Genomic DNA, 72,089 nt, shown 5'->3' with positions numbered 1-72,089 from the left:
AGTACTACCCTCGTCCCGAGGCCTCTAGCCCTCTCTGATTAACAAACCTCCTCCATTGGCCAACACAGACTATACCTCCTCCCCTACTTCTGCCCCAACCACATCCCACCTCACTCTCTTAACCCAGACACTTCGTAACACTGACTGCAATATATCTACCTTGGTTACAGAACTTGCCCGACTCAGAGAGGATTTCAATTATTTCAAATCCCTCAACCCTAGAAACTGCCCCTCTTGGTCCTCCTCCTGCTCTGGTCCCCTAAAACGCCCATATCCCAAACATTGGTTAACCACGCCCCTACACAACCATACATAAAAACCTCTTCGCACCTTGAGTGACTATTCTGCTGCTGACCTCTGCAACTCCTACCTAAAAAAGTCCCCACTGAAGGATCCTTCCTTCCCTCACACCTACATCCCTGTTATCATGGCAACTAGCAGAATCCACTCTTCTCCCGGCTCCCCCAGACCCCTTCCCCAACTTACAGTCATCCACTTATGCCCTCCCCCCAATACCAACCCTAAACCCCTGACCTGAATGCTTGTGAACTGCCGCTCGGCTGTTCGACATGCGACTGAAATATCAGAAACCATCCTTAGCGAAGATCACTCACCACCCATCCTCGAACCTACCTCCCCCCCCCGGGTTACTCCATTATCAGAAAAGACATATCGGAAAGAATAGGGAGTGGCCTAGCAAGTATGCTAAAAAAAAGCTCCAACTTTCCCAAGTCTAGAACACAGACTACACAACCTTCGAATACCTTGGAACCGAACTTAAGCTGGAAGGCTCTCCCCCAATACGACTACACAATATCTACCACCAACCTGGTGAGCCTTTTCCCTTTGCCGAGGAACTATATGACCTTCTTACGCAATCGTTACTTTCTAACTCTAAAAATCTCTTCCTAAGTGATTTTTACTTTTACTGGAACGAACCTGATGACCCCACAATCAGCCTTCTCACTAATCCTCTAGAGATTAGCGACCTCAAACAACTGTGCCACTCCCCTACCCACTCAAAATGAGCTATTCTTGACGCCATCATCTCTATCGACTGGTCTGACCACCACCTCATATTGTTCACGATTCCCCCCCAACCCCGCTCCATCTAGCTAAAAACAGTAAAGCCACGATTGTGACCAGAAATCTGAAGCAAATCCCTCCTGGCACACTGGAGTCCAAACTCCAAACCCAACTTCGTCTCACCCCACCCTCTCTCAATGCAAATGAACTCACTGAGCACTTTAACAAAACTGTCTCTGAGGTCTTAGATCAACTTTCACCACCCAAATTTAAAAAATATCCCCTTCAAATCATGGTTACCACAGACCTCAACAAGGAAAGACGTTCACTTAGACTTGCTGAAAGAACATGGAGACAACACCCTTCCCCCTCCCATCTCGCCCTCCTTAGAACCGCTAGATCTACCTACCAAAACCAAATTTTCTCTGAAAAGGCATATTTCTTTCATTTGCAACTCTCCCGTGCCAAGAACAGACCCAGGGAACTGTTCAACATTGTTAGAAACCAAACCTCCCCATCTCCCCTCAACTTGATGGCCTCCTCAAACAAAGGTGAAGAAATTGCAAACTTTTTCTCTGAAAAAATTGCCAAAATTGATCAATCCTTCCTCATAACTCAGCTCCCTCCTACCCCCAATGCCTTCTTGATGCTACCCCAATATCACCCTCCCCCTGAATCTACCCCTACCCCTTCTCTACACCTTCCTTCATCTACCCCTGCTGAACCCCACCTCGCTAACCCACTGCTTAAAAATAATGCCTCCTGGCAGAATTTCCACTCCGTTTCTGAACTGGAAGTCTTTAACATTTTATCCAACCTAAAACCCTCCTCTAACACAAAAGACCCGCTCCCATCTACCCTCGTCCAAGATCTAAAGCATGTCCCTTATTGGACTAATATCTTCAACTCCTCCCTTTCTACGGGGTACGTCCCTGTCTCCCTCCAACTCGGACAAATCCCACCCATCCCTAAAAATTCCAAGGCTGACCCCAATGACCATATTAACCTCCGCCCTATCTCCATTCTCCTCCTCCTCTCCAAAGCCCTTGAAAAATGCACCCTATTTTAACTAGATAAACACATTGACACTTGCAACCTGTTTGACTCCCTACAATCCAGCTTCCGCAAAGGCTGCAGCACTGAAACTGCATTGCTTAGCATAATCGACGACATCCACCTTGCCCTGGACAAGGGCGAGACCTGCCTACTCAATCTTCTCGACCTCACTGCTGCATTTGATACAGTTAACCATTCAACCTTACTTAATGCACTCAAAGATCGTTTCAGCCGTAATGGCGCTGCCCTAAACTGGCTCGCCTCCTACTTCAAACACCGAACCCAACAAATTAAAATTCTAAATTGCCTCTCTTGCCCCACACCTGTCTCCCTCGGTGTCCCCTAAGGATCTATCCTCTCTCCCGCTCTCTTCAACCTCTTTATGGAACCCCTTACCCTTAATTTTAAACAAGCCGCAGTTAACTATCACCTGTATGCTGATGACACCCAACTGTACTATAAAATTAAATCCCACTCCAATATCTTACACCTCAACACTGCCCTAATCAAGATACAAACCTGGTTCTACACCAACCATCTCAAACACAATCCAAAAAAAACTGAAATCATTCTCTTCTCTCCTAAAAACAACCCTCTCCCCCTTCAAACATGAATCGCTGACCGTAATGCCCTAAACTGCTCTCTCTCCCTCGCCGAATCAGTTAAATCTCTTGGCATCACCATCAACAGTAAGCTAACACTCAATTCCCATATAAAAAATTCAGCAAAGGTAGCACTTGTCACACTCCTGCATCTAAAAATAATCAAACCTTTCATTCTAGTGGAAGATTTCAAATCGGTTATCCAATCTCTAGTCTTCTCGAAAATTGACTTTACTCTCCGGAACTCCCAAAGTTTACCTTGCCCCCCTCAAATTTGTCCTCAACTGACTGTAAGCGTTTCAACCACATCTCGCCTAACCCTCAAAGACCTCAAATAGCTCCCATCGAAGGCAGATCCTCCTATAAAATTGTCTGCATTACTCACAAAGCCCTTTATCAAAAGACACCACTCTACCTCTCAAACAAACTCAATAAAGCAGGTTGCACCCGGCCGCTGAGAAGCACCAATTCTCTACTCCTCGTCCCCCCTCTGTTAAAAAAAAGCCTCTCAATCCCACTCCTTTTGTAATGCCCTCCCTAAAGATCTATGATGTAACCCTTCCTATGTCAGTTTAAAAAAAGACCTTAAAACACACCTGCTCAACAAATATTGGAGTACTTAATCTCTCTCTTACCGTACTTGCTATACTCTCCCTCTTCCTTGAAGCACTGCCGTCTCACCCTCTCACCTACACATCCTCTTCCTGACTCCTCTCCACCATGCTTCCCTCCTTCCCCCATCCTAACTTTTCCCCTCCTAACCTTCTCACACACTCAACCCCTACCACGATATTCTGACTACTGAGCCTATCCCTTGTGTACTGTAGTATTTTTTGTAAATACATATCTATTTTGCTGTTTTTTAACTATCCTATCTTTCCTTTTCTTACCTACTTACTCTATATTACTCACTATACTCTTTTAGTCCACCATGTATAAATGCTGCATTTGTAACAACTGTTCTGTACGCCCTGAAAATCATTATTCAAATGTAAAGCGCTCTGATACCCCTGGGTGGAGCCAGCGCTATATAAAATGTCTTAAATAAATAAATAAATGGTTGGGAAAATCTCAGAGGAATGAAAAAAAAGATGAAAAAGAGTGAGCCTACTCTAGGAATACACGCTGATATAACATTTCGAAATCTACCACTAAAACAAATGTTGTGGTAGTCCATCTTCTCCAAAAATCAGCACACAATGTCTTCATGTAATCGGAAAGCTTCAGTCATCTGAGCAGTTTCAAGAGAAAATACTTACAGATATTAAGTGTTAAACAAAACATTTTCATTGACATTCTACAAATTGAGGTTTAGTTCCTACTTCATTTTTTTCTACCAAAATAACAGTTCATTGTCAGGTTTGTCCTTGCACAAATGAAATCATGCCCTTCTCACACATTCTAACTTTCAAATTTATTAATGAAGAAACATTTATATTATAATAACAAAAAGTGTCTAAGGGTCAAAAAGAACTCAACTATGTAAACCGTCCGAGACACAACTAATAGAAAGACCAGGGAGTGATAGGGGAAAATAGTGCACCAATGTATCCTAAAGGCGCAGCATGGTAACTCTAGGGTGCAAAAAAGTACCCATCAGTTCCCGCTCGGTACCGCACTTGTCATCATTTGGGTTCTCCTTATACCCAGGAGAGTATGCTGCCAGCCACTAGATGTTGCTGTGACTGGCGCTCAACCAATGATAGCTATATGTGTAGGTGGGAAGTACCAAAATGAATATATGTAGGGGTAACTGATTTGCAGTGCATAAGTGAAAAAGTGAGAAGGTGAGGTATATAAAATTGGAGAGAAATGAGTAGAAAGGAGATTTTAATGGTATCTCTCACATCTTCCAAGATTTAAAAACAGTATGAATTGTAAACAGATTTAACAAAATATCTGTTTATGAAAAAGGTCGACATGTTTCAGCATGTGTGGCGACTATTTAGCCACTGCTTTCTTCAGGACCAATGTATTCGCTACGGCAAGATTAATAAAAATATAAACCATATCACCTGTTGGTTCCAGGTCATGATAAATATCCTTCAGAGGACTGAAGAATCATAGTGTCATGGACAGGATACAAGGAGAGAAAAAGAAACAATTGTAGACAAACATAACAAAATTGTCAATAGCACATCGTACATTTTGTTCAGATTATCATTCGAAGGTATGGATAATGACCCATTACTCAAAGAAAAAATCCTCTTACCTATTTGGTAGGAGGACAATGCATCACCCCACCTGGCTGCAGCTCAGGTAAGTGGAGCACCGCTCTAGTAAAAACAATGAGGATGACCAGTCAGGATAATTACATATAGTATTTGTTCAGAGATGTTGATGTTGATGTTGATATCTTTGATATACCAAGTTCATAGTCAGTCTTGTGGCGCTCTTTTATCGTGTCATTATTATATTAGAAGATGTTACCTTCTTTGAGATGGTGTAGTGCAGCTAAATATCGACTCTTAATGATTAGAGTCAAACACGCGACGTGCTGGTTCTGCATCGTGAGTTTAAGCCGAATTTCAATCACGCTCTCATTATGTCAGTGAAAACGAGCGTTACCTTATATAACAGCACACATAATCGTGGTTAGCCAAATAATGTGCCCAAACTTCTATGTGCACATTTCACACTCAGTCAGCTTCCTTATGCTTCACCAAGCGACGCGATAATACTGTGTTTTTAACACACCATAATTCTGTGTCGCGATAATACAGAGTTTTTACCAAGTAGAGTGAGAAATTATGCCCAGAGTTTGAACGAGCAAGGCACCCTCTTGTTTAGCAGCAGCCCGCCTTAAGCTTACTCCTCGCTTATCATGCAGCGTTATCTGAGCGATCTTGTCCGCCCAAGAATAAATAACAATCTCAAGCGAGCATGGACCGCTGCCTAGCAGTCTGCGCGTGCTTGTAGGCACTGACCTGTCCATCGGTTCTCCCGGGCGTCCCTCCGCGCTGTCTGAGGAGGCAAAGGACTGCGCCTGGATGCCATATTTGTGGCAAGCATTTGTGGACATGTGATTCTCACGTCACGTGTCCAATCTACACTTCACAAAGGATTATGGAAAATGTAGTTGATCATTCAGGATTACCGTTTCTTTAGAATAAAGTTTGCTGCTACAAAGTGAGATGTTGATTCTAACTTACTCTTAGATGGCATACAGCGACGTAAGGCTTCAATCTCAATATTGCTAAGTTCTGCATAACCATAGAGCAGAGAGCGAACTGGGTTGATTTAATAATGCGCTCATTCTCATTGCTTTTTGCTATTATATATCACGTCATATAGTCATGAAATTAATTCAAGTTCCAAAAGTAAGCCCTACGAGCCTGTAAGCCCCAATTTAAACAGTTCATTAAAAGACGCGAGTCAGTCTGATGAAATAAAGCGCTTGTTCTGATTGCTTTTTGCTATTATATATCACGCGATATAGTCATATTATTCATTCAAGTTCCAAAATCAAGCCCTGCGACCCCCATACATCCAAAGATTCGGTTGCCACCATTGTGGGTACTGATGCTGATTGTGGTAAATATTCCTCCAGCTTCTTCTGTTGCCTCTTCCTCGATTCTTGTTGGCTGAATTGCCATTTAACAAAGGTAGCATAAGTGGAACCCCCTTGCGTCCATGGTGATTAAATGCTGTTGGGGCATATGTATCGCTGGTGTAGGGGTAGATCTTTTCAGCTGAGAACCTTGCTATGTCTTTCTTGAATTTCTCAAGCTTAGTAAAGAGGATGGAATCTTCAAATTCTTTATTATTTTCATGACTTTCTTCCTGGCTGTTTTTAAACAAAGTGCCCTTGATGGTAGCTTTTATTTGGCCTTCTAGTACCTGAATCTCAATCAAGATTTTGTCAGCCACCTTTTTAGCAGTTTTAATAATTAGGACTAACCAGTCTCTATAACACCTCCGTGCTATCATGGAACAATCTTTAAGAAAGTCCTTGTCGTCCAAGAATAGCCTGGGGGCGTTTGTTACAATTAGACCTGTAGGGGCGCAATTACCACACAGGTATTCAGCCATGGTGATACCATGCACTAGGGTTCTTGAGTGTGTTTTCTTAAGGACCAGGATTTTAGCCCACCCATCTTCATTGTTACTGACAGCTACTGGAATGCTGTCCAGCAAACTAGGATTCTCAGATAGAATTGATTGTATCTCCGTTTCATCAAATGCTAAGCCCCAATTAGTGGCCATCTCAGAGCCCTGCCGATGTGAATCAGTGCTAACAATTAGTGAAAAAATAGAGTGAAAACGCCTATTTATTCTGAGAAGAAGAAAGTTTAGAAAGCACTGACTGGAAAATATCCTTTGCTATAAACGAGCGATTAGACAAGTGTAGCGTACAAATGTCTTGCGCTTATAAAACAAACCAGCAGCCTCAGCTGCACATGAACTACGAAAACAACAGTTTTTGGAGATCATAAGTTCTTCAAATCACTCCTATAACATTGAGAGATAATAGTATTACAGCTTAATAAAATGAGCAATCAACTCAGTTCGCTCTCTGTGCAGAATGTAGTAACATCGTGAGTTGAGCGGTGTAGGTGCATCAAGATTTCGTAATGTTAGCCAGAAACCGGTCCCCGGAAGCTTGTTTCCTTCCCAGTATAAGAATTGGCTTGGTAGTTTGGTTTGCCCTGTTCCCATCATGCACTGGGACAGGAACAGACTAATTTGCATGTAGCCAGAATCTGAGCTGGGATGGTGCAGTGAGCTAAAAAACGGTGATGGATCAAGCCCTGATCTTTGGACTGGGTAAGAGTGGTCTGCTTAATTCAGACACTCTGTTCATCACCACCCCCTTTTTCTGAGCCATCGTACGTGACATCATAATACTTTATTTTCACTAAACAGCAATCGCGAATAAAAAAACGACATTTCCCTGCATAGTGAAATTGAGATCGCACTGACTCGCGTTTCATAACGAATGTTTTTAAGTACTGCTTACAGGCTCGCAGGGCTTGCTTTTGGAACTTGAATGAATAATATGACTATATCGCGTGATATATAATAGCAAAAACAATCAGAATGAGCGCTTTATTTTGTCAGACTGACTCGCGTCTTTTAATGAACTGTTTAAATTGGGGCTTACAGGCTCATAGGGCTTACTATTGGAACTTGAATTAATAACATAACTATATGGCTAACCACGATTGTGTGTGCTGTTATATAAGGTAATGCTCGTTTTCACTGACGTAATGAGAGCATGATTGAAATTCGGCTTAAACTCACGATGCAGAACCAGTGCGTCGTGTGTTTGACTCTAATCATTAAGAGTCTATATTTAGCTGCACTACACCATCTCAAAGAAGGTAACATCTTCTAATATAATAATGACACGATAAAAGAGCGCCACAAGGCTGACTATGAACTTGTTAAATCAGAGATATCAACATCAACATCTCTAAACAAATACTATATGTAAATATCCTGACTGGTCATCCTCATTGTTTTTACTAGAGCGGTGCTCCACTTACCTGAGCTGCAGCCAGGTAGGGTGATGCATTGTCCTCCTACCAAATAGGTAAGCAGATTTTTTCTTTGAGTAATGGGCCATTTTTATGACTCGCCTGCAAACAGAGCTGACACCAGAAGATTACCGGTTGTGGAGAGACGAGGTCCCAAGAACTAAACGGTCCAGAATAAAAGATCCACAGACAAGGACTAGGACCACCATCTATTATCCACATCTGAGACTCCTCAGTTAATCCATATTGAGAGGAGAACCTGTAATGTGACAGGCAGTGACCAATCTAGGTGAACAAAGTGACCCAGGGAGGGACACAGTAGTGTTAAAAGAAAAACTGTTTCCAGCACTGTGTGGATTTTAACCAAGAGTAAGATACATATGAATAATATGAATAATAAATTTGCGGATGTACCGGCCGTCAACAAGTAAGAACATGCTTTCAAGTCCTAATAAACAATAGATGTCGAAACTCACAAAAAGAGGAGGGACAAAAGTGAATTATTAGTATAATATGAAATAAGGACATTATCTAAATGGTAACCAACCAGTGCCGTTATATATGAGAGACACATCGAATAGTCTTGAAAAAGATGGTATATATCTACTGAACCATCGAAACGCGTCGACGCCTTTACCAGCACAATCACGAGACTAAACTAACTCATTTAGACAGGACGCCTCAAGCAAGTCGAGGTTTTAGTCAAATATTGGTAGATGTTGGATGTGCAATCATGATGACAACAGTGTCTATGCTTGTCTCTCTCATTATGTTCTTTTGTTGTATTTAGCTGACAAGCACGACAATTAGTCTGTGTTTTGAAATTCAATGTACTGTTTCTCTTAAATCCAATGTGGTGTATAGTTGATTTATGAAAAACTGTTTCACTGTGATATACATTGCTGATGTTTTTAATGAAATTACAAATTGTTCTGCGGCGTTTTTTAACAAATGTATTGTATTGTCAATGTAATCTTAATAAACTGTGAAAACCCCTTTTTTTTCAAGGGATATCTTGTTACTTCACTGTAATGGGTCATTATCCATACCTTCGAATGATAATCTGAACAAAATGTACGATATGCTATTGACAATTTTGTTATGTTTGTCTACAATTGTTTCTTTTTATCTCCTTGTATCCTGTCCTTGACACTACGATTCTTCAGTCCTCTGGAGGATATTTATCATGACCTGGAACCAACAGGTGATATGGTTTATATTTTTATTAATCTTGCAGTAGCGAATACATTGGTCCTGAAGAAAGCAGTGGCTAAATAGTCGCCACACATGCTGAAACAGGCAGATCTTTTTCATAAACAGATATTTTGTTAAATCTGTTTACAATTCATACTGTTTTTAAATCTTGGAAGATTTGAGAGATACCATTAAAATCTCCTTTCTACTCATTTCTCTCCAATTTTATATACCTCACCTTCTCACTTTTTCACTTATGCACTGCAAATAAGGTACCCCAACATATATTCATTTTGGTACTTCTCACCTACACATATAGCTATCATTGGTTGAGCGCCAGTCACAGCAACATCTAGTGGCTGGCAGCGTACTCTCCTGGGTATAAGGAGAACCCAAATGATGACAAGGGCGGTAATGAGCGGAAACTGATGGGTACTTTTTTACACCCTAGAGTTACCATGCTGCTCCTTTAGGATACACTGGTGCACTATTTACCCCTATCACTCCCTGGTCTTCCTATTAGTTGTGTCTCGGACGGTTTACATAGTTGAGTTCTTTTTGACCCTTAGACACTTTTTGTTATTATAGTGTATCCCTTGGGGCCTGTGTCTATTTGATGGTCATTAAACATGCCCTTAGACCCTAATTCAAACTGTTTTTTTTTTGTAGAAACATTTATATGACATTTCAAACAACATAATGTTATACATTATTGTATTCTATGACTATATCTCTATGGAAAGGTCGAGAGCTATCTTTTTCTCCATTAAGTCATGTTGGCTCAGCACGTTTGCATCATTGAACTCGTCACATTACTAAGAATATTGACCTACCGTCAGTGGACAGTAAAAGAAAATTGCATTCAGAAGCATTTCCAACTTGAGAAGTGCAGCTTTGAAAGCCTAGTGCTCCATTTGCCTTTTAAAATGTGGCTTTTCGTTTTAGGCCTACATGTTATTTCTAGGCGTCATTTCCCTAAATTTGTATTCATTTAAAACCCTCTCTATCAACACTGAGAGTGCCATAATGGGTATGCAATCTGACTGGGATGGATCCCTGGGGAGATAAAATGCTATTGACAACAGGCTTATTGATGGCCAAAGGAGATATTGCCAGGTATTGGCCGATGCAACTGGCCCATCAATTGATGAATGGCTTCAAGGGATCGGCCGGTGCGCCTTAGCAGAGGAGTCAATTAATAGAAACCATGGATCTCGGGGGAAACATGTTAAGATATGGGGAAACTGGTCAGAGCACTTTAAGAACGTGTCTCCTCTCATACACCCCACTTACTTACATTGAATGTATTTTATATAAGGTAGGAGTGTTGGGCAATCCTGTTGTTTGATATACAAATAATCATATTTGTGACTCTATCTGCTCTATGGTCCCTCTTTGCTGTAATTGGTATTTCGTGTTATGTGTCTTCTATAAACCAAATAAAAATAAGTTTTATAAAATGAGCAATAGAGGTTCCATCTGAATGACAAATAGAATGCTGGTGACTAGAGGGTTGGCTGTAAGACCAAAATTGAGAATGGAGGGGACTGAATTAGAATCTGTCACTGAATATAGATATCTGGGTGTTATAATAGATGCTAGGGGCATGGGTAAAAACCAGTGTGCTGCACTACAGAGAAGAAACAACTCATTAATTGCTGCATTTTCCAAACTTCAGAATAACTTAAAAGGGCTTTCCCATAACCAACTATTAAAAATTATGTCAGTAAAACATTTGCCAACTCTTGCATATGGAGTAAGAGGATTAAGAGGTTGTGCTGACTAAACCATAGATAAGCTAGTGACAGGACCTACCGACGCCTGTTTAATCTTCCGCGACATTCTTCACCGGCACAAATCCGACTTGAGTTCGGACTCAAATGACAGAACCTAAATAGCTTAGGAGCTTATTCAAAATTCTGCCACAAAATTAGAAGGGATAATAATTCCTCGCTTATGACAGTGGTTTGGGAGGCAATATGCGATAAAAAACATAAGCAGGCCCATGAATATTTAAAACTGGCGATAGATACGTTCAATGCGGAACAACTATGGTTCTTACCTCTTTCACAGGTGGCTTTTAATAAAGTTATAAATGGGTGCAGCAAAAAATTGGCGTCTTTATGGGATAATGCAGTACTGGCAAAGAGATCCAATGCATGGGCAGTTATTGCTTCGTACGGTATGCTAAAACCCCAAAGATATTTAGGAGACTCAAATAGCCAAAGGGCAAAGCTGAAGCTGATGAATCTCCGATTTGGAAATAGCCAATCTCTTGGAGACGCCCCTACATGGAGAAGTGTGGCTCACTGGTTATAGCAGGCAGACCCTGAAAAAGAGGTCAGACCCGGGACCAGGGTTCAATTCCTGACGCAGCAGGGTCTTGAGCTCAAATGTCCACGGACTCGATAATTCTCGCTTCGGTGCCTGACCTAATCATGGGTTCACACTCTGCAACTCTGGGCATTAAGCTTGCTTAATCTCCACAACGGCCCCCGCGGCGGGATGCCTGGCTTTCACCTTGGGGATGCCCTGTAGGGGCTATCTCACAGGGAAAAGCCAGGATGGGTTCCCAAGGCAAGCGCTTAGAGACCCCTGGGTGATAAGCGCTATATAAATCCAATATACAATACAATACAATACAATACAAATTGATGAGTAGTGAGAGGGTGTGTCGCCTCTGTTATTACAAGAGGGAAGACCTTTGTCATATCATCTGTAGCTGCCCTGCACTAATAGAGGAACATAGGAGGCTGTTAAGGTCGTACTTTAATAGTCAAATTATACGAACATGCCGACAAGCAGTCATAGCCCGTTTACAAGGAGAAAGCTTGCAATTTACGGGTAGACTTTTGAAGTTTAAAGAAATATTGGAGAAGAAATTACTTAACTGTGGACAATGAGGATGGTTTTATTTATATTTGGTTTTATACATTGATGAAAAGTTTCTTTTAATTATGTGGTCTTAATAATGTATGAAATGTAAGAAGAATTGTATAATGTTGTTTTAATTGTAAGTTTTTAGTAACTGAACAATACATTTTTTCATACCTTTTTTTTCATACAAATAGAATGTATGCCCCACCTAGATATTGCAAGGAAACTGCACCAAGTGCAAGGTAAATCTGATTAACACCATGGACATAGCTCATAATTGCAGTATAAACTCTGTTTGCATGCTAAAGTATTATCTCTGCTTGAATGCCATTCAGGATCAAGTCCTGCATAAGCTTCAACTGGCTGAGTCTGCATCTTTCCTGATGGACTCTACTGAGAGTCTCCTTCATACAAGATGCTGCGTATTGGGTCTGTGATTTCTTTCTGCTGAACCTCTGTGGTCTTTGTACTTCTTGCCTGCACACTGCACACAGTAAGCTGCAGGAGTGAGGTACTGCTTACCCATGGTCACATACACTTGGCATGCAGGTTCATGGATGGGCTAGGAAAGCAAGGTGGCACCAGTCCTTTTCCGCGCAGTTCATACAGGCAGAAGGGAAGAGCTTCCAGGCAATACTGGATAAAGTAGATTAAAAACATCTTGTAGGCACGTGATGTCCCTGCTGCTTAGAATGTGTTAACAGTACCACTGACCATCATCTACTGGATCAGTGAGGGCAGTGCAGATTGTGAAGAGGAATATATATTGGGTGGAAGTCAGAATATATCAGCTACATGGTCCGAACTGCCCTCTTCTCTTCTCACTAGCCCCTCACGTGTCTCCTTTTCAAATCTTTCCACTGGGCCGACCAATTGCTCAAATGGATCTAACGTCGCTATTCCTAGAGTACCCTCAAGCAGGGCCAGCTTTAGGGCAGTGCGACTGGTGCGGCCACACTGGTCGCTGACCTATGGAGGGGGCGCCAACCTCAGGGTTGTGCGCAGTGTTTAGCAAAAATGTATGATTGGAGAGATGAGGGGCACTTATACCCGGTCATAGTGAGAGAATCAGAGGAGGTGTTCATGTGGGGTGGGGGTGCCAAAAATTATTCTCGCACCGGGTGCCAACAGTGCTAAAGCCGGCCCTGCCCTCAAAGATGGTGCCCTGTCTAGAGCCTGTGGCGTGAATCTCAGTTACAATGGATCTTGTTGTAGGATTTTGCCTATGTCTTGCATGCTTCATCGTTGACTAGATATCCTTCATAGGTTGTGAAATGTCACGGGTGAGTACTCTAATTTGAGCCACAGATGGGTAAAATCTATGGGCCATATGTATCAAGCCTTTTTTGATTCGCAAAGGCCGGAATTCGCCGAATTTCGGCCTTTGCGATCGCAAAAGGCTGTTTTGCATTTTTTGATATGTATTAAAAAATCGCATCTTAAGGAATCGCAAAAATTTGCGATTCCTTATTTTGCTATAGCATTTAAGGAATCGCAATTTTGTGATTCCTTAAATGCTATGTATGGAGCATTTTACTATAGCGAATTTAGCTTAAGAAATCGCAATTTACCACCAACTTTCAATTGGTGGTAAATTGCGATTTCTTTTAAAAATGCACTAATTGGCATTTTTGAATGTGGAATGTGACGTACATACATGCCCATATGCACACACATGCTGATTTCAAGGGTGCAGCAGGTTGTCCTTGAGATACCCCTGCACCCGTGAAATCAATCTCATTTTGCGATTAGCAAATTGCGAATCGCAAAATGAAATGCATTTCACAATCATTCCTATGGGCCTCCTGGCTTATAGGAATGAATGGGAAAATATTCTTTATTTGCGAATTCGCAGTTTGCGAATTCGCAAATAAAGAAGATTAAGAAATCACAAAAAAAATGCGATTTTTTACATACATCCCGATTTGCGGATTCTAAATAGTGATTCCTTAAAAATCGCTATTTAGAATTTGCAAAACGGAACTTTGATACATTTGGCCCTATGTCTCTTAACTGCCATATGGTCCCTTTCAATAAGTCACCTAACCTACGTGTTTCTGAAGTTAAGGTTGAGGATCTTTATTTACACTGTCATGAACATCACCTACTTATCATACCTTAAAGCCGTTTGGTGTTAGGAAGACAACATTAGTATGGCTTCCCCTCCCAGTGATGAAAATGTTTATGGGGCACAGCACAGCTTGTACACCCAGCTTTCCAATAATTTAATTCTGCAAGTAAATTGTGTTCATGGCACTAAGCAAATTTAGCTTATTTATTGCTTTAAGATAAACTAACCGATGTATTGTAACTTTTGATTTATTAGTTTCCCTGTTTCTATAGGAACCTAGCATCCAGTTGGTGACTATTTTTTTAGGGTTTTGAGTTTATAGTCAACCTCTCAAACCTTTGAAGGCAACCTGGATATTTCCCCTTCAGGTAATATCTAGCTATGAGAATGTTCATCTTTACTCTCATGATTTAGTTATCCTGGATCTTACACCTGTAAGTTAGTTATTTACTATACAGCTAATGCTTTAACAAGAAGTGCACCCAGTACCAAGCTTTGGTGTTCAGAAGGCAGAATGTCTGCTGCTAGGTCACTTTGGAAGGGGCCTTTGATAATTGTATCCTACTATTGTTACTTGAACCTGCTATTTACTCGAAAACTATTCAGGCGAGTGACTTGGGAAATTGCTGAAATTGAGACTAGGTTTCCCTCTAAAGAGGGACAAGTGGGAATGGGGACTCCCTCTTACCTTAGTGGGATGTGTGGCTGCAACCTTTATAGTTCTCTGACAGACTACATCCTACTCTGTCATAGCCATACTTTTTAATCCTGACCGCTGGATGCCCTATTAAAATTGTCTGGCATACCAAAGAGTTAGTTTTAGATCACTTACACTCTCTTTAGCTTACCTCTTACCACACCCTGCTCATCAAGAGGTTTAGGATACCTCTTTTTCACAAATTAAACATCCCTGAACTCCTCCCTCTCACTGAGGGGGTTGTAGCCCACACTACGACTAGGTTGGTAGTGCGAGGAGCTTGCCCGACCTCCCACCTACAGGTGGGTGATAGAAACCGTCCTAAGAAAGGGACATCTCAGAACTCCTTCAGTTATTTAGTCCTAGAGCCATCTATTGTGCTTTGTAGTTGTGATAATGGGGAGTCGGCCTCTGCTGGTCTTTAAATCTTCTCCGGTCCTCCTTTTGTGTAGCTGCAACACAGGACAAAGAGGCCTGATGCTACAGATTCTGTTAATTTTCCTCTTATCTTGAAGCTGAGGCGAAGTGTGACGAAGATCTACAGCCGGAGCATGGCATAAGATGATATATAGTATGGTGGCCCAAAGGCATGAAAAATAGAAGAACTCAGGGGGCTTCACGGTTGGTTCTGGCCCCAAATCCTGTTCCACCTATACTAATTATGTTCAGATTTGGGCTGTTTTAAATGACTTGTCCAACTCACTATTTCACTGCGTAGATGTCTGAAATTCGACGCTGCTGCATTTCGCCCACCTTGTACTCAGAGGAGGTTTAGATGACACTCCTGAGAACACAGGGGGAAAGGGGTATTAGGAAAAATACCTCACTGCATAACACCCACTCTTGGACCTAGTATGAATTTGTCTTATGCCGTAAAGTCCTAAAGAGAGCAAACAAACGTTATTATATAGGGGCATATTATCAACGCTGTGCAAAAAATATCGCACAGCGTTGTTAACGTGGAAAAATCTATCGCCGATTTCATATCGCCTGTTAGCAGCGTATTCTCAACGCTAAAGCCAACAGGCGATGTGAAATCGTCAATAGGTCGCATTAGCAAGTGAACACAAACACTGTTTTCACGCGCTAATTTGTGCCTTGATAATATGGGGTGTGGGGGTGGATTCAGCTTTATGATCCACCTCCTCATGTTAGCAATGCCTAACACGTACTAAAAGCAGGCGTTGGGAGACCTGCGATAGACGCGTTTATCGCAGGTCTCCTTCTCCCAAGGCCTGCCTTGTGAATAAGGCAATCCCACTTCCAACCCCATTTTACATGTGGTTGGACGTGGGAACGCCCACCTTGTATCTCATTAGCGTTACGCATTAAATGCGTCGCTAACTAGAGTTAGCGACGCTTTGATAATAGGGCGATAATTAATTCATGCGTTAGCAACCGGAAAAGGTCGCTAACACATGAATTAAGGCCCTTGATAATATGCCCCATAGTCTTCTGAAAAGAACTGTCTAAAGTACTGTATATGATATCGATTTTAGAGTTGTATAACACTCTGCAACTACATGTGCTTGTAAATACAGATGGTTTCCCTGCAACATGCAATATGAAATATCACACTAAAATGTAATTCTTCTGTGGTGTGACGGTACATGCATGTAGAAACTACATTGAATAATACTGAATACAGTTCACAATACATTTAAAAAACAAATCAAATACATGGTTCAGGGTCTTGAGAAGGGATGAGTGACCGTCACTCCTCAAATGAAAACATAGCTTTATTTTACTAGAATCAGCCATGAAACAATAACGCCTTTGAAGAATGTCCTTACACACACACTTATGGCCACTCTCCAACACTAATCTGTTCCTCTGAAGAATTGCAGCTGATACAATGAAGAGGACTTCCAGAGATCGTGGTAGGACAATTAAATCATCAAACTGAGCAAAATGCCAGGAGTCGCCAAAACGACTATTGGGAAGCAAGGATCTTCAGGATAAACGCCTTGATATTCTATATTTGAAAGATGGCAACCACATTCTAGTTCACGTTTGTTCTTGATTTTCACGGTGAACTCCATCTTGGTTTGGCAAGAACCACCAGACACTCACCATTTCGGCTTCCATCTTAGAAATACAGAATGGTATTTAGATGTATACTCTATATCAAATTTGTGAAATCAATGTTCAAGATATGTTATGAATGAGTACAGAAAGGCAGCCATAAGCAAACCTAATGCCTATGTCCATCTACTTTGTTTGACCCCTGTGACTTATTCTCTCCTACTCTGACCACAAGTAATGCATAGCATGTTGATGTTCCTGACACTTCTGGGGCATAGATTCTGGGTTATGTCCAGGCTCTGCTCATTGTTTCTGCCCCAGATCCAGCTGACCATTGCCTTTGGCCATGCAAGTCGGACTCCGCCATCCCACCCAAATTCACTGCACACAGTGGCGGCTGGTGATCATTGAAAATGGTGAGGCATAAAGATTGTTGAGGAGTGTTTATTTCAAGAATGAGAACTGTAGAAAATATATTGACATTAAGGAGCAAGGGGTTTGCAACCTGTCCCACTTGAGCTCAAAGGCTCAATAATGTGAAAATATTCAGTTTTACAGATCAAAGATAATATAAGTCTGTATACGTTAGAGAGCAGGGGTATGTCAATGAGTGTCATATTAATGTATGTATATGTCCTATGTGGTAAATATATCTGTATTTCTGTGTTGTTCAAAATGAATATTCATAATTGAAGGATTTTGGGCCAGATGTAGGTAAAAAACATTTACCGATTTTAAAATACCGAATTGTACCGATTCAATATTTCAAAATCGGTAAATGGTATGTAGGTCCCAACATCTGGATTCGTTACCGAATCCTTAACACTTCTTTAATTACCGATTCGGTAAATACCGAATCGGTAATGCCCATTCATTCCTATGGGCTTTGAAGCCCATAGGAATGATTAGGCATTACCGATTCGGTATTTACCGAATCGGTAATTAAAGAATTCACAAGGGTGCAGGGGGTGTCACTTTGACACCCTCTGGCACCCCCAAAACAGGTACAGGTGCCATGTGGCAGGTATACCTGCCCTAAGGGCAGGTCTGCCTGTCACATGACATAGGTGTGCATGCACACATGTGCATGCACACCGGAATCGGTATTTTACCATCAAATTGGTTTTGATGGTAAAATACCGATTCGTAAAGGCTCCTGGGACTCTGAAGAGTCCCACCTACATATGGGTGGCTTCAAATCAGTAAATTTACCGATTTTTTATTTTACCGAATCGGTAAAATTACCGAATCGGTAATTTTACCGATTCGGTAAAATATTGCCCCCTACATGCCAAATATTGTAAACCGGTCGATAACGGCCGAAAATACCGATTTTCGGCCGTTACCGACCGACCTACATCTGGCCCTAAGAGTTTTAAGTAGCAAGAATGCTCTGTCTAAATTAACCTGTTCAGTATAACAATTTTAAGAGAAAAAATATTAAAAGTAGGACTTTGACTTAGAGTAACTAAGTTGATTATGTATGTGGGTATATAATAAACAGGGTTTCTATATGCCCTCGTCTGTACTTAATGTGTAGGTACCCTACAAACAACCTAGATTTTTCGAGCAGACGTTCCTACAACATTTCATCCCATTGATGTCCTATTGGAATTTTTCTGAACTCTCTTTTCTATTTCCTTTGTATTGTATGGCGTTTCTACCTTAGATAAATGCACAATCACCGTTTGGCTTATGAAGAGCAGGGGAGACGCTCGGGATTTCCAATTTTTGGCTATGGCAATTCTAGCACACAATAATGAGAAGTCTAAGAACTGGATGCCAAACGTTACTTCCTTTAGGACAGTAAAAGAGCCCCCTGTTCATTCCCTGTGTCACAGAAATTTGACACTTCCTCCTTGTTCCTTTAATTACTGTCTTTTATCGCTCTACTCTCAGGAACAGTGTGATGATAAAAAATAATCCCCTGCACAAATTGCGCACAGACAATATTAACTTGTTTCTAATTTTTGTTTGTTGTTGTTGCAATTTTATAGCGTTAACTTGTCCCAAAAGTATTGGGGCACTTTACATGAGCACCAGTTACATAACACAATGTCACATTCACCTTTGTAGGCACAGAGAGATTAAATGGTTTGCCCAGAATCCCAGGATGTTGCTCTGACACTGAGACTTAAACCAGGTTCCCTAGCTCCAAAGGCGGAAACTCTGGCTGTTACGGCTCGCCACATCCTCTCCTCCAGCATCAGGCAGCAGTCTCTTTGTGATCTCATACTCCTGCAGTTTCCTACCTGTACCAGTGGTAGAAGTGGGCGGGATCGGAAGGGCACGGCGTGCCCCTACTTTTTAAATTTAACAGAGTCCGTTCCCCTACTTCTGTATTTTAAAAATGCATCCCAGGACGGCAGGAATGGTCTGAATTAAAAAAAATATTGCAATATCGTCCAGCCCTGTGTGTTGCCCATTAAGGAAGGCATCTGCAGCTGCCACAAACTCCTCCCCCTTTCCCTCAGTGTCTTGGGGCATGGTCCTGAAAAGCAAAACTATGGGAGCAATCAATCATCATGTGAAAATGGCAACCTTTGATGACCCTGCTGCTATAGTGTGATTTACACCTCATTTAGTGACAGCTTCGGATTGGGAAGGCGGGCAGTCGGGCATGGGGCGATGGGCCGGTGTTTCAGGGGCATCTATGGGCTGTTTTTTTTGCCTCTGTAAACTGGTACAATATACCAACTGTCTTCGCCAGGCCACTGTAATGAGGCCCCAGCATCCCAGGCTCTCTCCTGACCCTCTGTAATTTGAGGCTAGGAACTCAGTGTTGCTCTGGCCTTTGGGGCATTCTGGTCTTGGCCCCCTGCTTCGTGGGGCCTGCTTGGCCAGAAACAGTGTCATCCCCTGCCGGGCCATCACCTGAAGGTTATGGGGGGTATGGGGAGCGTGTGAATAGGCAGAGGCCTACATGGGGGAGGCTGAAAGAAGAGGTGATTTTATGGCCATTGTGCATTCTCACTTCAGTCTCTGGTGGGCTGGTAGGGGGTAAGAAAAGCGGCCTGCCAAGAGGCCAGATGTTGTCACCCCAGCCCCAATGTCTTTTAGGCCTTGTTTCTGGGTGCAGGGCTTGAATGACTGATACGACATTAAGATTAATCCTGAATCACAGCACAAAACGTGTGCCTAGAAAAGTACACAAAGCACTGAGTGGAACTATGTCAGTGCTGTAAACTAGCATTTACAACAATAGTTAAGTGAATAATGCAGTACAAGCAGATGTCAGCGAGACGTAAAGCATGTGCACAAGTGGTAAAACCAGATGGGCCCCTGATTATAGGAGTAACTGACTAAAGCAGAATTAAACTAGTATATCATTAACTGACCTTCACCTGCAAATCGTGAGCTCCTGGCAAACTAGCTTCGTAGATCTAATTATCAGAGGCTCCCATTCTGTCAGACAGAAAAGATGTTATGCAGCTACAGAAAGGGGTTCCTGACCCAGTGTGTTTTAAAAGATATTTGATGCACACAAAAGAGGGGCGTTCCTTACTTTGTGGGAGTTGCCTGTGAAAGGTCTGTGCAATTTGTACTTCGTGAAAAGTGGGCTACAGTTTTTTTTCGTTTATTTTTATTTTTCTAGGATTGTGGGTCTCAGGAACGTGTAGGCATAGATAACTATAACTTTAGAGAATGGTAACTGGAGCATTTATTGTGTATCCAGATTTCTCATTTTGTTTTGTCACAATGCACATTAATGAATTTTCGTACATTTTGAAGCCCAGAGCTGCACCTGAAAAACCTCTCTATTAACTAGAAACAACCAGACAGATTCTTCAAAGGATGGACAATAATAATTAAAGAGAACTCTTTATATTAAAAAAGAGTCCCTAATCCATTTTAAGATATTTTTTCAGCTTTTATTTTTTAGTTTTACTATCAGTCACAGAGAATTAAGGCAGCTTTAGAGCAAATTTTTAAGTGCTTTCTCCCTACATTGACTGCTTAAAGTACATACCTGTCACATGACAAAATACCGGCTTTGGGTGATTTTCTTCCATTTGATACCGTGCAGGTGGCAACCCTAGCCAGATCAAGTGTTGTGGTAGTAGGCTATTTTATTTCTCCTCGCCTGCATGCCGTGCTTCTATTTATGGCAATATCACTGGCTGTAGAAGCTTTAAAATATTTATTTTACCAAATATTTCTAAAACAATTAGTCTAATGAGACTAATGTGAAGGTGATCCATGAAAGGGATGATCCGGGAAAGTGGGCCACTTTTTTTGGGAGTGCCTGGGCCAAATTGTGATCCCAATCCGGCCCTGTTTAGTGAGGAGGCCCCCTGCCTGCCCCCACAGTGACCAATACAATGGTCACACCAGGATGCATTTTAGGCACCACCCTTGACCTCATCAGCCTTTTATTTTCGGGCTCACACAGAATAACGACGCCACAAAGAAAGGAAAAGCAATCGAGTGTAGAATTCCTGGCAGACTATGCCCAAACCTTGGCGCTTTAAAAAACAAGCATTTACAATGCAATAGGTCTCACATTTTCAAAACTTTGACCTATTGGTATTGTTAATGACAATACCTTTTATTATTGCAGGTTTTTAAAAAATAAATAAAAGGCATTGTCATTTACAATGCCGTTAGCTCAAAGTCTCGCAAATGCGAGACATATTGCATTACAATGCTTGTAGTAGTTGGTCTTGGTGCAGAATAGAAATGAAGTGCCAGTGATATTGCGGACATTTCTACTAGCCAAAACTGATGCGCTCTGGGATGGAAACCTCAGACCATTTGGTAAGTCGTCTGTGGGCCACCAAAGCTCTACAATGCCATATCAGTGACAGATAGCATAAGCAGCCACAGTGTTACTGGTTACATCTATATTTGCTCTGTGCCCCCACATGCCACACTTGGACTATATGAACATGTTACTGCCCTCGTTGGAAGGTATGTTCAGTTCTCTCTTATAAGGTGTGTTTCCAGGTATTTCCTGTAGCATGTAGAGGCTTGTTATATTGCCCAAATAAGGTGTGCCAGTGTGTGTCTCTCCCATCGTATATTATGCTATGTCTTTTGTTTCCCCCAAACCACTTATTTTGGTCTTCCAGCCTGCTTGAGCCCCTTTTGTGGGGCTCTCACCTTGCCAACCTGTGGGTAGTTTGCCCCAGCGAACCAACAAATGTGAATCAAAATACAGAGCAAAGTTATAGAAGCTGGAATTATATGGACAAGTATATCGATGAAGATAATCATGTATAACCTTTGAGGTGTGTTTAACAATTCAAAAACAATAGCTTTGTCAGTTTAAAATCACATGAACAAACTGCAGGTCAACTCGAGAGGCCCATCGGAATAGTCATAGTCATGAAAGGTTTAAGGAGGTGTGGGGAGACTGATATTGAGTGAAGGCGTGCAAATGGGTCACACACTGAAATTCTTTGAGGACATTTTGGGTCGATTGCTCTTTATTTAAGGGATCATATGCATAATATTCCACGGATCCCATTACGGTTGTAGTCCATGATTTTCCTGCTTGACCCACATCTATCATGTGTTGGCGGCTAGACCTTTGCATTGAAGAAGTGTTGTGAAATAAAAAGAAGATTGAGAAGATCATCTTGTGTCTGAGGACTTTGGTTTTGGAAAATTAGCTCAGGATATACTATCTGTTGTGTTTAAATGGTATGGTTTTCTATACCATCTGGTGAGCGGTGGATGGGCGTCACCTTATCCTTTGAGCTATAGTTATTTGGATTGATTTCACTGTTTCACAACTGTGCGCAATTGTCACCCAGCCATCCTCTTTTGTATAACATTGCACAAAAACAATCCTGCATGTAACAGGGTGCCTGCATTGACACTAGGCTGATGAAATGGCGCCACCACAGGGGGAAAAGACAGAAATGGACCGTATTGGATACATATGGTGCATTCCTGCCCTTTCCCTGTGACACAGGGCAGCATAGCAAAACAACCTGCTGCGCTGCTGTGTGCCACCATTTCCGTATATATACATCTAAACTAGCAAACTTCATGGTCTCTCTGCTTCATGCACAAGCACAAGCACATTTAACATGTGCTGCCTGCTTTGGGGCCACTGCAATTATGCAGCAATGGAGGACAACATAATGTTGCAGTGTTGGCTAAATTATGCAGCAAAGAAAGGCTGCAGCGTAATGTGAGGTACATTTTCAGATACTTTATTCTTTTCACTTTTGTACACATCCTACAGTCTCTGCAAAGCTTTTGCCTCAATAATACCAGTTGAACATGCAAGTGCAGCAGTGAGAACGGTGACCATTCAACCTTTGTAAAGGGCTTTCTACTTCACAGCAACAAAAGTCATGTGTTTTGATCCATTTGAGCTACATACAATTGTTTAGTTAAAACCATCAGATGATGCAGCCGATGATGTATTATGTGGAAAGTATGGCAGAGCTATAATTATGAGGAAAAAATTTGCAAACTAGGATATTTTTCCATTCATGTTTGACCTTCCTCATGCAGTCTCTGTTGGGTTGTATTTCTAGACACCTACAGTGCTTTTGGATAGACAAAGGATTAAGGCGTCTAATAGTGATTGCAGAGGATAGTAGTCTCAAGGGGAGCAAATAACTGATTGAGATAATCCGAGGACCACTACCTATTTTGCCTTTTTTTTAAAACAAACTTTATTACCTTTTATTTTGCATACAGCATGCATCTGTGAAATAGCAGTGCACATTGGTCCTGGTACCTATTTCTGCCTCTTACACTGTTTGAATCTAATAATTTCAGAATGGATGCATTTGCAATTCTCATTGATAACTAACTTGAGTAGTAATTACACAAACTACTAATATAGTAATTGTATCTCATTCATATGATAATGCTAAAAGCATCTGCAAAACCAACAGGTCTGGGATGTTTTAGGCGTATATATTCATTTTTGAGTGCTATTTCTAATTACAATGACAGGAAACCAGAAGGCATCTAATGCTGGCTTCGTTACATGTTTCGTGAAGCACGTAAAAAACGTAGGATTACAATTTTGCATTGACCGAGGGGCACAGAATGATGTACTCAACAGTGCTCCCTGTAAGAGAGCCAGCAGTCTAGTAGTTGGGTGGGTGGAGCTAGCTGGGGCCAAGGTAAGAGGAGGAGTGTAGGCAGGAAAGGGGCAGATAGAGTAGGGACAGGGATTGGAACGGACGTGCAAATAAAGCTCAGTGAATATAAAGCATATACCATGAGTCTGTCGTTATTTATGTCAAGACATGACAACTGGCGACGAGGGTGGGATGAGGTGACCTGCCATCCCTGCTGATTCAAGACTACCCTGTCACGGGCACCAGCAAAGACGTGGTCGCCGTCGCGCCGTCTGTGCCCCACGAAGTCGCCGCCTACAGCCCTAGGCCAGCGGTAGATGAGCCGCTCCATGATCAGGCGATCGTGTAGAGCCCCTCCTGAACAGCGTGACTGAAGCGCTGCCTCTCCGGTACCAGACGCGCTCCTTCGCGCCAAAAGAAAAAAAGTTGTGAGTGTGCCCCGAAGGCTTTGCTAATAAAGAAGGAACTGAAGTGCCCTGAAAGAGTGGGGAGTGTCCGGAGAAGCAAGTGACCTCTGCGGAGGCGCCAGAAGAAAAGCGCCGATTTTGCCGCTATCGGGTCTCACTCTCGATGCGTGAGAGACGGCACGCAGCAGACGGAAGAAATCGGAGCTTGCCCCTGGCCTACCTTGATGGTGAAAGTGGCCTGGAAGTGGGAGCTGTGCTGCATAATTCCTGTTGTCTGGAGAAGAGATCCTCAGTGAGTATCCAGTGAGACCGAGTGAGCTGAGGAGTGAATGAAACCCAGACCTCTTGGAGAATGAGAGTTCCAGGTGGGCGAACATCTTGAAGTCAGGCAATCCAAAGGGACATTCATGTGTAATTTGTGAGCGGCCATTTTGAAGTCAGGCACTCCAGTAATAAACAAGCATTGGTCCTCAAGACAGTTGGAAATAAACAAGCACAAGCCAAAGCAAGTAAGAAATAACGAACAAGCACAAGTCAATGCAAATAAGAAACAGTAAACAAGCACAAGCCAACGTACAGGTGAAATCGTAAGCAAGCACGTGCCAAGCTAAAGAAGGAAAAGAAGTGTGCTGTTACAATGGTAACTCTGTCCATCTCCCCACAACGAAATGAGGTCAAACCAACCATAACGGGGGTGTCACATCTGCGGCCCCCAGAACCCTTAACCCTGACCACTGGAGGGAGCATGGGCCCCAGATGGCAGGAGTGAATTGAGGACTTTGAGGATTACATCAAAGGATCAAAGGTGACAGAAGATGAGGATAAACTGAATGCTCTCCGCAATCTTGCTGGAAGAGAAATTAGCAAAAGAATCAAAGACCTTCCTCCGACGGATGCTGGAGACTATGACAAGGTGCGAGAAGCTCTAAACAAGAAATTCCTACACAAGAGGAATGTAGATTATGAACGACATGCATTTCATCAAGCACGCCAAGGAAAAGAGGAAGCCATGAGCACGTTTATTACGAGACTGCGTCGATTATCTAGACACTGTGAGTTTGACACCTTTTCAATGGATGACGCTATTAGATCGCAAATCATTGATGGCTGCCACTCTGAGACACTCCGGAGGCGACTGCTGAGGAAACGTCATGAGCTAGATGACATTGAGGAAATGACTTGTGTGTATGACCAGGCGGAAGAACACGCCAAGAGCATAGAGACTGGTCGAAATGAAAGCCGAGAGCAGGTGTGTCGAGTACAGGCTAGCAGCGGTTGCAGAAACTCAAGGGAGAAACAGTGGAGACCCCGACCGTCGTCCCGTCACCGACACACCGAGTATGGGAGGCGTGACCCAAGTAGGAGAGAAAGGAAACCAGAGATATCAAAAAGGTGCTATAGATGCGGATATGACTATCCACACGCCGATGCATGCCCTGCCATGGGTCAACGATGCCGAAGATGTGGACGGACGAATCACTTCGAGGCAATGTGTGGAGACTATCAAAAGGAGAGACGGAGTGAAACAATGAGGCCATCTCTCTCTGATACCAGAAGACATCACGCAAAAGCAGTCCAGGACAGACCGAAGTCATCCTCGGGCTCTTCACATTCCAGCCGGGAATCACAAATATCTCAGTGGCTAAGGAGATCGCCATCCAGAGACTCTAGATCAGCATCAAGAAAATCTGAATACACTGTTGAATATGCGAACATGATCGCGGACTCTGACCAACTCTAGAAATATCCCCGTTTGGACATCAGTGTGGGGAATCACGCAACCCAATTTGTGTTGGACAGTGGAGCGTCGCTGAATTATATTCCTGTGACCGAATATGAAAAGATGGAGCCACAGCCGCCCCTGAGTCCTACCCATGTCCGGGTATTCACCTGGATGTCCAAGAAGCCCCTTCCTTGCTTGGGGAAGTTTCCAACAACACTCAGGCTCAAAACCGTGTCTGCACCAGCTTTCATCCACGTAATTGAGGGCCCGGAGGCCGACTGTCTCCTCAGTCTACCCACTGCGAAGCGCCTTCGACTTGTTGAGATTCTTTATAGGGTCAGTGATGATCCGGACATTATTCATAAATTCCCCAAGTTGTTCCACGGGCTTGGGAAGATGAAGGGGTGCCAAATTCGTCTTCACATCAATGAACAAACCAGACCGGTGGCGGAACATCCCCGACGAGTACCGTTTCACCTCCAACAGGCTGTGGAGGATGAACTTCAAGAACGTTTATCGGCAGACATTATTGAAAGGACAGATGGTCCAACTCCCTGGGTGTCGCCGGTAGTTATCGTACTGAAGAAAGGCACCCCTGGCAAAGTGAGGCTATGTGTCGACATGCGGCTTCCCAACACAGCCATTGAGAGGGAGCGCCACCCGGGGCCACATCTAAGCAACATGATCTCTGCACTAAACAGAGCGAGAGTATTCTCAAAACTTGATCTGAACAAGGGGTACCACCAGCTGGAATTGCATGCCAAATCACGTTACATCACTACGTTTGCAACTCATCTTGGACTGTTTCGGTACAAACGATTAAGTTTTGGCATTTCCTCGGCTGCGGAGATTTTTCAGGAGGCAATTCGACAGATCATCCACCATGTCCCCAACGTCCTGAACTACAGTGACGACATTCTTGTGTATGGGTCTAACATTCAGGAGCATGACAAGGCTCTAGATCGGGTATGCCGTGCCCTACTAGATGCCAACTTGACACTCAACAAAGACAAGTGTGAGTTCCACCAATCCACTCTCAAATTTTTTGGTCACATATTCTCAGGCGCCGGGATGAAACCCGACCCTGAAAAGGTAGCTGCTCTAAATGAAACCAGGAGCACCCAAGATGTTGGTGATTTGCGGTCATTCCTGGGCATGGCCAGCTATTGTGCTCGCTACATAAAAGACTATGCGACTATCAGCCATCCACTCCGGACGCTCACAAAACAAGGACAGCTGTTTGTCTGGTCCCCTCAGTGTGAACAGGCTTTTAGAGAAATCAAGCAGGCGGTAGAGTCTGCCGACAATTTAGCGTACTTCAGCCCTCACAAGAAAACTGAAATAATAGTAGACGCCAGCCCTGTGGGTCTTGGTGCGATTCTGGCGCAGTACGAAAAATGACACTGATCTAAGACGCATCGTTGCCTATGCCAGTTGCAGCCTTTCAGATCCTGAAAAAGCATATTCTCAACCCGAAAAGGAAAGTCTCGCGGTTGTATGGGCTTGTGAGCATTTTCATGTCTTTATTTATGGTAAACATTTTACCATGATCACTGATCACCAGGCGCTTGTCACAATCTTTGGAAACCCGAGATCCAAGATGCCACCAAGAATTGAACGATGGGGTCTACGGCTGCAAGAATATACCTTTACGATAATACATAAGCCCGGGAAATCAGAAAACCCAGCAGACTACATGGCACGACACCCGCAAGCATCGTCAGTGTCCAAGTTCTCTATTGCAGAGGAGTATATCCACTTTGTGGTGGATCAAGCTCAGCCACCAGCAATTCCCTTGGAAGTCATTCAGGAAGCCACTGCCCAAGATGTGATCTTACAGAAGGTGCTACGTCGGCTACAGATGAACCGGTGGAGACATGACAGTGAAGAGGAAGGTGGTGATCCGACTGTCCGGCAAGAAATGCAAGCCTTTCGACATGTATGTGATGAACTTTCTGCTACCAAAGAAGGGTTGTTGCTAAGAGATCAGCGGATTGTAATCCCAATGCAATTACGACAGGGTGTCGTCAACCTTGCTCATGGAGGTCACAGAGGAGTGGTGTCAACGAAACGAGCTCTCCGGGAACGGGTGTGGTTTCCCCTCCTCGATCAGATGGTAGAACTTACTCTAAAGGACTGTCCCCAATGTCAGCTAGTCACTCGTGGAGATCCTCCTGCTCCATTGCAAATGACCACACTACCTAGTGGAGTGTGGCAAGAACTCGCCATGGATATTTATGGACCTCTGCAATCGGGCAAATACGTCATGGCCATAATTGACGAGTACTCACGGTTCCCCATAGCCCAATTTGTGTCCTCAACGAGTGCCTACCGCACTCTCACCGTGTTGGACGAAGTGTTCGCGGCATGGGGTGTTCCCAAAGAACTTAAAACAGATAACGGCCCTCCTTTCAATGGACACGAGTTCAGTGCCTTTGCAAAACATTTGAATTTCAAACATCGGAAAGTCACGCCTCTATGGCCGCAGGCCAACAGCACCATTGAACGGTTCATGGCCACTCTAAAAATAACTTTTCAACAAGCCACCACTGAGAAAAAGGACCTGCAAGTGGCTCTCAACGAGGTTCTAAGGGCCTATAGAACGACTCCTCATGCCACCACTGGAAAATGTCCTGCCACGCTGATGCTAGGGCGACCTATAAGGACACGCACACCGACCTGGGAGGGAGCTCTAAGGGCGGTGTCACCTCTCCGTGTTCATCAAGAAGTGGTGGCGGCGGACCGTCACGCCAAAGATAAAATGAAATCATATGCGGATGCAAGAAGGAGAGCGAGATCACCATCCTTACATGAAGGAGACTGTGTCATTGTTAAACAAGAACAGCAAAGAAAGACAGATTGCCGTTTCCGAGCAGAACCTTTACTGATTACCCAGCAGAAGGGTACCATGATAACGGCGGAATGTGTCACATTTCAAGAAGTGCACTCCGGACATGAAAGAATCTCTCACAAGGATGACTGGAACGCCGGTCAATGAAAGACAAGACAGATCAGATCAAGAGAGTGCGAGTCAGATAAGAGATCCTCAAGTAGAATCTGGGACTGAGACTGGAAGTGTGTCCCTGCGACCTCGACGAGAGATTCAACGACCGAGAAGACTCATTGAAGAAATTTGAGCGAGTCAGTTATTTTGTTTGTTAAGAAAGGGGGAGATGTAAGAGAGTCAGCAGTCTAGTAGTTGGGTGGGTGGAGCTAGCCGGGGCCAAGGGAAGAGGAGGAGTGTAGGCAGGAAAGGGGAAGATAGAGTAGGGACAGGGATTGGAACAGACGTGCAAATAAAGCTCAGTGAATATAAAGCATATACCACGAGTCTGTCGTTATTTATGTCAAGACATGACACTCCCCAACATGTGGGCCCTCCTGTCATAGAATTTAAACCCAAATTTTATGATCAGAAATGGTTAGGAAAAGGGAGGAGAAGTACTGATGAAAGAACCTGCATGGCTCGGAGACAAATGGCACCTGGTTCCTCTTTTAAGAGTATTTGGGACATTCTGTGATTGAAAACGTATCCCACATTTTAAATGTATTTTAATGTCATAAACTAATATATTAAACCTCAAATAAACGTGTATCCATTGGTTGTAATAACTAACGTTATAAGCTGTAACTGGTCAGTGAAATGCCAAACATACTAAAAACAGGAATGTTTTGCTCTTTTTAGCCTCACCTCTGACTCTGCCCACTGATCCAATCCTCTGTTTATTCCCGCCTCCTGATGCTCCACCCACAGTTCCCCTACTTTTTTTCCCCCCACTTCGACCACTGACCTGTACACGCATTTGTCAACTTACCCAGTATCTATCATCACAGTCACTTTTCATGCACATGCATCCACTTGCGGAGACTTGTAGAATAGGCTGATATTCATAACGGATAAGCGAACCTTCAAGCAGCAGCGGCCTGTGCAGGTAAGAGCAGTGGAGCAGGTGGCCAGGTTGGGGATATTCGACAGACGAGCCTGAGGGGAAATTAAATAATACATTTTTCCTCGTCGTCATCTATCGAAATCACGCCCCACCCCCAGCCCAACTGCTCTTACCGGGACAGGCCTCTACTGCCTCCAAGCTCAGGATTCCAAAATGCTGTTCATTATTCGCAGTCTAAAGGTATCATCTGTCATGCAGCGGCTATATACACTTGATAGCCATCGGGCTTTGGTGACTGGTGGGAGTGGGCTGTGGAATTGGCACATGGCTCAATGAAGCCCAACTTGGCACTGTTTGTGGCAGCTCCCTTAGTCACATGTTGTGATTTACAAAAGGCTCTCTGTCCAACCACCTGTTCCGTTAGGACATTCTTACCTACTCCCAGTAATTCCTATACCAATGTTTGGCTCCATCTGGCAGCAGCAGTCCCATTGAAGTGCAGCAAGGCGAGGCAACTGCTGCACAAAGAACTCCTGAAATTGACTCAGCTTTCACTTGTACACATCCCTGTGCAAAAAGGCGTCCGTTGTGCTGTGCGGAGGTGTTCACTGGCAGACAGACCGTCACGGACATCTGACCAATCACTGTGTGGCTTTAAAGTAAAGCAGCACAATGATTGGTTGTGCTCTCTTCCACCCACCTCCACGCTGCCTCATCTGTGTAGCGTAGGCCGATATACAGACTGCAACCAACTTACCTCACCAATCCAGATGTCGCACTCATGCTGTTTATTATAATAATAAACAGCTTGAGAGCAGTGCCAGGATTTGGCCCAGAAAAGGGGGTGGTGATGGACGGAGTATCTGAATTAAACAGAACACTCATACCCAGTCAACAGATCAGGGCTTGATCCATCACTGTTTTTGGCCCAGGCAGACAAATCCAGAGCTCATTAGGAGACTGGACGCCTGTGTCTGTGTTTCCCACAGCTGCTTACCACTGCAATGGTTGGAGAAGCCTCTTCTGGTGGCTTAGTGGGCTACTGCATCCACTGTTAAGGCCTGCGTGGGACCTCTTGGTCACAGGTTCATATCCAGGTGTGACAAAAGTAGGATGTGGAGGGTGCACTGCTGTAGATTAGGAAATTATTCAAGGAAGTCATTTTCTCAGTGGGGTGCACTTCTTGGATGCGTTTCCGTCCAAACGCCAATCAAAATCACAAAGGGTAGTGTGCGCATGAAGCATGCGGGTACATCCCAAGGAGGCACACCTGGGTGGTTCAAAAACAATGATTCCACTGTAGGGTTGATTTTTTTATTTTCATTCAAATGATATTTTTAGTAGTTGATGATATTATATTCATATCAAATGACATTAAATTTGTAATCCAAAGTTCATTTCAAGCATGTAGCTCCGATGCATTTCGGGCTAAACGCCCTTTTTCAAGGAGCGCTGAAAGAAGAAGAAAGAAACTATCGTTGGGACTGTGATAGCGGGCTTCACAAAGAAAACTAAGTTATGGGGACTAAGTGAAATAATAGTGACTAAAGGTAAATTTTCACATGCGTAAGGGACGTGAAAGGAACGTGAAGAGTGGAGATAACATCGAGGTGGCTGAGATGAGTGAAGTACTAGGGTTTAAAAAAAGGCTGAAGGCGATGGTTCATGTGATGAAAGCAAGTGCAAACAAAATCGGTAATTGGAACATGCTGCCGTGATGGCGTGCACAGGGGTAATATGGGTGTGAACGCCGAACGCGTTGGTGCAGATTAACAAACGCGGAGGTATAGACTTACTTCATGCGGAGGACATGCGTCTCGCGGATAGCGGTGCTGGCGTTCTGAAATATGTGAACTAAGGATAGGGTTAGTATAAAGACGGAAGTGCGGTAAACATAGAAGAAGGATGGGGTGTGTGAAGGTGGTGGCCATCTTGGAATGGGGAAAAGAGGGTGATATAAACATAGGGAAGAATGCAGGTAACAACATCAAGATGCAGCTATACAATTACAAAAAACATCAAGATGCAGCTATACAATTACAAAAAACAACTATATTCGACACGATCATTAAGTCCGTTAGGTTTAAGGGTTTGAAGTCTATAAATCCATTCTAATTCTCTTTTCAAGAGAAATTTGCGAATGTCGATACCCTCTTTTTTTGAGACTGTCTCTAACACAATGAACTGAAGTTGGGCGATGGTGTGGCGGAGCTCATTGAAATGTACAGCTATGTTAGACTTTTCATTTCCGGTGCGAATGTTTGACTTATGTTCGTTCATGCGTATTTTAACTTTTCGTTCAGTTTTACCTACATATAGTTGGCCGCATGGACATTTAATGGCGTAGATTAAATTCATAGAATCACAGGTAACGTTGACTCTTAATTTGATGGGGTAGTCTTTCATCGGATGTGGTATGATGTTTCCCCTAATGATGCAGTTGCAGTTGTTGCAATTTTTACATGGTATAGTTCCTTTGTATTCAGCATGACTGTCAGAGGTTTTTGAAAGGATTTCTTTTAGGTTGCTGCTGCGGGAATATGCAAATAGTGGTGGATCTTGAAAGCATTCCCTGAAGTCAGGTTCCATTTGGAGAATAGGCCAGTGTTTGAGAATGATTTTTTTGAAGGTGTGGCTGATGGTTGAGTATTTGGATACTAATACCATGCGTGGGGTGGTGTTCACAGGTTTTTTTTGCAGGCTTTCTTGTCTGTTTATGGCTGTGACTCGTGTAAAAGCATCATTCAGAATAGTGTGTGGGTAACCTTTTTCAGCAAAACGATTTTGCATTTCTCTCAATCTGATGTTGCAAGGGTTTTCTTCTGAAACAATTTGTTTTATGCGTAGCATTTGGGAAAAAGGTAGATGTTTTTTGAGGGATTCTTGGTGGAAGCTAGAATAATGCAATGAGTTGTTGAGGTCTGTGCTTTTTCGGTGTAGGTCTGTAATGATTTTCTTGTTGGATATTTTTATGTTGACATCCAAAAATGAAATTTCAATGTCGCTCATTAGCCATGTAAGTTTGATTCGTTCATCTTTAGTGTTGAGTTCGTTGAGAGCTGCATTGAGAGACTCCTTAGTGTCAGTCCACAAAAAAAATAGGTCATCGATATATCGGACATACATCTTGATTTTGTCAAAAAAGTTGGGGTTGTCGTAGATGTATAGCTGTTCAAAGTTTTGCATATACATATTGGTGTACGTAGGAGCCGCACAGTTTCCCATCGCCATTCCCGAAAGTTGTAAGTACCATTTGTTGTCGTGTTGAAAGTAGCTATGGTATAGGGTGTATACCATAAGTTCCATTAAGAACGATTGCATAGGTGGTTCAATATCACTGTGTAGTAAGGCTTGCTCAATTGCTTCAATACCTCCTTGGTCTGGTATAGAAGTGTACAAAGCACTGACACCTGCAGTGCACAGTATGATTGATTCTAGGGTGTTAGTGTCCACTTGTTGTAATTTCAGAAGAAATTCGGTAGTATCCCTAATATAACTCGTCATATTAATGACTAAAGGTTGCAGGTATCTGTCGATATATTTGTCGACTGGTTCATGTAATGATCCATTTGTCGATACGATGGGTCTGAAGGGAGGATCTTGGAGATTTTTATGTATTTTCGGTGACATGTGTATGACAGGACTTTTAGGATAGTTACAGAGCAAGTAATTTCTGGTGCGGTCTTCAATAATGCCAGCTTTGTGAGCTTTAGTGACCAAGTTCGAGAGGGTAGTTTGAAACTCGTTGGTGGGGTTGTAATCCAGTTGTAGATAGATGTTATCATCTTGGATATGTTCAAGTAGACGTTTGTTGTAGAGGCTGGTGTTTAAAATTACAAGTGCTCCGCCCTTATCGGCTTTTACACATTTAATATGTTTGTTGTTGGCTAAATTTTTCAAGGTGTCTTTATCCTTTTGTGTAAGATTAATGTGTTTGGGTGTCCTTTTGAAATTGATTTTGGATAGTTCTTGTCGGACAAGGTTTTCAAAGAGGTCGATACTTTTGTGGCTGTTGGGAGCTTGGTATGTGCTCGATGGTCGTAGGCCTCTTAGTTGATCAGGTTTTGGATTGGGGTCTCTAGTAAGAATGTTATCAAAAAAGTGTCGTAAACTAAGCTTGCGCGTAAGTTTGAAACTGGACACTTCCAGTTCAAGTAAATAGGTGTGTGTCACTGGAATGAAAGATGTACCTTTCTCTAAAAGGTTGATTTGATGTTCAGTCAACTGAGTGTCAGAAATGTTGATAACTAAGTGACTTTTTTCAGTTTGGTGTCCTTCTTGGAGACTGTACTTCTGGTTAATGGTGGACTTTTCTCCGTGTCTTTTCTTCTTGCTCCTCCTGAGTCTTCGGTGAGTTCTGAGCCTGACGCTAAAAAATGAACCTGAGATGGAGGTTGTTCGTCGATGTTTGATGTGCTAGCTTGGATGTTGGGAGCACTTTCAGTGGTGTCAGTGTTAGTGCTTGGAGTGGTTTTTCGTGCTGGTCGGTAGGTAGAGTCACTGCCTGACGATGATGTATCGGTTTGAGTGTTGAAGGGTCGGTTACGGCGTCTTTGGGCATATACATCAGCCCAAGAGTATACTTCGTCTAGTTTATAGTCTAAAGTATCTCTTCGATACTTTCTTATTTTACGATCGTTTATCTCTTTAGTATGTTTATCAAGCATATCTTTAATATCTTGCAAAGTGGTATTGAGTTCCTCGGTAGTCAAAAGATTTTTCAGTTCAGAGTCTATTTCGGTGATTTCTTTTTCAAGGTCTTTGAGGATGCTTGAGAGTTCTTCTATAATAAGTAAAATTAAATCAAGGCTGCATATGTTAAGTATACCTTCCCATTTCTCTTTGAATGTTTTCGAATTTTTGCATAGTGAAGGTTTGAGGGAGATTCTAAGTCCTCATGGGATTCTGTGGGCTCTGTGGTACCTCAGTAATGTGCTCGCGTGGAGCTTTTGATTGATGTCTCTTTTTGAAAGGTATATTAGTTGTTTCAAGCATTGTTCCATAGTTCGTGAAGCTATGTTCGGGTTAATGTCTTCTTCAATCGGAGAATAAATTCTTTGGCATTCCTCTTCATTGTATGCAAGGGTGTGAGCTTTTGCATCAGTAGATTTGCTAATTTCATCGAATTGCATGGTTGCGGCGTGCTACCCTCTATCGTGGCGGATAGAGGAATTGACAAAAGTAGGATGTGGAGGATGCACTGCTGTAGATTAGGAAATTATTCAAGGATATAATTTTCTCAGTGGGGTGCACTTCTTGGATGCTTTTCCGTCCAAACGCCAATGAAATTACAAAGGGTAGTGTGCGCATGAAGCATGCGGGTACATCCCAAGGAGGCACACCTGGGTGGTTCAAAAACAATGATTCCACTGTAGGGTTGATTTTTTTATTTTCATTCAAATGATATTTTTAGTAGTTGATGATATTATATTCATATCAAATGACATTAAATTTGTAATCCAAAGTTCATTTCAAGCATGTAGCTCCGATGCATTTCGGGCTAAACGCCCTTTTTCAAGGAGCGCTGAAAGAAGAAGAAAGAAACTATCGTTGGGACCGTGATAGCGGGCTTCACAAAGAAAACTAAGTTATGGGGACTAAGTGAAATAATAGTGACTAAAGGTAAATTTTCACATGCGTAAGGGACGTGAAAGGAACGTGAAGAGTGGAGATAACATCGAGGTGGCTGAGATGAGTGAAGTACTAGGGTTTAAAAAAAGGCTGAAGGCGATGGTTCAAGTGATGAAAGCAAGTGCAAACAAAATCGGTAATTGGAACATGCTGCCGTGATGACGTGCACAGGGGTAATATGGGTGTGAACGCCGAACGCGTTGGTGCAGATTAACAAACGCGGAGGTATAGACTTACTTCATGCGGAGGACATGCGTCACGCGGGTAGCGGTGCTGGCGTTCTGAAGTATGTGAGCTAAGGATAGGGTTAGTATAAAGACGGAAGTGCGGTAAACATAGAAGAAGGATGGGGTGTGTGACGGTGGTGGCCATCTTGGAATGGGGAAAAGAGGGTGATATAAACATAGGGAAGAATGCAGGTAACAACATCAAGATGCAGCTATACAATTACAAAAAATATCAAGATGCAGCTATACAATTACAAAAAACAACTATATTCGACACGATCATTAAGTCCGTTAGGTTTAAGGGTTTGAAGTCTATAAATCCATTCTAATTCTCTTTTCAAGAGAAATTTGCGAATGTCGATACCCTCTTTTTTTGAGACTGTCTCTAACACAATGAACTGAAGTTGGGCGATGGTGTGGCAGAGCTCATTGAAATGTACAGCTATGTTAGACTTTTCATTTCTGGTGCGAATGTTTGACTTATGTTCGTTCATGCGTATTTTAACTTTTCGTTCAGTTTTACCTACATATAGTTGGCCGCATGGACATTTAATGGCGTAGATTAAATTCATAGCATCACAGGTAGCGTTGACTCTTAATTTGATGGGGTAGCCTTTCATCGGATATGGTATGATGTTTCCCCTAATGATGCAGTTGCAGTTGTTGCAATTTTTACATGGTATAGTTCCTTTGTATTCAGCATGACTGTCAGAGGTTTTTGAAAGGATTTCTTTTAGGTTGCTGCTGCAGGAATATGCAAAAAGTGGTGGATCTTGAAAGCATTCCCTGAAGTCAGGTTCCATTTTGAGACTAGGCCAGTGTTTGAGAATGATTTTTTTGAAGGTGTGGCTGATGGTTGAGTATTTGGATACTAATACCATGCGTGGGGTGGTGTTCACAGGTTTTTTTTGCAGGCTTTCTTGTCTGTTTATGGCTGTGACTCGTGTAAAAGCATCATTCAGAATAGTGTGTGGGTAACCTCTTTCAGCAAAACGATTTTGCATTTCTCTCAATCTGATGTTGCAAATGTTTTCTTCTGAAACAATTTGTTTTATTCGTAGCATTTGGGAAAAAGGTAGATGTTTTTTGAGGGATTCTTGGTGGAAGCTAGAATAATTCAATGAGTTGTTGCGGTCTGTGCTTTTTCGGTGTAGGTCTGTAATGATGTTCTTGTTAAATATTTTTATGTTGATATCCAAAAATGAAATTTCAATGTCGCTCATTAGCCATGTAAGTTTGATTCGTTCATCTTTAGTGTTGAGTTCGTTGAGAGCTGCATTGAGAGACTCCTTAGTGTCGGTCCACAAAAAAAATAGGTCATCGATATATCGGACATACATCTTGATTTTGTCAAAAAAGTTGGGGTTGTCGTAGATGTATAGCTGTTCAAAGTTTTGCATATACATATTGGCATACGTAGAAGCCGCACAGTTTCCCATTGCCATTCCCGAAAGTTGTAAGTACCATTTGTTGTCGTGTTGAAAGTAGCTATGGTATAGGGTGTATACCATAAGTTCCATTAAGAACGATTGCATAGGTGGTTCAATATCACTGTGTAGTAAGGCTTGCTCAATTGCTTCAATACCTCCTTGGTGTGGTATAGAAGTGTACAAAGCACTGACATCTGCAGTGCACAGTATGATTGATTCTAGGGTGTTAGTGTCCACTTGTTGTAATTTCAGAAGAAATTCAGTAGTATCCCTAATATAACTCTTCATATTAATGATTAAAGGTTGCAAGTATCTGTCGATATATTTGCCGACTGGTTCATGTAATGATCCTTTTGTCGATACGATGGGTATATTAGGGATACTACCGAATTTCTTCTGAAATTACAACAAGTGGACACTAACACCCTAGAATCAATCATACTGTGCACTGCAGATGTCAGTGCTTTGTACACTTCTATACCACACCAAGGAGGTATTGAAGCAATTGAGCAAGCCTTACTACACAGTGATATTGAACCACCTATGCATTCGTTCTTAATGGAACTTATGGTATACACCCTATACCATAGCTACTTTCAACACGACAACAAATGGTACTTACAGCTTTCGGGAATGGCGATGGGAAACTGTGCGGCTCCTACGTACACCAATATGTATATGCAAAACTTTGAACAGCTATACATCTACGACAACCCCAACTTTTTTTGACAAAATCAAGATGTATGTCCGATATATCGATGACCTCTTTTTTTTGTGGACTGACACTAAGGAGTCTCTCAATGCAGCTCTCAACGAACTCAACACTAAAGATGAACGAATCAAACTTACATGGCCAATGAGCGACATTGAAATTTCATTTTTGGATGTCAACATAAAAATATCCAACAAGAAAATCATTACAGACCTACACCGAAAAAGCACAGACCACAACAACTCATTGCATTATTCTAGCTTCCACCAAGAATCCCTCAAAAAACATCTACCTTTTTCCCAAATGCTACGCATAAAATGAATTGTTTCAGAAGAAAACACTTGCAACATCAGATTGAGAGAAATGCAAAATCGTTTTGCTGAAAGAGGTTATCCACACACTATTCTGAATGATGCTTTTACACGAGTCACAGCCATAAACAGACAAGAAAGCCTGCAAAAAAAAACTGTGAACACCTCCCCACGCATGGTATTTGTATCCAAATACTCAACCATCAGCCACACCTTCAAAAAAATCATTCTCAAACACTGGCCTATTCTCAAAATGGAACCTGACTTCAGGGAATGCTTTCAAGATCCACAACTTTTTGCATATTCCCGCAGCAGCAACCTAAAAGAAATCCTTTCAAAAACGTCAGACAGTCATGCTGAATACAAAGGAACTATACCATGTAAAAATTGCAACAACTGCAACTGCATCATTAGGGGAAACTTCATACCACATCCGATGAAAGACTACCCCATCAAATTAAGAGTCAACGCTACCTGTGATTCTATTAATTTAATCTACGCCATTAAATGTCCATGCGAACAACTATATGTAGGTAAAACTGAACGAAAAGTTAAAATACGTATGAACGAACATAAGTCAAACATTCGCACCAGAAATGAAAAGTCTAACATAGCTGTACATTTCAATGAGCTCCGCCACACCATCGCCCAACTTCAGTTCATTGTGTTAGAGACAGTCTCAAAAAAAGAGGGTATCGACATTCGCAAATTTCTCTTGAAAAGAGAATTAGAATGGATTTATAGACTTCAAACCCTTAAACCTAACGGACTTAATGATCGTGTCAAATATAGTTGTTTTTTGTAATTGTATAGCTGCATCTTGATGTTTTTTGTAATTGTATAGCTGCATCTTGATGTTGTTACCTGCATTCTTCCCTATGTTTATATCACCCTTTTTTCCCCATTCCAAGATTGCCACCACCGTCACACACCCCATCCTTCTTCTATGTTTACCGCACTTCCATCTTTATACTAACCCTATCCTTAGCTCACATACTTCAGAACGCCAGCACCGCTATCCGCGAGACGCATGTCCTCCGCATGAAGTAAGTCTATACCTCCGCGTTTGTTAATCTGCACCAACGCGTTCGGCGTTCACACCCATATTACCCCTGTGCACGCCATCACGGCAGCATGTTCCAATTACCGATTTTGTTTGCACGTGCTTTCATCACTTGAACCATCGCCTTCAGCCTTTTTTTAAACCCTAGTACTTCACTCATCTCAGCCACCTCGTTGTTATCTCCACTCTTCACGTTCCTTTCACGTCCCTTACGCATGTGAAAATTTACCTTTAGTCACTATTATTTCACTTAGTCCCCATAACTTAGTTTTCTTTGTGAAGCCCGCTATCACGGTCCCAACGATAGTTTCTTTCTTCTTCTTTCAGCGCTCCTTGAAAAAGGGCGTTTAGCCCGAAATGCATCGGAGCTACATGCTTGAAATGAACTTTGAATTACAAATGTAATGTCATTTGATATGAATATAATATCATCAACTACTAAAAATATCATTTGAATGAAAATAAAAAAATCAACCCTACAGTGGAATCATTGTTTTTGAACCACCCAGGTGTGCCTCCTTGGGATGTACCCGCATGCTTCATGCGCACACTACCCTTTGTGATTTTGATTGGTGTTTGGACGGAAACGCATCCAAGAAGTGCACCCCACTGAGAAAATTACTTCCTTGAATAATTTCCTAATCTACAGCAGTGCACCCTCCACATCCTACTATTGTCAATTCCTCTATCCGCCACGATAAAGGGTAGCACGCCGCAACCATGCAATTCGATGAAATTAGCAAATATACTGATGCAAAAGCTCACACCCTTGCATACAATGAAGAGGAATGCCAAAGAATTTATTCTCTGATTGAAGAAGACATTAACCCGAGCATAGCTTCACGACCTAAGGAACAATGCTTGAAACAACTAATATACCTTTCAAAAAGACACATCAATCAAAAGCTCCACGCGAGCACATTACTGAGGTACCACAGAGCCCACAGAATCCCACGAGGACTTAGAATCTCCCTCAAACCTTCACTATGCAAAAATTCGAAAACATTCAAAGAGAAATGGGAAGGTATACTTAACAAATGCAGCCTTGATTTAATTTTACTTATCGTAGAAGAACTCTCAAGCATCCTCAAAGACCTTGAAAACGAAATCACCGAAATAGACTCTGAATTGAAAAATCTTTTGACTACCGAGGAACTCAATACCACTTTGCAAGATATTAAAGATATGCTTGATAAACATACTAAAGAGATAAACGATCGTAAAATAAGAAAGTATCGAAGAGATACTTTAGACTATAAACTAGACGAAGTATACTCTTGGGCTGATGTATATGCCCAAAGACGCCGTAACCGACCCTTCAACACTCAAACCGATACATCATCGTCAGGCAGTGACTCTACCTACCGACCAGCACGAAAAACCACTCCAAGCACTAACACTGACACCACTGAAAGTGCTCCCAACATCCAAGCTAGCACATCAACCACCGACGCACAACCTCCATCTCAGGTTCATTTTTTAGCGTCAGGCTCAGAAGTCACCGAAGACTCAGGAGGAGCAAGAAGAAAAGACACAGAGAAAAGTCCACCATTAACCAGAAGTACAGTCTCCAAGAAGGACACCAAACTGAAAAAAGTCACTTAGTTATCAACATTTCTGACACTCAGTTGACTGAACATCAAATCAACCTTTTAGAGAAAGGTACATCTTTCATTCCAGTGACACACACCAATTTACTTGAACTGGAAGTGTCCACTTTCAAACTTACGCGCAAGCTTCGTTTACGACACTTTTTTGATAACATTCTTACTAGAGACCCCAATCCAAAACCTGATCAACTAAGAGGCCTACGACCATCGAGCACATACCAAGCTCCCAACAGCCACAAAAGTATTGACCTCTTTGAAAACCTTGTCCGACAAGAACTATCCAAAATCAATTTCAAAAGGACACCCAAACACATTAATCTTACACAAAAGGATAAAGACACCTTGAAAAATTTAGCCAACAACACACAGATTAAATGTGTAAAAGCCGATAAGGGCGGAGCACTTGTAATTTTAAACACCAGCCTCTACAACAAACGTCTACTTGAACATATCCAAGATGATAACATCTATCTACAACTGGATTACAACCCCACCAACGAGTTTCAAACTACCCTCTCGAACTTGGTCACTAAAGCTCACGAAGCTGGCATTATTGAAGACCGCACCAGAAATTACTTGCCCTGTAACTATCCTAAAAGTCCTGTCATACACATGTCACCGAAAATACATAAAAATCTCCTAGATCCTCCCTTCAGACCCAACGTATCGACAAAAGGATCATTACATGAACCAGTCGGCAAATATATCGACAGATACTTGCAACCTTTAGTGATTAATATGACGAGTTATATTAGGGATGCTACCGAATTTCTTCTGAAATTACAACAAGTGAACACTAACACCCTAGAATCAATCATACTGTGCACTGCAGATGTCAGTGCTTTGTACACTTCTATACCACACCAAGGAGGTATTGAAGCAATTGAGCAAGCCTTACTACACAGTGATATTGAACCACCTATGCAATTGTTCTTAATGGAACTTATGGTATACACCCTATACCATAGCTACTTTCAACACAACAACAAATGGTACTTACAACTTTCAGGAATGGCGATGGGAAACTGTGCAGCTCCTACGTACGCCAATATGTATATGCAAAACTTTGAACAGCTATACATCTATGACAACCCCAACTTTTTTGACAAAATCAAGATGTTTATCCGATATATCGATTTTTTTTTTTAACATCATTTTTATTGCATCACCAATATAAGTGTACAGACAAGACAATCAGCAATATACATTCACAATGTACAAGAGTGGCGATATTCAGTCCTGCATTATCCGTGGGGCCCGCCTTTTCCTCTGGTGCGGGTGGCCTTGTCCATAAATGTCTCTCGTAACACCTTACAATGTCTGACAGTAGTAGTAGTCAAGTATTGCTGGGTTGCTTTTGTGATTTTCACCCCTCCCCCTCCCCTAATTTCGGTGCCCCAACAGCTCGCCAATTCCGACTTCCTTCCCACCCCCCCCCCCGTGGTCGCTCTGCGTCAAATCTGCAGTGTTAGAGTGTCTGGCGCGTTGTAGGAGGAACAAACATTCGCTAAGGTGTGCGCTCCTGCAAAGTGACAGGGCCTGCCCCATCTAGCTCATCCTCACCCTCTAGCTCCTCAGCGTCCATATCTCGGAGCGCCTGCACCATCATTTCCCATGCAGTAGCCCTCTCCAGGGCCTTCTCGTCATTCATCCTCCAGGCCACCTGGTACCTCAGGGTGCTTTCACATGCGGCCCACCTCAGGCATTCCCCATACCATCTCCTATACGTGGGCCCCACTCTCGACTTCCAGTTCCTCGTTATCTCCCACTTGGCCAGAATAAGTCCCAAGTCTATAAATTTGCTAGTGGTCTAGTTTCTAGGCGTGTGTGGGAACCAGTGGAGAATGCCAACCGCTTTCGTATACTGGATGTCTCTGTCCGTCGCGCTGTTAAGGGCCCGCCCCACTTCCCGCCAATAGTCTCCCAGAGCGGGGCAATCCCATAGCATGTGACCCAGATCCGCCCGACCGTATTACACCTAGGGCAAGCAGCGTTGTCTACCCCAAAATACTGTTGTATTTTCCCCGGTGTGAGGTATGCCCTGTGGATGACATAGAAGTGGATTAGTTGAAACCTGGCGTTTCTCGAGCTCTTCCTTGCCCGCCTCAGTAACTGGCCCCAGGTCGCATCAGGTATTTCCACTTGAAGGTCTAGCTCCCACTTGGCCTTTAGGGCCGTCAATGGTTGCAAGGCCTCCCTCTGCATCCTGGAGTACAAGCAAGTGACAGCCTTAAAGGACCCCGCAGCCATCATCGTGTACTGACAGGCCATGGAGGTGCCCGGCTCCTGCAAGCCTTCCCCCCAGTGGGCCTGCATTGCACCCGTGACCGCTGCATGTAGCAAGTAGTCGCCTCTCGGCAGGTCGAAACGCTCTTGCAAAGCTTGAAACGGCAGCAGTACTCCATCCTCGTATAGATCACCCAGCATTTGTATCCCCGCCTCCTCCAACCTAGCAGGCGCGACCAGTCACCTCCATGCGGGAGGGCCGTGATCATACCCAGTGGGATTTCAGGGGCATACATAAGGCGGACTCCTGCCCGCTTACGGGCCCGGTCCCAGCAGAGTCGGAACGTCTGCTCCTCGACCGTCAAATCTCCCATCCGGAGCTTCTGGTGCAGCGAGATGTACGCCAGAACATGCCGCGGGGTGCCTTCTACTCTCGCGTCCTCAGGGCCTCTATATACTCTCGCAACCTCCTGAGTAAAGATCTGCAGCTGCGCAGCCAGGTAATACCCCTCAAAATCCGGCACCGCCATTCCTCCTTCATCCTTGGGGTGCAGCAAGGTATCGAGCGCTATGCGTCTTCTGCCCGTGCCCCATAAAAACGCTATGACCAGAGACCTCAGGCGTTTAAAAATAGAGCTCGGGACCCACACCGGGAGTGTCCTAAAATAATACAGAAGCCTGGGTAGGGCCACCATTTTGAGCAGGGAAATCCTACCAGCCAGGGATAACGGCAGGGTCGACCAGAAGTCCATGGACCCCCGTAGGGCAGTAATACAGCGGGTGATGTTGCCTTCCAGCAAATCAGCCGGGGTGTGATAAATATAAACCCCCAAATAATGCAGGCAGCGCGGCTCCCACCGAAGTTCTTGCGCGGTGAGTGGACACGGTTCTCCTGGTCTCAGGGGGAACAGGCAGGATTTAGGCCAATTGACCCTCAGGCCCGACAACCGGCCGAACCGCCCCAGTAGCCGCCGTGCCCCCTCGAGCTCGGGGCCCGCGTCGGCCAGAAACATCAGCAGGTCATCTGCGTACAAGGAAATTAGGTGCGGCCTGCCCCTAAACGATAAACCGGCATAGTGGCGGCCCAGCCTGGCCTCCACGGCGAAGGGTTCCATAGCCAATGCGAACAGGAGCGGAGAAAGGGAACATCCCTGTCTGGTACCACGCCTGACCGGGTATTGCCTCGAGATCAGAGTACCCACTCGGACCCTCGCTACCGCATCAGTATAAAGGACCTTGGTCCAGTTTATGTATCCGTCCCCCAATCCGAAGCGTCGCATCACCTCATACAGGTATCCCCACTCAAGGCTGTCAAAGGCCTTCTCTATGTCAATGGAGAGGACAAATGGGGAAACGGCGCTCGGCCAGTCCGCACACATCAGTCTCGTAAGCCTACGGATATTATGGGTAGTGTTGCGCGTCGGAATAAAACCGCACTGGTCCTTGTGAACAAGGCCCGTCATGTGCACCAGCAGTCTGTTGGCAAGAATTTTACTCAGGATCTTGTAGTCCGTCGTCAACATGGACAACGGACGGTACGAGGACAAAGCCGCACCCTCTCTGCCCGGTTTTAAGAGCGGTATCATGAGGGCCTCACTCATGGAGCCCGGGAGCCGGCCCTTCGTTTGCGCTTCATTGTACACCTCACACAGCCGAGGAGCAAGGTACTCTAGATATTTACTGTAGAATTCGATCGGGAGTCCGTCAAGTCCCGGGGTCTTGTTTCTGGCCATTTGCTTTACTGCACACCCTATCTCTCCAAGAGTGATGGGCCGACCCAGCTCTTCTGCCTCCGATTCCTCCACTCTCGGCAGTTGGAGGCCGTCCAAGAACTCCCCTAGCTCATCCGCCCCTCCTGTTTCACCACTCTCATAGAGCCCCTCGTAATAAGTACGAAACTTATTCAGGATCCCGGGTTGAGTATGGCAGGGCTCCTCCCCTATCTCTTGGATCATCATGATCGGCATGCCCCTCCTGACTGGGTTAGCGAGCCATGCCAACATAGACCCCGCCTTATCGCCTTCCGCATGCGCCCTCGTCATGTATGCCTTATGGTCAAAGCTGCGCAGCCGTTCCAACTCTACAGCCAGCCCCTCCCGTGCCCCACTAAGCCCCTCCTGCAACTCAGGGTGATTCGGGCGCCTTTTCTCCAGTTCCCTCAGCCGCGTTTCAGCCTTATCCAAGTCGTCCAGCAAAGTCTTGCGGGCCCCAGCTGTGTGCCCAATACAGTGTCCCCGCACCACCACCTTAAACGCATCCCACTCTACCGCCCTCGTGGAGGCCGTGCCACTGTTCTCCTCAAAGTAACTCTCAATACGTTCCCCCAGAGCCTCCCTGAACAACAGGTCATCCAGGGTGTCGGGTTGTAGGCGCCATGTTGGCACGCTGTTAGCAGTCACCATCCAGTTCAGGGATATCAACAACGGGTTGTGGTCCGATATCGTCTTGGCCAAGTATTCCGCCCCTCCCACCGCAGGGAGCACGCACGGCGAACAAATAAATGCATCAAGCCGCACGTGTAGGTCATGCAAGTGTGAGTGAAAGGAGTAGTCCATAGTAGTTGGGTGTAACGCCCTCCATGCATCTGTGAGGGCCCAGCTCTCTTGCCATTCCAACCTGCGCTTGGCGACTCTATGCACTGGGGACGCGCGCAGTGGGGGATGGGATCTATCCAATAACACGTCCTCGACCGAGTTGAAATCTCCCCCCAATAGGACCGGCCCTGCCAAATAACCCGCCAGTTTGCCCGAGATTGTAGATAAAAATGCGGGCAGATCTACATTAGGAGCGTACACATTGCAAAGAGATATCACCCTGCCCCTCAGCCTCCCCTCCACCGCCACATACCTGCCCTCCGGGTCCACCAACGTTTTTGTTACCTGGAAGGGGACCCCCGCCCGTACCCAAATCAGTGTCCCCCTCGCAAAGGCCGAGAACGTCGTGTGAAACAGCTGCCCCCTCCAGCGTCTCTGCAGAGCAGCCCCCTCTTGCTTATTAAGATGCGTTTCTTGCAAGAACGCTATATGGACCCCCCTACGCTTGAGGTATGCCTGAACTTTATGCCTGCGTGTCATGGACTGCATACCCCGCACATTCCAGGAAACACATTTCAATGCCCCGGTACTAGCCATCCCCCCCCACACAACCGGACCAGACGATAAAGAACAATGTCCTCATGTGCTCCGCGACCACGGGCCAACCCACCCTCCCTCTCCCAACAGGAAGCCAAACCCCTCCAACAACAACTGCCCCCCGAGCAACCCCAACTGCTCGCAACACCCACCCCCCCAGGACAGGCCCCCCCGCAACTGGAAGTACCCCCATCCAAACTAACACTCCCAACCACCCCTCAAAGAAAGGCAGAAATGGCCGCAGTCTCCACTGCGGTGACCGTAGGGGCCAGTAAGGCGTGGCTCGAAGCAATAGATCCTCAAAGCAAATCCACCCCGCGCACTCCACCCCACAATCCCCACATTATAGCGCCCCAAAACCTCAAATCACAGCGTTCCACTGCCCCGGGCCCAGTGCCCCGGTGTCCAACCAGCGAGTCCATTCCACTAGTCCAGGTCAGCACGCCTCGAGTATCTCCTCCGAAGTCTGCGGTGTCACAATAGGGCCCCGGGCCCCGCCAAATTCCGATTGATACGTCTCCGAGCCCGTGTCCGGGCCCTCTGAGTCCGTGCCCTTCCCGGACTGACTTCTGGTGGTCCTGGATAAGTCCGCTACCGCCTGTAGAGCCGCCTGCCTCTCCGCCTCCGTCTGCGACACCGAAGGTTTGCCGGTTCTCCTGCGGTTCCTTCTAATCCGTTGGGATTTCCTGACCGGTTGTGCCACCTTAGCCTCCTCCTCCCTGGCCTTAGCACCGTCCGTTCCCGCTTTATAAGTGTCCCACCAGGTCCAAGCGTCCGCAGAGGACGTGAAGAAAAGTGATTGTTCATCCACCACCACTCTCAGCTTCGCCGGGAACAACAGGGAGTACTTGATGCCTTCAGCACGGAGCTCCCGCTTAAGGGACAGAAAGTTCGCTCTGAGCCGCTGCGTTTCAAAGGTGTAATCCGGGAACATAGTGACCCTGCTATTGTCCACTTGAAAGGGCCCTGCCTCTCTCGCCCTCTGCAAAAGCCAGTCTCTGTCCCGGTAATGGAGCAATTTGAACACCACTGGGCGAGGAGGGAGACCTGAGGCCGGTGGGCGCGCCGGAACCCTATGCGCTCGCTCCAGGGAGAAGAAGGGGGACAGTCCCTCCGGTGCCACCTCCGTCCGCAACCAGTTATCGAGGTAGCCCACCATATCGTCGCCTTCGATTTTTTCCGGCAGGCCCACAAGGCGTACGTTGTTGCGCCTATTCCGGTTTTCCGCATCTTCGGCCCTCCGTTCCAGCACCTTCAAGCGGTCCATCACCTCCGACATCTGCGCCTTCACCGCTGCATGGCCCGGGGCTAATTCCTTAACCGTGATTTCCACGGATTTCACTCGGTCCTTAAGTTTATCATGGTCGGCCTTCAGGAGGCCCAAGCCTGTCGCCACCTGAGCTATATCTTGTTGCAAAGCGTCCTTTGTGGTGGCGATGGCCTCCAGGATACGATCCTGCATCCGCTGCAGTGCCGATTGGTCTCGATCCGCTCCTTCCGCGGCCTCTGTATCAGTCGCACCATCTCCCTTCCCTTTTGGCTTCCCCATCTGGGCCGGCACGAGCGATGGCCTCCAACTCTGTCCTTGCTCTCTCTCCGCACGTTGCCGGGCTTCGTCCTCAGGGAGGTCCCCTGCAGCTGCAGCGGGAAGACCTGTCCCTTCCGTGCCTTGGGCGCCGCTCAGGGCTCCGGATCCAAGGTTGTCTCTAGGGAGCAGTGTCTCCGATCAGCCGCTAGACCGGATGGCGCCAGTCGTGCTCAGAGGCCCAGGGCCATCAACACAGGGCCATAGCCATGCTGTCGCTTCCACTACCAAGGGGCGGATCCCAGCCACCGCCCGAGGTGCGCCCGAGGTCCACTCCACCACCCAGGGAGGGGTGCGATGCAACCGCGAACACCTCCTAACTGTAGAGGCAGCAGCTCTCGATGGGGCTCCGGTCCGGTGACTCCGTCGTCTCTGTGTCTCATGCCACCGCCGCCATCTTAGGTCGAAGACTTCGCGCCTGAGTCCAACTTTCGAAGTCGAATAACGAGTCAGGAATGGCCCGACGTCGTCCTCAGTGGCCACCGGACCCTCCGAGGTATCTTCCAGTGTCGGATGATATCAATTACGTCGGGGTCCGATCAGATTTTCAGGATATTTTCTGGGATCGGGCGCGGAGCTCCGAGCTCACGCTGCCTACCTCCTCGGCATCCAAGCCACGCCCCTCTATCCGATATATCGATGATGTATTTTTTTTGTGGACTGACACTACGGAGTCTCCCAATGCAGCTCTCAATGAACTCAACACTAAAGATGAACGAATCAAACTTACATGGCTAATGAGCGACATTGAAATTTCATTTTTGGATGTCAACATAAAAATATCCAACAAGAAAATCATTCAGGACCTACACCGAAAAAGCACAGACCGCAACAACTCATTGCAATATTCTAGCTTCCACCAAGAATCCCTCAAAAAAGATCTACCTTTTTCCCAAATGCTACCCATAAAACGAATTGTTTCAGAAGAAAACACTTGCAACATCAGATTGAGAGAAATGCAAAATAGTTTTGCTTAATGAGGTTACCCACACACTATTCTGAATGATGCTTTTACACGAGTCACAGCCATAAACAGACAAGAAAGCCTGCAAAAAAAACCTGTGAACACCACCCCACGCATGGTATGAGTATCCAAATACTCAACCATCAGCCACACCTTCAAAAAAATCATTCTCAAACACTGGCCTATTCTCCAAATGGAACCTGACTTCAGGGAATGCTTTCAAGATCCACCACTTTTTGCATATTCCCGCAGCAGCAACCTAAAAGAAATCTTTTCAAAAACCTCTGACAGTCATGCTGAATACAAAGGAACTATACCATGTAAAAATTGCAACAACTGCAACTGCATCATTAGGGGAAACATCATACCACATCCGATGAAAGGCTACCCCATCAAATTAAGAGTCAACGCTACCTGTGATTCTATGAATTTAATCTACGCCATTAAATGTCCATGCGTCCAACTATATGTAGGTAAAACTGAATGAAAAGTTAAAATACGCATGAACGAATATAAGTCAAACATTCGCACCAGAAATGAAAAGTCTAACATAGCTGTACATTTCAATGAGCTCCGCCACACCATCGCCCAACTTCAGTTCATTGTGTTAGAGACAGTCTCAAAAAAAGAGGGTATCGACATTCGCAAATTTCTCTTGAAAAGAGAATTAGAATGGATTTATAGACTTTAAACCCTTAAACCTAACGGACTTAATGTTCGTGTTGAATATAGTTGTTTTTTGTAATTGTATAGCTGCATCTTGATGTTTTTTGTAATTGTATAGCTACATCTTGATGTTGTTACCTGCATTCTTCCGTATGTTTATATCACCCTCTTTTCCCCATTCCAGGATGGCCACCACCGTCACACACCCCATCCTTCTTCTATGTTTACCGCACTTCCGTCTTTATACTAACCCTATCCTTAGCTCACATACTTCAGAACGCCAGCACCGCTAGCCGCGAGACGCATGTCCTCCGCATGAAGTAAGTCTATACCTCCGCGTTTGTTAATCTGCACCAACCCGTTCAGCGTTCACACCGATATTACCCCTGTGCACGCCATCACGGCAGCATGTTCCAATTACCGATTTTGTTTGCACTTGCTTTCATCACTTGAACCATCGCCTTCAGCCTTTTTTTAAACCCTAGTACTTCACTCATCTCAGCCACCTCGATGTTATCTCCACTCTTCACGTTCCTTTCACGTCCCTTACGCATGTGAAAATTTACCTTTAGTCACTGTTATTTCACTTAGTCCCCATAACTTAGTTTTCTTTGTGAAGCCCACTTGTAATTTTAAACACCAGCCTCTACAACAAACGTCTACTTGAACATATCCAAGATGATAACATCTATCTACAACTGGATTACAACCCCACCAACGAGTTTCAAACTACCCTCTCGAACTTGGTCACTAAAGCTCACGAAGCTGGCATTATTGAAGACCGCACCAGAAATTACTTGCCCTGTAACTATCCTAAAAGTCCTGTCATACACATGTCACCGAAAATACATAAAAATCTCCTAGATCCTCCCTTCAGACCCATCGTATCGACAAAAGGATCATTACATGAACCAGTCGGCAAATATATCGACAGATACTTGCAACCTTTAGTGATTAATATGACGAGTTATATTAGGGATGCTACCGAATTTCTTCTGAAATTACAACAAGTGAACACTAACACCCTAGAATCAATCATACTGTGCACTGCAGATGTCAGTGCTTTGTACACTTCTATACCACACCAAGGAGGTATTGAAGCAATTGAGCAAGCCTTACTACACAGTGATATTGAACCACCTATGCAATTGTTCTTAATGGAACTTATGGTTTACACCCTATACCATAGCTACTTTCAACACAACAACAAATGGTACTTACAACTTTCAGGAATGGCGATGGGAAACTGTGCAGCTCCTACGTACGCCAATATGTATATGCAAAACTTTGAACAGCTATACATCTATGACAACCCCAACTTTTTTGACAAAATCAAGATGTTTATCCGATATATCGATGACGTATTTTTTTTGTGGACTGACACTACGGAGTCTCCCAATGCAGCTCTCAATGAACTCAACACTAAAGATGAACGAATCAAACTTACATGGCTAATGAGCGACATTGAAATTTCATTTTTGGATGTCAACATAAAAATATCCAACAAGAAAATCATTCAGGACCTACACCGAAAAAGCACAGACCGCAACAACTCATTGCATTATTCTAGCTTCCACCAAGAATCCCTCAAAAAAGATCTACCTTTTTCCCAAATGCTACCCATAAAACGAATTGTTTCAGAAGAAAACACTTGCAACATCAGATTGAGAGAAATGCAAAATAGTTTTGCTTAAAGAGGTTACCCACACACTATTCTGAATGATGCTTTTACACGAGTCACAGCCATAAACAGACAAGAAAGCCTGCAAAAAAAACCTGTGAACACCACCCCACGCATGGTATTAGTATCCAAATACTCAACCATCAGCCACACCTTCAAAAAAATCATTCTCAAACACTGGCCTATTCTCCAAATGGAACCTGACTTCAGGGAATGCTTTCAAGATCCACCACTTTTTGCATATTCCCGCAGCAGCAACCTAAAAGAAATCTTTTCAAAAACCTCTGACAGTCATGCTGAATACAAAGGAACTATACCATGTAAAAATTGCAACAACTGCAACTGCATCATTAGGGGAAACATCATACCACATCCGATGAAAGGCTACCCCATCAAATTAAGAGTCAACGCTACCTGTGATTCTATGAATTTAATCTACGCCATTAAATGTCCATGCGGCCAACTATATGTAGGTAAAACTGAATGAAAAGTTAAAATACGCATGAACGAACATAAGTCAAACATTCGCACCAGAAATGAAAAGTCTAACATAGCTGTACATTTCAATGAGCTCCGCCACACCATCGCCCAACTTCAGTTCATTGTGTTAGAGACAGTCTAAAAAAAAGAGGGTATCGACATTCGCAAATTTCTCTTGAAAAGAGAATTAGAATGGATTTATAGACTTCAAACCTTTAAACCTAACGGACTTAATGATCGTGTCGAATATAGTTGTTTTTTGTAATTGTATAGCTGCATCTTGATGTTTTTTGTAATTGTATAGCTGCATCTTGATGTTGTTACCTGCATTCTTCCCTATGTTTATATCACCCTCTTTTCCCCATTCCAGGATGGCCACCATCGTCACACACCCCATCCTTCTTCTATGTTTACCGCACTTCCGTCTTTATACTAACCCTATCCTTAGCTCACATACTTCAGAACGCCAGCACCGCTATCCGCGAGACGCATGTCCTCCGCATGAAGTAAGTCTATACCTCCGCGTTTGTTAATCTGCACCAACGCGTTCGGCGTTCACACCCATATTACCCCTGTGCACGCCATCACGGCAGCATGTTCCAATTACCGATTTTGTTTGCACTTGCTTTCATCACTTGAACCATCGCCTTCAGCCTTTTTTTAAACCCTAGTACTTCACTCATCTCAGCCACCTCGATGTTATCTCCACTCTTCACGTTCCTTTCACGTCCCTTACGCATGTGAAAATTTACCTTTAGTCACTATTATTTCACTTAGTCCCCATAACTTAGTTTTCTTTGTGAAGCCCGCTATCACGGTCCCAACGATAGTTTCTTTCTTCTTCTTTCAGCGCTCCTTGAAAAAGGGCGTTTAGCCCGAAATGCATCGGAGCTACATGCTTGAAATGAACTTTGGATTACAAATTTAATGTCATTTGATATGAATATAATATCATCAACTACTAAAAATATCATTTGAATGAAAATAAAAAAATCAACCCTACAGTGGAATCATTGTTTTTGAACCACCCAGGTATTCCTTCTTGGGATGTACCCGCATGCTTTATGCGCACACTACCCTTTGTGATTTTGATTGGTGTTTGGACGGAAACGCATCCAAGAAGTGCACCCCACTGAGAAAATTACTTCCTTGAATAATTTCCTAATCTACAGCAGTGCACCCTCCACATCCTACTTTTGTCAATTCCTCTATCCGCCACGATAAAGGGTAGCACGCCGCAACCATGCAATTCGATGAAATTAGCAAATCTACTGATGCAAAAGCTCACACCCTTGCATACAATGAAGAGGAATGCCAAAGAATTTATTCTCTGATTGAAGAAGACATTAACCCGAGCATAGCTTTACGACCTAAGGAACAATGCTTGAAACAACTAATATACCTTTCAAAAAGACACATCAATCAAAAGCTCCACGCGAGCACATTACTGAGGTACCACAGAGCCCACAGGATCCCACGAGGACTTAGAATCTCCCTCAAACCTTCACTATGCAAAAATTCGAAAACATTCAAAGAGAAATGGGAAGGTATACTTAACAAATGCAGCCTTGATTTAATTTTACTTATCGTAGAAGAACTCTCAAGCATCCTCAAAGACCTTGAAAAAGAAATCACCGAAATAGACTCTGAATTGAAAAATCTTCTGACTACCGAGCAACTCAATACCACTTTGCAAAATATTAAAGATATGCTTGATAAAAATACTAAAGAGATAAACGATCGTCAAATAAGAAAGTATCGAAGAGATACTTTAGACTATAAACTAGACGAAGTATACTCTTGGGCTGATGTATATGCCCAAAGACGCTGTAACCGACCCTTCAACACTCAAACCGATACATCATCGTCAGGCAGTGACTCTACCTACCGACCAGCACGAAAAACCACTCCAAGCACTAACACTGACACCACTGAAAGTGCTCTCAACATCCAAGCTAGCACATCAACCACCGACGCACAACCTCCATCTCAGGTTCATTTTTTAGCGTCAGGCTCAGAAGTCACCGAAGACTCAGGAGGAGCAAGAAGAAAAGACACAGAGAAAAGTCCACCATTAACCAGAAGTACTGTCTCCAATAAGGACACCAAACTGAAAAAAGTCACTTAGTTATCAACATTTCTGACACTCAGTTGACTGAACATCAAATCAACCTTTTAGAGAAAGGTACATCTTTCATTCCAGTGACACACACCAATTTACTTGAACTGGAAGTGTCCACTTTCAAACTTACGCGCAAGCTTCGTTTACGACACTTTTTTGATAACATTCTTACTAGAGACCCCAATCCAAAACCTGATCAACTAAGAGGCCTACGACCATCGAGCACATACCAAGCTCCCAACAGCCACAAAAGTATTGACCTCTTTGCAAACCTTGTCCGACAAGAACTATCCAAAATCAATTTCAAAAGGACACCCAAACACATTAATCTTACACAAAAGGATAAAGACACCTTGAAAAATTTAGCCAACAACACACAGATTAAATGTGCAAAAGCCGATAAGGGCGGAGCACTTGTAATTTTAAACACCAGCCTCTACAACAAACGTCTACTTGAACATATCCAAGATGATAACATCTATCTACAACTGGATTACAACCCCACCAACGAGTTTCAAACTACCCTCTCGAACTTGGTCACTAAAGCTCACGAAGCTGGCATTATTGAAGACCGCACCAGAAATTACTTGCCCTGTAACTATCCTAAAAGTCCTGTCATACACATGTCACCGAAAATACATAAAAATCTCCTAGTTCCTCCCTTCAGACCCAACGTATCGACAAAAGGATCATTACATGAACCAGTCGGCAAATATATCGACAGATACTTGCAACCTTTAGTGATTAATATGACAAGTTATATTAGGGATGCTACCGAATTTCTTCTGAAATTACAACAAGTGAACACTAACACCCTAGAATCAATCATACTGTGCACTGCAGATGTCAGTGCTTTGTACACTTCTATACCACACCAAGGAGGTATTGAAGCAATTGAGCAAGCCTTACTACACAGTGATATTGAACCACCTATGCAATTGTTCTTAATGGAACTTATGGTATACACCCTATACCATAGCTACTTTCAACACAACAACAAATGGTACTTACAACTTTCAGGAATGGCGATGGGAAACTGTGCAGCTCCTACGTACGCCAATATGTATATGCAAAACTTTGAACAGCTATACATCTATGACAACCCCAACTTTTTTGACAAAATCAAGATGTTTATCCGATATATCGATGACGTATTTTTTTTGTGGACTGACACTACGGAGTCTCCCAATGCAGCTCTCAATGAACTCAACACTAAAGATGAACGAATCAAACTTACATGGCTAATGAGCGACATTGAAATTTCATTTTGGGATGTCAACATAAAAATATCCAACAAGAAAATCATTCAGGACCTACACCGAAAAAGCACAGACCGCAACAACTCATTGCATTATTCTAGCTTCCACCAAGAATCCCTCAAAAAAGATCTACCTTTTTCCCAAATGCTACCCATAAAACGAATTGTTTCAGAAGAAAACACTTGCAACATCAGATTGAGAGAAATGCAAAATAGTTTTGCTTAAAGAGGTTACCCACACACTATTCTGAATGATGCTTTTACACGAGTCACAGCCATAAACAGACAAGAAAGCCTGTAAAAAAAACCTGTGAACACCACCCCACGCATGGTATTAGTATCCAAATACTCAACCATCAGCCACACCTTCAAAAAAATAATTCTCAAACACTGGCCTATTCTCCAAATGGAACCTGACTTCAGGGAATGCTTTCAAGATCCACCACTTTTTGCATATTCCCGCAGCAGCAACCTAAAAGAAATCTTTTCAAAAACCTCTGACAGTCATGCTGAATACAAAGGAACTATACCATGTAAAAATTGCAACAACTGCAACTGCATCATTAGGGGAAACATCATACCACATCCGATGAAAGGCTACCCCATCAAATTAAGAGTCAACGCTACCTGTGATTCTATGAATTTAATCTACGCCATTAAATGTCCATGCGGCCAACTATATGTAGGTAAAACTGAATGAAAAGTTAAAATACGCATGAACGAACATAAGTCAAACATTCGCACCAGAAATGAAAAGTCTAACATAGCTGTACATTTCAATGAGCTCCGCCACACCATCGCCCAACTTCAGTTCATTGTGTTAGAGACAGTCTCAAAAAAAGAGGGTATCGACATTCGCAAATTTCTCTTGAAAAGAGAATTAGAATGGATTTATAGACTTTAAACCCTTAAACCTAACGGACTTAATGATCGTGTCGAATATAGTTGTTTTTTGTAATTGTATAGCTGCATCTTGATGTTTTTTGTAATTGTATAGCTGCATCTTGATGTTGTTACCTGCATTCTTCCCTATGTTTATATCACCCTCTTTTCCCCATTCCAGGATGGCCACCACCGTCACACACCCCATCCTTCTTCTATGTTTACCGCACTTCCGTCTTTATACTAACCCTATCCTTAGCTCACATACTTCAGAACGCCAGCATCGCTATCCGCGAGACGCATGTCCTCCGCATGAAGTAAGTCTATACCTCCGCGTTTGTTAATCTGCACCAACCCGTTCAGCGTTCACACCCATATTACCCCTGTGCACGCCATCACGGCAGCATGTTCCAATTACCGATTTGGTTTGTACTTGCTTTCATCACTTGAACCATCGCCTTCAGCCTTTTTTTAAACCCTAGTACTTCACTCATCTCAGCCACCTCGATGTTATCTCCACTCTTCACGTTCCTTTCACGTCCCTTACGCATGTGAAAATTTACCTTTAGTCACTGTTATTTCACTTAGTCCCCATAACTTAGTTTTCTTTGTGAAGGCCACTTGTAATTTTAAACACCAGCCTCTACAACAAACGTCTACTTGAACATATCCAAGATGATAACATCTATCTACAACTGGATTACAACCCCACCGACGAGTTTCAAACTACCCTCTCGAACTTGGTCACTAAAGCTCACGAAGCTGGCATTATTGAAGACCGCACCAGAAATTACTTGCCCTGTAACTATCCTAAAAGTCCTGTCATACACATGTCACCGAAAATACATAAAAATCTCCTAGATCCTCCCTTCAGACCCATCGTATCGACAAAAGGATCATTACATGAACCAGTCGGCAAATATATCGACAGATACTTGCAACCTTTAGTGATTAATATGACGAGTTATATTAGGGATGCTACCGAATTTCTTCTGAAATTACAACAAGTGAACACTAACACCCTAGAATCAATCATACTGTGCACTGCAGATGTCAGTGCTTTGTACACTTCTATACCACACCAAGGAGGTATTGAAGCAATTGAGCAAGCCTTACTACACAGTGATATTGAACCACCTATGCAATTGTTCTTAATGGAACTTATGGTATACACCCTATACCATAGCTACTTTCAACACAACAACAAATGGTACTTACAACTTTCAGGAATGGCGATGGGAAACTGTGCAGCTCCTACGTACGCCAATATGTATATGCAAAACTTTGAACAGCTATACATCTATGACAACCCCAACTTTTTTGACAAAATCAAGATGTTTATCCGATATATCGATGACGTATTTTTTTTGTGGACTGACACTACGGAGTCTCCCAATGCAGCTCTCAATGAACTCAACACTAAAGATGAACGAATCAAACTTACATGGCTAATGAGCGACATTGAAATTTCATTTTTGGATGTCAACATAAAAATATCCAACAAGAAAATCATTCAGGACCTACACCGAAAAAGCACAGACCGCAACAACTCATTGCATTATTCTAGCTTCCACCAAGAATCCCTCAAAAAAGATCTACCTTTTTCCCAAATGCTACCCATAAACGAATTGTTTCAGAAGAAAACACTTGCAACATCAGATTGAGAGAAATGCAAAATAGTTTTGCTTAAAGAGGTTACCCACACACTATTCTGAATGATGCTTTTACACGAGTCACAGCCATAAACAGACAAGAAGCCTGCAAAAAAAACCTGTGAACACCACCCCACGCATGCTATTAGTATCCAAATACTCAACCATCAGCCACACCTTCAAAAAAATCATTCTCAAACACTGGCCTATTCTCCAAATGGAACCTGACTTCAGGGAATGCTTTCAAGATCCACCACTTTTTGCATATTCCCGCAGCAGCAACCTAAAAGAAATCTTTTCAAAAACCTCTGACAGTCATGCTGAATACAAAGGAACTATACCATGTAAAAATTGCAACAACTGCAACTGCATCATTAGGGGAAACATCATACCACATCCGATGAAAGGCTACCCCATCAAATTAAGAGTCAACGCTACCTGTGATTCTATGAATTTAATCTACGCCATTAAATGTCCATGCGGCCAACTATATGTAGGTATAACTGAATGAAAAGTTAAAATACGCATGAACGAACATAAGTCAAACATTCGCACCAGAAATGAAAAGTCTAACATAGCTGTACATTTCAATGAGCTCCGCCACACCATCGCCCAACTTCAGTTCATTGTGTTAGAGACAGTCTCAAAAAAAGAGGGTATCGACATTCGCAAATTTCTCTTGAAAAGAGAATTAGAATGGATTTATAGACTTTAAACCCTTAAACCTAACGGACTTAATGATCGTGTCGAATATAGTTGTTTTTTGTAATTGTATAGCTGCATCTTGATGTTTTTTGTAATTGTATAGCTGCATCTTGATGTTGTTACCTGCATTCTTCCCTATGTTTATATCACCCTCTTTTCCCCATTCCAGGATGGCCACCACCGTCACACACCCCATCCTTCTTCTATGTTTACCGCACTTCCGTCTTTATACTAACCCTATCCTTAGCTCACATACTTCAGAACGCCAGCACCGCTATCCGCGAGACGCATGTCCTCCGCATGAAGTAAGTCTATACCTCCGCGTTTGTTAATCTGCACCAACCCGTTCAGCGTTCACACCCATATTACCCCTGTGCACGCCATCACGGCAGCATGTTCCAATTACCGATTTTGTTTGCACTTGCTTTCATCACTTGAACCATCGCCTTCAGCCTTTTTTTAAACCCTAGTACTTCACTCATCTCAGCCACCTCGATGTTATCTCCACTCTTCACGTTCCTTTCACGTCCCTTACGCATGTGAAAATTTACCTTTAGTCACTGTTATTTCACTTAGTCCCCATAACTTAGTTTTCTTTGTGAAGCCCGCTATCACGGTCCCAACGATAGTTTCTTTCTTCTTCTTTCAGGCTCCTTGAAAAAGGGCGTTTAGCCCGAAATGCATCAGAGCTACATGCTTGAAATGAACTTTGGATTACAAATTTAATGTCATTTGATATGAATATAATATCATCAACTACTAAAAATATCATTTGAATGAAAATAAAAAAATCAACCCTTCAGTGGAATCATTGTTTTTGAACCACCCAGGTGTGCCTCCTTGGGATGTACCCGCATGCTTCATGCGCACACTACCCTTTGTCTTATCCAGGTGTGTTCACTCAGCTTTTCATCCTACTGAGGTAAAAAAATGAGTACCATTGAGTTGGGTAACAATAAACATCGGTTATTCAGCACCAAGAGGCATATGGACGAACGTGTGCTTTACAAAAACATATGTTATGCTATGTTATGTTGGGCTGGCTATCACCAGACATCCATCCAATCCGACATGCACACATCGAACTTTAGGCCATTACTCGTCCCTACTGCCAATCAGCAGGAATGGACCCGCCCACCCTCGAGCAAGGTCGCAAGGCATTTTTTCTTATTGAGGCTAAAGAATATTTTACTGAATGGAAGTTGCAGTTCACTGCAGGGGGCGACATCCTCTTGCCACAAGGGAGGAACCGTCGCTGACACAGACTACAACTCTGTGCAGTTTTTTTATGGGCAGCTACCAAAGCATACAGCAAAGTTAAATGAGATGGACCAAAACGTTTTTATTTGCTAAAAACGTTGGTACCCTTTGCCAAGTTGCTGCGAGTTGGAAACCATATTTCTCACACCAACTGTAATGCCCATGACCTCACCCTTGAAGTGGCAGATGCAATTTAGAATGACATAAACAATGTTACCTGTGAGATTATGTATCACATTAGCGTAACGCTATCAAAGAAACAACTATGAATATGGTATTATTTATTGGTTTTATGTATTGGTATTTAATGAATGTGTGCTTTTCCTTGATGTTATTTATTGTTCTAAATGTTGTGGTGCCATAAGCATTGCATGTTTGAGGTATGATCTGCATGTCTATTGTGTGGTTTATAGTTTGAGGTGCTAACCATAACCGGGGAATTTCAATGTTTTTCGGTTGTAATTTGTACCAAGAACTGTATGTTAATTGTGTTTTTAAGTGAATTTCAAAGATTTTTTAAAATATACATTAGGGTCTCATAACAAAAGCTAATGATAACTTCACTTTAAATATGATTTTTGTTCAGTGGGGGCTGTGGGGGGGGGTTGGTGATGCACTATATCTAATTTAGATTAAATAATCCTCTTCCCTGCTATGCACAGCCTTTGTCTGTGCACAGTGGGTGTTGGCCAGAACCTAACTCCTGTGGGAGGCCGGGTCCTCTGACTAACCCATGCTGGTGGACAGTACTTGCTCCTAACATTCCTTAACTACAGGGCCTTGTTTGGGTTTTGGAAGAGTGCTGTCTGCAGATCATAAATGTGGGTTTACAAACCATACAGGACTCAGGAGGCTCAACAATTTCCACCAAATTGTTTCAAGCTGTGCCACCCAGGTAGGCAAACCCAAGAGCAGGACCAACAACAATCCAAAACTCATTCCTCAGGGTCTGTAGACCCAGGACCGGGTCTATAAATACCTGAACTCCATACTGGGAACGTGGACCTTCATGTTTGATCTGTAAACACCTGCCCTGGGGGTCTGGGTGTACTCGCCTTATTCCCTTATGTACCTTTTCATTTTTATATGTTGCAGAACGTGGGTATGGCGCTACATGTCCTGTAATGGAGAAGCAACGGAATGTCTATTTTAGTGGACATCCAATCAGAGCCTTCAGGTTTGTGGGCCTGCAATGAATGACGGGAGAAAAACCTCCATCATCCAATCAGGTTCACTTGTTTGCAAATTAGTATGTAAGGAGTTAAATTTGTTCAAAAATGTAAAATCATTTTAAATCACATTGCAAAGGACTTGTTACTTTTAGCAGAATTGTTCCCCTCGGTGAAGTACTTTCTGATATGTAATATGTGAGGTGAATTTCATATGCCAGTTTCCATATACCGTAGTAATAAACAGGAATTTGCCCTTTGCATTGTGGTAATAAATGTGTAAATGTGCTTTTAGATGCACCATTGTTCTAAATAACATTTATTAGGACCACTGGTTGAAATGACATATATTGATTCACATATATCTTCACTTCTCTGAAATATAGATATCCGCAGGTCACCACTATCTAGTTAGGTGAAACTTTCTATTGGAAGTGCTTATTTTTAGTTTTCTAATAACTTTGGCACCATTTGAGGAATCTGCACAGTCCTTTCCAAAAACAAGTTCATCCACCTCTGCTCCTTTCTGGAATATGTTGCACCAGTCTGTCTCACAGGGGCCAAGAAAAAGATGTGGTTCCAAAACAATTTTCCATTTTAAATCCCATAGGAAAATTGGCTGTCTGATACAGAAAAAAAGACTGAAATTAATGCCACCAAATCTGGCAAAAAGTTAGAACGTTACTTAGAAAGTGTCCTTTTGGGATTGAGTATAAATCCGTTCTGCTGTTTTTGAACAATTTGCATTTAATGAAGGGCTTGAATTGTGAAGAAGGGGTTAAAAAATTAGGTATATCAGGAGGAGGAGCTTCGCGGGCAACAAAGATGGCCGCGTGAGCTCGGAGCTCCGAAGACCGTCCGATCCTCCGAATTAATCTTGTCGTCTATCCTGCCCTACGGTAGTGGGAACATGTTGTTGAACTGCTGCTGATGCGGGACTCGTTATCCGATTGAAGATCCGAGATCCATAGGTGGAGTTACACCGAGTAGAAGATTGGGGACGACAACGCCATCAGTGCCCGGGCTTGCATGGGCGACTGCGGCACTGCTGCACGGTGGCGGTCCGAGGAGTGAGAGACTGCCCCACCTCAAGGTGTCACCCGGGTTACTCTGAAGACTGATGTAACCGACCGGGCGGTGGACGCGGCTGCTACCGCCTGCCGACTTGGGGCCCCGACGAGGACCAGGGGGTCTTCCCGACCGAGGTGGCTTCTTGCCCAACATGGCTGGCAGAGGCGATTCTGACAGAGGGAAACCCCGGGTCAGCAGAAAATCATCTTTTTCTCAGTCCACCAACTCCGATCGCTATGCCCACCCAAAGGGTTCACCCGAAGTCACCGTGAGGCCTAAGGACATGCAGCGGGACGTGTCGCCGGACGACTCGGCTCCAACCCTCCGGGACGTCATGGGCGCTATTGCGGGCATCAAGGCAGAGATGCACAAGCAACATGAGGTGCTGACGCACAAGGTCGACACGTTGGCCATCGAGATCAATTTGATTAGAGCCGATCTCGGCAAGAATAATGACCGGGTCAAGTCACTCGACATAAAATCGTCGAGCCTGACCTCGGACGTAACGGACCTGCAATCGGAGATCCGTGACCTAAAAGCTGCGAACTCGCTGTTTTCCCGCAGGCTTGATGATTTTGAAGGACGGGCCAGGCGCCAGAACGTCCGCATTGTTGGTGTCCCGGAAGGGGCAGAGGAGGACGCCACCGATCTCTTTGTTGAAGACTTGATCCAGACTCATCTGACCCCCGGCGGCCTCAGCAAGTTCTTCTCGGTGGAGCGAGCTCATAGACTGCCCGGAGGCCGCCCGAAGCTGGGGGCCCCTCCGCGTCCTATCATCGCCAGGGTATTCAACTTTAGGGACAGAGACGCTATCCTACAGGCATCGAGGAGAGGTGGGCCGCTGAAGTTCCAAAATGCTGACGTTAACTTTTTCCCGGACTTCACCCAAGCGGTGCAGAAGCGAAGGCAAAGTTTCACGGGCGTGAAACGTAGACTGCGTGAGCTGGGGATGAAGTACTCCATGCTGTTCCCTGCGAAATTACGCATTGAACATGATGGCCGTGCATTGTTCTTCGACATGCCAGAAGTGGCTGGGGACTGGCTGGACACTTTGCCTCAGCGCCGGGACGTACCCGAGGAACAGTCGGAGGGGGCAGCTGGTGGCCCCGATCTTCAGGAGTAAAAGGTCCCTTTGGGCCATTTTCGGATGATTTCGTAGAGTAGTTTTGGGGCGACAGGCACACTGTTAGTTGGGGGGGCTCTATAGTCTAATGCAGGGGTGCAGGGTGGGGGGTGGATGGGTTGTTTGGTCTTTGTGTGTTCTCTCTTTCTCTTCTTTATCTATTTTATGGCAAGGTAATTATTCTGCTGTTGATTCTGAGGTAGCGACTCCTCCCTGCAGGGTCGGCATGGGCCTCTACATTGACGATTGGGGTTAAGAAGTTAAATGTTCTGAGTTGGAATGTTAATGGGCTGGGTGATCGCATTAAGCGAGGGGTGGTGCTGCAAATGTTTAAAAGATGCATGCCTGATGTCATCCTGTTACAAGAAACACATCTGATTGGGAATACGTGCCACGCACTCAATAGAAAAGGCTTCAAAATGGTGGCACACTCGGGGTTCTCTTCGGGGTCCCGTGGGGCGGGGATCATGGTGCGCATGTCTCTCCCGTTTGAAGTGGAATCTAGCGTGATCGATGAGAGGGGACGCTACGTCGCCGTCACGGGTAGGTGAGAGGGGCGTACCCTGGTCTTGGTCTCTGTTTACGTCCCCCCTGGTTTGCAAACGACTACATTTCAAGATCTTGGGGGCGCCATTTTGGGTTTGCCCGAAGGTTTGCTTATAGTTGGTGGGGACTTCAATGCAGTTGGATCTGGGACTTTAGACCGTCATCCATCCAGAGATCTTCGAAATGCACAGTCCTGGCTTCCTGACTTCCTGGATACCATGGGGCTTATTGATTGCTGGAGGCTACTTCATCCCGTTCAGCGCCAGTATTCCTTCCACTCGGGAGCGCACAGTAGCTTCTCCAGGATTGACTATGTTCTGGCATTGGCTGCCCACGCGTCGGCCGTCTCTGAGGCCCGTTTGATGGCCAGAGGCATTTTCGGACCATTCCCCGGTCTGGGTGTCCTTTGACTTTGACATCGTAGTGGCCTCGAGAGTAGCGCCAGTCAATCTGTGGTACTTCCGTAACCCTAAGACTCGTGACCTCCTGGCTAAAGCCATTGAGCTTTATTTTTCTGAAAATACGGGCTCAGTAGCGTCGGCCATGTCCCTATGGGAGGCCTTTAAGACTGTCCTGCGAGGAGAAGCTTTCTCCTTAATAGCCGAGGTGCGCAGACGTAGAGATGAGGATGTGGTGCGGCTGGAATCAGAGATTGGGGACCTTGATTCCCAATTGGAGACTGGTCCGACGCCTGCCCTGCTCCACGCTCTCTAGCTTAAGCAGTCGGAGTACCGGGCCACTGCTACTGACGCTGCCAAGGCAATGGGCAGAGAACAGCAAGGGAGGATCTACGATGTCGGGGACAAGGCAGGCAAGCTTATTGCTTGGCTTGATAAGAAGGAGATGGCTTCCCGGGTGGTTCCCGAGGTGCTGGGGGAGGACGGACTAGCCGTCACCGACCCCAGCGCTATAGTCACGGTCTTCGCCGATTATTTTGAGTCCGTGTATACCTCGGCTTCCGTCATGTCTGAGGCGGACTCTGCCGCCCTCCTTGAAGAGGTTGACCTTCCGTGTCTGTCGGGCACCGAACGCGACGACATGGATAGAGGTATAACGGCGGACGAGGTCGCGCTTGCGATACGCTCTTTAAGGTCTGGCAAGACTCCCGGCCCTAATGGCCTCCCGGTGGAGCTTTATAAAATAAAGGCCGACACCATTGCTTCGCCCCTGCGGAACATGTTCCTTGAGGCGCGCGAGATAGGTGAGCTACCCCGGACCAAAGATTGGCCACCATAGTGGTCATTCACAAGGAAGGGAATCCAGAGACCTCTGTCGGTCGTATCGCCCAATCTCTTTGTTGAACGCCGAGCCTAAGATCCTGGATAAACTATTGGCCAATGGGTTGGTGGGTGCGATTAGCGATTTGGTCCATCCGGACCAATCGGGCTTTATACCTCATCGCAACACTGCCCTTAATCTTAGGAGGCTCCATGCGGTCATGGCAAGGGTCAGTACACTCCGGGAGCCAACCATCTTGGCGTCTCTGGACGCGACGATGGCTTTTGATTCCCTTGAATGGAATTACCTGTGGGCGGTGCTGGCTAAGTTTGGGTTTGGCCCTGAATTTATTAGATGGGTCAAGCTCCTATACGCTAACCCACTGGCCAATGTTACGGTCAATGGCCGAGTGTCTGCATCTTTTGCCCTTCGAAGAGGCACCAGGCAGGGTTGCCCCCTGTCACCTCTGTTATTTGCATTGGCGCTTGAACCTCTTGCTGCTTGGTTACGGGCGCACCCTGATATCAATGGGATACGGTGGTCGTCTGGCTTTGAAGACCGCGTGTCCTTATACACGGACGACATTTTGCTCTACCTCACCTCTCCTTGTAGATCCCTGATTGTGGCTTGTGACGTGCTGCATACCTTTGGCAGATTCTCGGGCCTGGTTATTAACTGGTCAAAATCTCACCTTTATGTATTGAGTGGTGAGACTCCGCGTCTTCCCAGGGGCTGCGCCATACAGATCGCGAGGCAGGGGTTTAAATACCTGGGCATTTATATTTTAACCGATGCCTGGACACGATATGCGAACAACTTGCTTCCCCCTCTTGCACGCCTTCGGCGCGACGTGGAGGGGTGGCGCAAGCTACCGCTTTCCCTGCTTGGACGTGCGGCATTGTTCAAAATGATGTCTCTGCCCAGATTCTTGTATGCGCTCCAGAATACTCAGGACCCAGTCCCCTCTGGGTATTTTAGAGAGGTCGAAGGTTTGCAGCGGACCCTCCTCTGGGAAGGTAGACCACGGATTGCTATAACCAAACTGACGCTTCCGTGGTACGATGGCGGCATCGCTCTGCCGGACATCCGACGGTACTACTGGGCCTCCCAATTGGCCGCCCTTAACCATGGTTTCTACGGACCGGCTGATAGTCCGGGAAACGCCATGGATCGGTGGCTCCTTGATGGTGGGAAATACTACAGGGTGCTGTATTCGGGATCTCTGGATGGAGGAATGACGGGCCCCACTAGGACAGCTGTGCACATATGGAGAGCTGTCACAAAGGCACAGGGATGGAAGGGGAGGCTTACGTTGGCCACCCCGCTTTACGACTCAGACCTATTGGGCAAATTGTGGCACACAAAGGGGTTTGATCGGTGGGACCTTATTGGCATCTGTAGGGTAGACGACATGATAGCTAAAGGCGAGATAAAGTCTTTCGCCGCTTTACAAACGGAGTTTCAGCTGGGAGCGACGGAATTCTTTAGATATGCCCAACTACGACACGCCCTTATGGCGGTGCTGCCGGCAGGTGAGAGAGTCCCTGAGTCATCCCCGCTAGAAGACAGGGTGTTGGATGGTCATATGCCGGACAGCGCCATTTCATTGGTCTACAAAAAATGGATCAACGTCCGAACGGACCTTCTGCTGAGTGTGAGGGACCAGTGGGTGCGTGATGGAGTCGAACTGGATGATGAAGATTGGCAGTATGCGGTGTCTTCTCCCAAGGAAGTGGCAATCCCAGCCAGATTACGCCTGGTCCAATTGAAAATTCTTCATAGAGTGTATGTGACCGGCCCCCGGTTGATTCATATGGGACACTCGGTGGATGGTCTCTGTAGGCGCGGATGTGGTGAACTGGCCACATTCATGCACATTATCTGGGAGTGCCACGCCATAGCCTCTTACTGGAGGCGTGTCCATGCGGTGATGTGTGAGGTGACTGGTGTGGATTTGCTGGCGGAGGCCGGCGTTGCTTGCTGAATGTGTGGGGCCCCACGGATTACAATAACGCGCAAACCCAATGGGTCACCCTGGGAAACATGGTGGCGAAACGTGACATCGCTCAGAAGTGGGGCGCCCCGTCACCTCCCTCTGTGGAACTGTGAAAGACCAACATGGATTGGTGTATGGTTCGCGAGAAAACGGTGTACGTGGCCCGGGGCAAGCCCAAGAAGTGGAGTATGATCTGGGGGGCTTGGAACGAATACAGGGGTGATATTTGTCTACCTCCCAACACTGCCCCATCGGACATACGACTTTCCCCCTAGCCCTTATTTCCAACCTGCTCATCATTTCATTGCCATCCTGGTTCTCTTTCCCCCCATTGTCGTCCATTTTGTATTGTTCAGGTGCACCCTGTGGGCATAAGGCCCTGTCCTCTCCTGCGTTGGGTATTGTCGCATCTATGTACTTATTCCTTGCCTTTTCACACTGGTTTTGGTGTTTCTTTAGATTCATTACTTCATAGGTTTGTCGTTATTATAACATAAAACTAAACCTGATACGATTTTATAACATGTACTGTGTGCACTAAACATCCTTCTTCTAATAATGCTGCCTAGCCTCCGGGATGTAAGGCTAAATAGCGGTGTGCCTTGATTTTTCAATAAAGGTTTCCCCCCCCCAACAAAAGTGAGCTTTTTCTCCCATCAGACCTTTCAGTACTGCTGGAACTGGACCCCAATTTGCTGGGTGATCTGATTGGCTGGCTGCAACCCAGAGAAAAATGTTGTGCCAGTCATTACAGGACTCAGGACTTGATCCCCGTGTCATAGAAATGCAAAACAAAAAAAGAAAAAAGAAAGTATAAGGGTGCAGGTTAGGAACAGTCTGACTGTTAGAACTGACAGCCTTAGGATGGTCATCCCCTCAACTTTCTGCCAGCCTCCCTCCCTCAATTTTCTGTACTTTCTTTTGTTGGTTTTAGGACTCTGCACACTTTACCACTGCTAATCAGTGCTAAAGTGCATGGTTGCCCAATTAGCATATTTAATTTACGTATAAATCCCTAGTAAAATGCACCACATATGCTCAGGGCCTGTACATTAAATGGTATTAGTGGCCCTGCAGCACTGATTGTGCAACCCACATAAGTAGCCCCTAATCATGTCTCAGGCATGTAATTGCGGGTCGTATGTGTGCAGTCGACTTCGCTTTAAAACTACTTGCCATGCTTTAAACTCCACTTTTATTGCATATACGTCACCCCTAAGGAATGCCATTGGTATCCCAGAGGGCAGTTTGCTATGTAAGTAAAAGTTAGGACATGTACTTTTATGTTTTACAGGTGCTGGTAGTGACAAATAGCTAAATTAGTGTTTCCCTACTGTGAGGCCTACTCCTTTCAGAGGCCAACATTTACAAATCCTTAAGATACCTTCAAACTATAATTACCGATCGGAAAGGAGTGGCTTTTTCATGTTTAATATCTTTGGAATGGTAATGAAAAATACTCTTTACTGGTAAAGTCGGATCTAACATTACCGTTTTAGAAATCCCACTTTTAGAAAGTGGACATTTCACTGCTCTTAATGCTCCGTGTGCCTTACAGCCTGTCTCCAATGCACGTCTGGGCTAGGGGACAGTTCCCCTTTATGTATTTCTTCCAGACAACCACAAATAGATGAAGGCTAGGTGTGGCTGAATACCCCTCTATATACATCTGCATTCTGATGGCCCTTCCTGGGCAGAATGGAGGAAGGTACTCAAACTTACACTTCAAAGAGTATACCCCACACAGAGGACTTATTACCCCCCCCCACACACAGAAAGCTTGGTTGACTGATTAGCCCCCCCCCCCCACACACACACAGATAGCCTGGCAGACAGGACTGAGTCGAAAGGGATACTTTTGCGCTTCAAAAGTGCACTTTGAAGTTTCCAAGTTTCCCACACTTCAACAGCATATTTGGGTATAATTACTATGCCTGTTACCCCATCAAATTAGACTTGTCTGTATTTTGAACTGGACCTGTGTCAGAAGAACGGATGTGCTGCTCAAAGGACTAGACTGGACTGATTTTCTGAAAGGACTCCTGTAGCATCTGGTGGGATCCACAGAAATCAATAAGGAGTCTCTAGATGATAGTTGAAATCTTCTTTATTTGAATCAGCACACAGCACTAAATAAATACATCAGTCAGGTCCGCAGGTCGCAGCACAACTGTCTCCCTACAGAACCTCAACACTAGAACAAAGAACACCATGTACCAGAACTCTAATAGACATGCCAATGAGTTAATGAAATGAGAATACAACACATCTTCCCTCTTTAAACGGAGAAAACAAAACAAGGAAAAGGATAAGAGAATAAAGGGAATAAAGATAGGAGGAAGCGGACATGTAAAAACAAAACTGTGAATTCAATGCAAGATTTAGTCCTTGAAATATTGAGGAGCACAAGAAATTCTTGTGCGTACCCTAGGTACAATAGCTGAACTACCAGAAGGAACAGAAGAAATACTTGCCCCTCCCCCTCCTTCCGAAATAGACAGCTCATCAAAAATATTATCAGTAGATAAATCATTATTTATTAAATCATGTGAAACAACAGCATCACCAGAAGCAGTATTACGAGGTACAAAAGCTTGTTTAGGATCAGGAATATTGAGATTAGTTGAGAAATCTTCACCAGAGGAATTTCCCAAATTAGTATTGGCATGTACGCTCGTTTTTGCCAGAACTACATTTCTTTTACTCCACCATTTTCCATTTTCCACTAAAGCTGCATATTTGGAAACTTTGATAATACTAGTTTGAGGAAAGAATTTAGGGGCATATTATCAAGTACGGCGATAAAATTATCTCTGCTTTAGCGACAGGAAACTGCTGCTAAAGCGGCGATAATGGGCTTGATAATATGCCCTTGTGAATTCCCACAGCAGCCCAGGTTAACACCAGAACCTTTCTTGATTATATGCCCCCCAGATCTACCCCCCTTTTACAACAAGTGGTCTTTTTATCTTGACCAAATCTGCAACTGAGAATTGAAATTCTTTAACTTTCCTGTCTGTGTCATAGGTCAATTTAATTTTCATTTGAGCTTTCTCTACATAGGAACGCACTTGTTTGAGATCAGGAATGGTATTGTCAGAATTGGTGTGTTCGAGAACCCAGATAGGACTGAGTTTGAAAGAACCATAACGCCCTTTGAGAAGAAGAAAAGGTGGAATACCTGTTAAAGAATGAGGAGTGTTATGATAACTCCACAATCTTTCTTGTACAGCTTCATGAATTACTTCCCCTTGTAAGGATGCTTGTTGAATTGTTTCTTTAAGCTTTTTGTTAACCCTTTCCACAATGCCATTACCCCGGGGGACTATATAGGGCAACGGTTAAATGCTTAACACACGTTTTCCCAATTTTCTTTTAATTGACCCCCCATTGTCCGAGATGAAGGTTTTGGGGACACCTTCACGTCTGAAAAGATCACGTAGCATATCAACCACAGCAGTGGTAGAGGGTTCAGAAAGAAATTTACATTCCACCCATTTGGAAAAATAGTCAACAACAACCAAGGCATATCTTAAGTTACTGTGGAGATTAGACATGGGACCTATGAAATCAATACCTAATTTTTCCCAGGGATCCTTAGGAAAATCAACAGGATGAAGGGACGTATTACGCACCTTTAAAGATTTGTCAGACATAGTACAACTGACACAATGGCCTGCAAAATGTTCTACCTCAACGCCCATACCAGGCCACCAATAAAATAATCGTAAACGTTTTTTGTACCAGTCATTCCAAGACGACCTTGGTGAGCAAAATTGATAAGTCTTTATCTGAGCTTCCCAGGAGGAATTTATAAATTACCTCTCAAAATGATGTCACTTTCAATAGTAAGATCACCTTTGATTTTGTGAAAAGTCTGCAAACCTTCATACAAAGTCCTTTCTTCAGGCCAACCCTCGAGAATGAACCCTTTGATGGTATTTTGTAAATTGTCTACTTTAGAGCATTGAATCCATTCAGAGTAAGTAATGGCTACTTCTAAAACCACCAACCCATCTACTAGACCTACCACACATTCAATATCATCATCATTGGTAGTACAATTTTCTTCAAGTAATGGACATCTAGATAGAAAATCAGCACAAGTATTTTTTCGTTCACAAATGTGCTTAATGGAAAAATTAAATTCAAACATTTTGGAAAGTAGTCTAACGAGTCTAGGGCTTACTTTGTCATGATCACTCATGGAAAAAAAACCCAAGTGAATTGTGATCGGTAATCGAAAGAAACTTTCTTCCCCAAAGAAAAGTTTCAAAATATTTGGTGACACAAGTCAAAGCTTCCTTTTCAATTGCACTATAGTTTTGTTCAGCTTGTGAAAGAGATCTAGAAGCGAAACCTATAGTGTGCTCGGTACCTTCAATTAATTGAGTAAGAACTGCCCCTAGACCAACACCACTGGCGTCAACAGTAACAATGGGTTGGACGAGGAGGAGCTACGCGTTGAGCAGGCACGGACTGGCAGTTGCGGGCACCGGGCAATCCCCCAGTGCGCCGCAAGGGTGGGGTCCGGTTTTGGGCTCCTGGGGGCCGTTTTTGTTACAGGACCGTTTTTCCAGCAATGCTGCAAAAACGGCCCTGTAAAAAAATCGGCTGAAAACCGGCCCTGGGAAAGAGCCAGTGAGCGGTGCAAGGGGTGAGGGGACCGGCCGAGCACTTTGCCAGGGCCGGTTTTGGTTCCAAGTCCGGCCCTGGCATTGAGCAAGATGGCCGCTTAGGACCTCTGCTCTGCGTAACTAACCCTCAGCTCCGTGATCCTGTCTATCATCCTGGTGTCGGAGACACTTGCCCGACGTCGGAAGTGCTGCTGTGCCCCCGTCTTCCACTCCGGCCCCGCTGCGATATCAGGAGCCGGAGCTATGCTGTTCGGCATTCACGGCCTCGGAGGCGGCTGGTACCTGGGGCTGGATTGAGCCCAGTGGCTGTCCCGCAATTGGAAAACAGCGGGGTAGGGAAACCGGAAGTCACCGGTCCGGCCCGCTGAGGGAGTACGACGAGGTGAGGACCCGCGGACAGGAGCAACGCGCCCACATATGCGAGGAGGGAGTTTATCAGGACATCAGCGGTACCGGCTGTTAGGGGGCCCCGTGCGTGCTGGAGACTCGCTGTGAGGGGGACCGGTGGAGCGGCCGGCGGGGGCGGCGCAATATCCTGCTGCTGGCCCCTGGGGCCCTCACTCTTCCTGTGTTGGTGCTGTGGAGTGGTTCTCCCGCGGGGTGATCTCCATCCTGTTCGCCTCTTCTGCTACC

Source organism: Lissotriton vulgaris, chromosome 5, assembly GCF_964263255.1.
Source record: "Lissotriton vulgaris chromosome 5, aLisVul1.2, whole genome shotgun sequence".
NCBI classification, from domain to species: domain Eukaryota; kingdom Metazoa; phylum Chordata; class Amphibia; order Caudata; family Salamandridae; genus Lissotriton; species Lissotriton vulgaris.
Note: the sequence above shows the minus strand (reverse complement) of the source record.